We start from the raw sequence: 60,948 nt of genomic DNA, 5'->3' as shown, positions 1-60,948 counted from the left end.
TAATGCAGAAAAATGCGAAGTGATACATTTTATTAGGAAGAATGAGGAGACGCAATATAAACTAAAGGGCACAAGTCTAAAACGGGTAGAGGAACAAAGAGATCGGAGGCTTTTTGTGCACAAATCTTGAAAGGTGGCAGGGCATGTTGAGAAACCGTTTCAAAAAGCAATGGGATCCTTGGCTTTATAAATAGAGGCACAAGTACAAAAGTATGGAAGTCATGATGAACCTTTATAGAACACTGGTTTGACCACAACTGGAGTATTGTGTCCAATTCTGGGCACCGCACTTTCGGAAATATGTGAAGGCCCTGGCGGGGGTACAGAAGAGATTTACTCGAATGATTCCAGGGATGAGGGACTTTAGTTACTTGAATGGACTGGAGAAGCTGGGGTTGTTCTCCTTGAAACAGAGAAGGTTGAGAGGAGATTTGATCGAGATATTCAAAATCATGAAGGGTCCAGACAGAGTCGATAGAGAAGAAGTGTTCCCATTGGTGGAAGGGTCAAGAACTAGAGGACATGGCTTTAAGGCGATTGACAAAAGAACCAAAGGTGAAAAACTTTTTTACACAGCGAGTGGTTCGGATCTGGAATGCACTGCCCGAGGGGGTGGTGGAGGCAGATTCAATCATGGCTGAAAAAATGCAGGGCCACGGGGACAGTGACGAGCTGGAATGTTCTTGCACAGGGCCGGTACATACTCGATGGGACGAATGGCCTCCTTTCGTGCTGAAACCTTTATCTAACGGTATGATGTAAATGGGAGAAGAGTGACAATGAGCACTGTCAAAATGTAACCGAAATAACAACTCGCTGGAGTGCGGTTCGAACCCACGAGAACATAAACCCAGCGGATTTTAAGTAAAACGCTTGAACCACTCGGCCACCCTGTTTACTGTGTTTTTATATAATGTGCTTGAGTGTCATTTCTTCCATCTCTTTGTCAGTCAAGGTCCAGAATGAAATGATGTCGGGAGCAGGGAAAGAGAGACACTCTGAAAAGCGTTGAAGAAGTGACACATTACACATACACATACACGGACAGGTACCCACATGTGTAGGTTGAAACGCAGAAATGAAATCTTTGGATAGTAAGCTCTGAACCGTTGTCGGCAGGATTCAAAGCTGCGCGGGGAGATCCCAATGGATTTCTAATCGATCGCCTTAACCACTTGGCGACGACGACTTGATTTCAGTTCAATGCTGCTCACTGGAAATTGCAACGATCCCTCCGTGCTGTAACCTTTCTCTGATGCAAATGGATGAAGAGTGACAATGAGCAGTATCAAAATGAAACAGCTACGAGGAGTGTGGAAACACGCTGATATAAAACAATTGGATTTTAAATCCAACGCCTTAAGCACTAACGATCGTTATTCTTTAGCTTTTTCCATACCGACAGAAGCTTTTAGAGTCCGTTATGTTTCTTGCTAGTTGACTCTCATTTTCTATTTTCCCTTTCATCATCAATTTCTTGGTCCTCCTTTGTTGAATTCTAAAATGCTCCCAATCCTCAGGTTTACTGCTTTTTCTGGCAACTTTATTTGCCTCTTCCTTTGATTTAATACTATCTTTAATTTATCTTGTTCGCCACGGTTGGATCACTTTTCCTGTTGGGTTTTTGTGCCTTAAGGAATATATATTTGTTGCAGTCTATCACTATCCTCTTCACTGTTCACGACACTTCCAAGTTTTGAGTCACCTGCAATTTTTTTAAATTTTGCCCTGTACACCCAAGTCCAAGTCATTAATATATGTCAAAAAAGCAATGGTCCCAATACCGACCTAAGGGGAACACCACTGTACACCTCCCTCCTTCCGAAAAACTTTCACTTGCAATTGATCTCCAATATTTGATGTGGAAAATACACTGAAAATCTAACTCGGACCATCCCACTTTCCACAATTTAATTTCACTGATATTCCAGCGATTTTAAAACCTGCTCTCTGCCTCACTCTTCACCTCGATTTCAGAACCCGAATAATATGCAAGTAATGAATACGCAGAATCGAGCTGTTTGCAGACCCGGGCTAATTCAGCCGCTCTAAACGGAGAGAAAGAGAGAGAGAGAAATACAGAAAGAAATTTGTTTCCAATATTTGATGTGGAAAATACATTGAAAGACTAACTCGGACCATCCCAGTTTCCTGAATTTAATTTCACTGATATTCCACCGATTTTAAAACTCTCCATTAAGGTCTCTCTCTCTGCATCTCTCTCCCCGTATCTCCATCTGTCTCTATCTCTCTCTCTCTCTCTCTTTCTGTCTGTCTCTTTCTATCTCTCTCTCTGTGACTCTTTCCACAACGGCCCGTAAAATAAACTGTCATGAAATTATTCGTTCAGGCGGAATAGTAGAAATCCATTGTTCCTCGATTAGTCGATTGTCGCAATCAGTTGCATAAACCTGTTGATCTGACTTCACCCGCTGAAGAGCATTATCATCGGGGTTTTGCTCGCGGGGTGCGGTGGCCAAGTGGAAAGGCGTCGGTCTTGTAAACCGAAAAGCGCGGGTTCGAAACCCGTCCGTATTTGTTTCAAGCTTGAATTTTTAATGAAATGACCTATTTGATGACAGTTGTTTCACTTTCCACGGGCCACTGTTGAAAGAAGACTCACCGTTCACATTTCCATCTCTCTGTTAGTTCAGATCCAGAATAAAGTGATGTGGGGTGCGAGGAAAAGAGTGAAAAAGAGAGACACTCAGAAAGAGAGAGAGACACTGGGACAGAAAGAGACTCTCTCGGTCTGTCTGAGTCTGTGTCAGTCTCTCTCCCTCCATCTGTCCAATACCCGCAGATTTGAGAATCACAGGGTCAAAGAAGGAAACAGATTGGAGAAAATTGAGCCTGTGTCCTGTTTCAAAACCGAATCCCAGGAAAACGGCTCTGGTGGAATCGTTAAATGGTTCAGGTTTTTCAGACGAGTTTGACCTCCTCCCTGAGATGGCGAGACACGGGGACGTGGGGCGATTAAAAGTCTTCGGAAAAATCATTTCGAAATGGATATTCTCCATCGTGGTGAGATATCCCCCCTGAGCCAGGGATTCAATTCCCCGATAGGGAGGAAGCATTTTTAAGACGCTAACTACAAATTTTACTTCTTTGCCTCACTTCTTCTTCAAAAACGACAGAAAAATAGAACAGAAAAAGAATGAAACAGGTGATTGTCACTTTCAGAATATTATTGAGCGGAGACTGTTTGGGGACTGAATTCTTGGGGCCCGTCTGTTGCAGAGCACAAATGTGTTCCGATCTGTTTCCTTCTTTGACCATGTGATTCTCAGATCTGCGGGTATTAGAGAGAAGGAGGGGGAGAGACAAACAGACAGAGAGAGAGAGAGACTGAGACAGAGAGAGAGAGAGAGAAAGACTGATCCTGAGAGACACCTTGAAATATTGGGGGGAGAGGGAGAGAGAGAGATTTAACGATTATGCCTGTGTGTGTAATGTGCCTAAATATGTGTGTATGTCTCACTTTTTCTGAGCTTTTCTGAGTGATTCTCTGTTTTTCTGTCTTTCTCTATCTGAACTCTCCCCCGCGCTCCCCACATCACTTTATTCTGGACCTTGACGAACAGAGAGATGGAAATGTGAAAGGTCAGTCTTCTTTCAACAGTGGCCCGTGGAAACCAGGGTTCAATTTCCCGACCGGGAGGTTACATTTTTGTTGCCTTTCAAGCTTCACTTTCATTCCTCTTGCAATATATCTCCAAGTGGAGGTTTACCAGAAAGATCCCACATACAACAATGAAATGGATGGTCAGTTAATCTGCGTTTTGGTTTTGTTAGTTGAGGGAGGAAGGATAATTTCCTTAATAATGGATTCTAGCATTTTCATTTTAGACACACACATGCACAGCCATGTACACACGCAGACACTGATACACAGACAGATACGAACACACACACACACACACACACAGGTAAACACACTGACAGACAGACACACGTGTAGATTGAACCGCAGAGATGAAAGGTCATCAGATAAATGATTGAAATAGATTCACTGAAATTTGAAGCATGTTTAACGCCATCTGTGGTGAGTGTCCTTTACTGACCCACACCAGTTTTTCGTTAGTGTACTGGTGAGTATCACCGCTTATCACGCAAGTGACCGGGGGTTCAATTTTCCAACGGGGAGGTTGCACTTTCGCTGCCTTTAGAAGTTTCACGTTCATTTCTCTTGCAATTTATCTCTAATATTTGATGCGGAAAATACACTGAAAGGCTATCACGGACCACGAGGCACCGGACACAACAAAGGCAAACCAAGCCCAGTCGACAATGCAAAGTCCTCCTCACAAACATCTTGGGACTTGTGACAAAATTGGGAGAGCTGTCCCAAGAATAGCCTGTAACAGCCATACTCACAGAATCATACCTTTCGGCCAACGTCCCAGACTCTTCCATCACCATCCCTGGGGATGTCCACTCCCACCGGCAGGACAGACCCACCAGAGGTGGCGGTATAGTGATATGCAGTCAGGAGGGAGCCCTCAACATTGACTCCGGACCCCATGAAATCTCATGGCATCAGGTCAAACATGGGCAAGGAAACCTCCTGCTGATTACCACCTAGCGCCCTCCCTCAGCTGATGAATCAGTCCTCCTCCATGTTGAGCACCACTTGGAGGAGGCAGTGACGGGAGCAGGGACACTCTGGGTGGGGAACTTCCATGTTCATCATCAAGAGTGGCTCGGTAGCACCACTAAATTTAGCGAATTGTAATGAACTAAATGGTTGAAATAGAGTCACTGAAAATTGAAGCGCATCTAACGCCATCCGTGGTGATTGTCCTTGACCGACTCACGGCAGTTCCTCGTTAGTATAGTCTGTCCAGCGGGAGACCGGGGAGACCCAACTTTAACTGCCTTTAAAAGACAGAGAGACAATCTGAAAAACGTTGAAGAAGTGAGACACATTACACACACACATATAGAGTGACCTACACACCCAGACATTGATACACAAACAGGTACACACACTGACAGACAGGCGCACCCTTCACCTCGATGTCAGAACCACAATAATTTGCAAGTAGTGAATACGCAGAATCGAGCTGTGAGCAGACCCGGGCTAATTCAGCAGCTCAAAACAGACAGAGAGAGAGAGAGAGAGATACAGAAAGAAAGAGAAACAGAGAGCGAGACACAAGAAGAGAGATGGAGAGTGAGAGAAGCCTTGATAAGGACGCAGAGGAGGATTAGCAGAAAGATCCCACATGCAACAATGAAATGGATGGCCAGTTAATCTGCTTTTTGGTGGTGTTCGTTGAGGGAGGAAGGATTACCGTTCAGGTTTCCAAATTTGCGCATAGCAAGGTCACATTAATAGTAATGAGAAAGTACCAGGTACATAATGGAGATGTAAAAAGTATGTCACTGAACAGTATGAAAGTGTAAATTAAAATGCGACCAGGAGTGGGCTTCAAACCGCAGAACTGGTCGAGGTGTCAGCAGTCGCTCAGTGGGCAGCACTCTCGGCAGCGAGCACACAATCTGCTGAAAGAAGACTTGTCTTTCACATTTCCATCTCTTTGTCAGTCAAGATGAAATGATGTGGGGAGCGGGGGAAAGAGAGACAGAGAGAGAGAAAGACAGAGAAACACTTTGAAAAGCGTTGTAAAAGTGAGACACACACAAGCAGACACCCACACTGACAGACAGACACACTCGTGCAGATTGAAACGGAGAGATGAAAGGTTTGAAAAGAAAGCTCTGAACCGTAGTCGGCAGGATTCGAACAGACGCGGGGAGAATCCAATGGATTTCGGGACGACAACTTGACCTGTTCTGAATGCTGTTTACATTAAAATTACAAAGACCCATCGCTCTGTAACAGACGAGCATTAAGAATCAGGATGCCTGTGTGGAATGTACCTGTATTTGTGTGTCTCACTTTTTCTATGCTTTTCCGAGTGAGTCTCCGTTCCTCTGCCTTTCTTCGCTCTGTCACTCTCTCCCGCGCTCCCCACATCACTTTATTCTGGACCTTGATGAACAAAGATATGGAAATGTGAAAGGTAAGTCTTCTTTCAACAGTGCCCCGTGGAAAGTTAAGCAAATTGTCATCAAATAAATGGTTAAAATAGATTCACTGAAACCTGAAGCGTGTCTGACGCCATCTGTGGTGAGTGTCCTTAATGAGCCCACGGCAGTTCCTCGTTAGTATGGTGGTGAATATCCCCGCCTGTTATGCAAGAGACCGGGGCTTAATTCCCCGACGAAATATATCAAATCTAATTGCATTTAAAAGCTTCACTTTCATTTCTCTTGCAATTTATCTTCAACATTGGATGCGTGAAAAAACACTGAGAAACTAACTCGGACTATCACACTTTCCACAATATAATTTCACTGACATTCCAGCGATTTTAAACCTTCCTCTCTGCGTCACCTTTATGACAGAACCACAATAATGAGCAAGAAATGAAAGAAACAGTCGCGTTGTTTAATTTTATTCGTTCATGGGATGTGGGCGTCGCTGGAGAGACCAGCATTTATTGCCCATCCCTAATTGCCCTCGAGAAGGTGGTGGTGAGCCGCCATCTTGAACCGCTGCAGTCCGTGTGGTGAAGGTTCTCCCACAGTGCTGTTAGGAAGGGAGTTCCAGGATTTTGACCCAGCTACGATGAAGGAACGGCGATATATTTCCAAGTCGGGATAGTGCGTGACTTGGAGGGGAACGTGCAGGTGGTGTTGTTCCCATGCGCCTGCTGCCCTTGTCCTTCTGGGTGGTAGAGGTCGCGGGTTTGAGAGGTGCTGTCGAAGATGCCTTGGCGAGTTGCTGCAGTGCATCCTGTAGATGGTACACACTGCAGCCACTGTGCGCCGGTGGTGGAGGGAGTGAATGTTTAGGGTGGTGGATGGACCTGAGGAACTTCTGCAGCAGTGTCCTGGGGCTGAGATGATTGGCCTTTGGCAACCACTAACCATCTTCCTTTGTGCTCGGTATGTCTTCAGCCACTGGAGAATTTTCACCATGATTCCCATTGACTTCAATTTTACGAGGGCTCCTTGGTGCTACACTCGGTCAAATGCTGCCTTGATGTCAAGGGCCGTCACTCTCACCCCACCTCTGGAATTCAGCTCTTTTGTCCATGTTTGGACAAAGCCTGTAATGAGGTCTGGAGCCGAGTGGTCCTGGCGTAACCCAAACTGAGCATTGGTGAGTAAGTGCCGCTTGATAGCACTGTCGACGACACCTTCCATCACTTTGTTGATGTTTGAGAGTAGACAGATTGGGCGGTAATTGGCCGGATTGGTTGTGTCCTGCTTTTTATGGACAGGACATACCTGGGTAATTTTCCACATTGTCGGGTCGATGCCAGTGTTGTCCCTGGACTGGAACAGTTTGGCTGGAGGCGCCGCTAGTTCTGGAGCACAAGTCTTCAGCACTACAGCCGGGATGTTGTCGGGGCCCGGAGCTTTTGTTGTATCCACTGCACTCAGCTGTGAGACACACTCGCACAGACACATTACACACACGCAGCCATGTACAAACCGACACTGATACACAGATAGATAATCACACATACAGTTACACACACTGACAGACAGACACACACGTGTATGTTGAAACGCAGATATGGAAGGTTTGAAAATAAAGCTGTGAACCGTTGTCGGCAGGATTCGAAGCTGCGGGGAGGCCCCAATAGATTTCTGGTCCATTGCCTTCAGCACAACGATTTAACCTCAACTAAAACCTGCTCACTTAAAATGGCAACGACCCATCGCTCTGCAACACACGGGCACCAAGGTTCACTAGGCCTGTGTGTGTAATGTGTATGTTTGTCTCACTTGTTCTAAGCTTTTCTGAGTGGGTCTCCTCTTTCTCTGCCTTTCTCTCTCTCTCTGTCACTCTTTCCCGCGCTCCACACATCACTTTATTCTGGCACCTTGACTAACAAAGAGATGGAAATGTGAAAGGAAAGTTTTCTGTCAACAGAGGCCCGTGGAAAGTTTGTGTGCAACGTGCCTGAGGGTCACTTCCACGCTTTTCTGAGTGTCTCACAGTCTTTCTTTCTCCCTGTCATTTTGTCCCCAGCTCCCCACATCATTTTGCTCTGTACCTTGACCAACAAAGTGATGGAATTGTGAAATGTAAGACCTCTTTCAACAGAGACCCATGGAAAGTTAAACAAACTATCATCGAATAAATAGTTTAAAAAGATTGACTGGAACAGACAACATGTCTCAGACCATCTGTGGTGAGAGGACATTCACTTCGTGCATCAGTTCTCCGTTAGTGGGAGCACGCGGAAGACCGAGGTTCAATTGTGGCATTAAAAGTCTCACTTTTATGTTTCTGGCCATTTATCTGCAAAATTGGATGCAGAAAATCTATTGATAAAATGTTCCCACCTTCCCGAAATTAATTGCACTGATATTCCAGCGAATCTCAGATCTCTCTAATCTGCTCCACTCTGGCCTTTCAGTCTGAAGATTGTGGGTTCAAGCCCCACCCCACCAGAGAGCTGAGCAGAGCAGAGGTTCCCAAACCGGGAACCGGACAAGGTTATCAAGGGGTCTGAGAAGAGGGAGGCCGGTGAAACTCACAAAACAGGAGATGCCTGCAATACCAATCGTCTCCAGTGGTGGCGCTGCAGCTCTCCCCTCAACTCTCTCAGTTTGATGCTATCACAATTGCCCACAACAAAAATTTGCATTGATATCGAGTCTTTAACGCAGCAAAACGCCCCAAGGCGCTTCACACCAGCGTAATCGGACAAACAATTGACGCAGAGCCGCATGACTGGTCTAGTTATCAGCCGTCGCTCAGTGGGCATCAGTCTTGGCAACGAGCTCACAATGTGTTGAAAGAAGGCTTGTCTTTCACATATTCCATCTCTTTGTGAGTCAAAGTCCAGAATGAAATGATGTGGGGAGCGGGGGAAAGAGTGACAGAGAGACACACTGAAAAGCGTTGAATAAGTGAGACACACACGGACAGACACAATACACACACACTGACACAGCAGACACTGATACACAGATAGATACTCAAACACACAGGTACACACAGTGACAGACAGACACACACATGTCGGTTGAAACGCAGACGTGAAGGGTCTGAAAACAAAGCTCTGAACCTGCACGGGGAGACCCCATTGAATTTTTTATCCATCGCCCGAAACAACTCGGCCACGTCTGCGAGAGCTCAGCTAAATGCTGCTCACTTAAAATTGCAACCATCCATCGCGCTGCAACAGACGGGCACCAAGAACGACCGTGCCTCTGGGTGTAATGTGTGTGTGTCTCATTTTTTCTCAGCTTTTCTGTGTGAGTGTCCGTTTCTCTGTCTTTCTCTCAATCGTCCAATATTCCGTTTGCCTTCTGAATTACTTGCTGCACCCGCATGGTGACTTTTTGTGTTTCATGTACGATGACACCCAGATCCCTCTGTACTGCAGCATTTTGTAGTATTTCTCCGTTGAAATAATATTTTGCTTTTTTATTGTTCCTTCCAAAGTGGATGACTTCACATTTTCCCACCTTATATTCCATCTGCCAAATTTTTGCCCATTCGCTCAACCTGTCAATATCCCTTTGTGTCACCCTCGCAACTTGCTTTTCCACCTATTTTCGTATCATCAGCAAATTTGGCAACAATACACTCTGTGCCTTCATGCAAGTCATTGATATATATTGTAAATAGTTGAGGCCCCAGCACTGATCCCTGCGGCACCCATCAGTTACCGATTGCCATTTTGAAAATGACCCTTTAATCCCAACTCTTTGTTTTCTGTTAGTGAGCAAACCCCCAATCTATGAGCTCTTATCTTGTGCCTGTTATTCTCTGCGTGGTAAAGGTCAGAAGCAGTGGCAGGAAGCGGCAGAAGGCACGGGTGTGTGTAAGCGTGGAGTATAACAAGCAGCAGGGATATCACCTTTTCTGTGGCACCTTATCGAATGCCTTTTGGAAATCCAAATATACTGCATCCATTGGTTCCCCTTTATCCACCCTGATCGTTACTTCCTCAAATAACTCCAATAAAATTTTCAGACACGATTTCCCATTCATAAAACCATGTTGACTATTCTAGATTGTATGATGAGTCCGCGAATGTCCTGCTCCGACTTCTTGACAATGGATTTTCATTTTGCACACACTCGGATCGGTTGAAACGCAGAGATAAAAGGATAAAATGATAACTCTAAACCGTAGTCGGCAGGATTCGAACCTGCGCGGGGAAACCCCAATGGATTTCTAGTCCATCGCGTTAACCACTCGGCCACGACTACTTGCTAACAGCACAATGCTGCTCACTTAAAATCGTAATAATCCAGCGCTCTGCGACACCGAGCCGCAGAACTGGTGTGGGTATCAACCGTCGGTGAGGGGGTCGGTTGTTCACGCCAGTTACTCGTTTGTATTGTGGTGGGTATCCCTACCTATTACATGGTCGACCTGGCTTCAAATACACCTGGACGATGAACTTCTCCTCCCTTTAAAGATATCATTTATCTCGAACATTGGACGTGTGATAAAAAGACTGATGAACGAACTCGGACAATCCCACTTTCCACAATATAATTTCACTGATATTTCAGCGATTTTAAATCTCACTCTCCGCGTCACCTCGATGTCAGAACCACAATAATGAGCAAGAAATGAAAGGCAGAGTCGCGTTGTGAAGAGACCCGGGCTAATTCAGCATCCCGAGTGGCTGATGGAGGCAGATTCAATGATGGCTTTCAAAACGGAACGGGATAAGTACTTGAAAGGAAAAAGGTTGCAGTGCTAGAGGGATAGCGCGGGGGAGTGGGACTAGCTGGATTGGTCTTGCATAAAGCCGGCACGGAGACGATGGACCAAAAGGCCTCCTTCCGTGCTGTCACCTTTCTCTGATTCTGTGATGCAAATGGCAAAAGAGAGTCAATGATCAGTATCAAAATGTAACGCAAACCGCACCTACCAGGAGTGGGGTTCGGACCCCACGCGGGGATAAAACCATCGGATCTTAAATCCAACGCCTTAACCACTCGGCCATCCTGGTCCTTTCATAATGTTGCTCCATGTGTAATGTACTTGAGAGTCACTTCTTCTACGGTTTTGTTTGTCATCAAATAAATGGTTGGAATGGATTCAATGAAATTTGAAGCGTGTCCAACGCCAACAGTGGGGAGTGTCCATCAACTGCTCACGCCAGTTCCTCCTTCTTGTTGTGCTGAATATCCCCATCTGTCACGCGGTTGATCAGGGTTCAATTCTCCAATGTCGAAATCCCGGTGTTGTTGCCTTTAAAAGCTTCACTTTCATTGATCTCCACTATTTGATGTGGAAAATACACTGAAAGTCGAACTCGGACCATCCGACTTTCCACAATTTAATTTCACTGATATTCCAGCGATTTTAAAACCTGCTCTCTGCCTCACTCTTCACCTCGATTTCAGAACACTAATAATGTGCAAGTTATAAATCCGCAGAATCGAGCTGTTTGCAGACCCGGGCTAATTCAGCCGCTCAAAATAGAGAGAGAGAGACATACAGAAAGGAATTTATTTCCAATATTTGATGTGGAAAAAACATTGAAAGACTAACTCGGACCATCCCACTTTCCAAAATTTAATCTCACTGATACTCCAACGATTTTAAAACTCTCTATTAAGGTCTCTCTATCTCTCTCTCCCCATGTCTCCATCTCTCTCCCTCGTTTTCTCTCTCTGTCTCTTTCTATCTCTCTCTCTGTGAATCTTTCCACAATGGCCCGTAAAATGAACTGTCATGAAATTATTAGTTCAGGCGGAATAGTCGAAATCCAATGCTCCTCAATCAGTCGATTGTCGCAATCAGTTGCTTCAAGCTGTTGATCTGACTTCACCCGATGAAGAACATTATCATCCGTTTTTGGTGCGTGGGGTGCGGTGGCCAATTGGAAAAGCGTTGGTCTCATTATAATAGAAAAGCGCGAGTTCGATCCCCGTCCGTACCTGTTTCCAGCTTTAACTTTTAATGAAATGACCGATTTGATGACAGTTTGTTTCACTTTCCACGGGCCACTGTTGAAAGACGACTCACTGTTCACATTTCCATCTCTCTGTTAGTTAAGATCCAGAATAAAGTGATGTGGGGTGCGAAGAAAAGAGTGGGAAAGAGAGACACTCAGAAAGAGAGCGAGACACTGGGACAGAAAGAGACTCTCTCGGTCTGTCTGAGTCTGTGTCAGTCTCTCTCCCTCTATCTGTCCAATACCCGCAGATTTGAGAATCACAGGGTCAAAGAAGGAAACAGATTGGAACAAATTGAGACTGTGTCCTGTTTCAAAACCGACTCCCAGGAAAACGGCTCCGGTTGAATCATTAAATGGTTAATATTTTCTTCTTCTTTCTCTCAATCGTCCAATATTTCGTTCGCCATCTGGATTACCTGCTGCACCTGCATGGTGACTTTTTGTGTTTCATGTACGATGACACTCATATCCCTCAGTACTGCAGCATTTTGTAGTATTTCTCCATTCAAATAATATTTTGCTTTTTTATTTTTCCTGCCAAAGTGGATGAATTCACATTTTCCCACCTTATATTCCATCTGCCAAATTTTTGCCCATTCGCTTAACCTGTCAATATCCCTTTGTAGATCCTTTGTGACACCCTCGCAACTTGCTTTTCCACCTATTTTCGTATCATCAGCAAATTTGGCCACAATACACTCTGTCCCTTCATCCAAGTCATTGATACATATTGTAAATAGTTGAGGCCCCAGCACTGATCCCTGCGGCACCCGCCAGTTACCGATTGCCATTTTGAAAATGACTTTTAATCCCGACTCTTTGTTTTCTGTGAGTTAGCAAATCCCCAATCTATGAGCTCTTATCTTGTGCCTGTTATTCTCTGCGAGGTAAAGGTCAGAAGCAGTGGCAGGAAGCGGCAGAAGGCACGGGTGGGTGCAAGCGTGGAGAACAACAAGCAGCAGGGATATCACCTTTTATGTGGCACCTTATCGAATGCCTTTTGGAAATCCAAATATACTGCATCCATTGGTTACCCTTTATCCACCCTGATCGTTACTTCCTCAAATAACTCTAATAAAATTGTCAGACACGATTTCCCATTCATAAAACCATGTTGACTATTCTCGATTGTATGATGAGTCCGCGATTGTCCTGCTCCGACTTCTTGACAATGAATTTTCATTTCACACACACTCGCATCGGTTGAAACGCAGAGATTAAAAGATAAAATGATAACTTTAAACCGTAGTCGGCAGGATTCGAACCTGCGCGGGGAGATCCCAATGGATTTCTAGTCCATCGCCTTAACCACTCGGCCACGACTACTTGCTGAAAGCACCATGCTGCTCACTTAAAATCGCAATAATCCAGCGCTCTGCGTCACCGAGCCGCAGAACTGGTATCGGTATCAACCTTCGGTCAGGGGGTCGTTTGTTCACGCTCGTTGCTCGTTTGGAAAGTGGTGGGTATCCCTACCGATTGCATGGTAGACCTGGCTTCAAATACACCTGGACGATGAACTTCTTCTGCCTTTCAAGATATCATTTATCTCGAACATTGGACGTGTGAAAAAACACTGATAAACGAACTCGGACAATCCCACTTTCCACAATATAATTTCACTGATATTTCAGCGATATTAAATCTCACTCTCCGCGTCACCTCGATGTCGGAACCACAATAATGAGCAAGAAATGAAAGGCAGAGTCGCGTTGTGAAGAGACCCGGGCGAATTCAGCATCCCGAAGTGGCTGATGGAGGCAGATACAATGATGGCTTTCAAAACGGAACGGGATCAGTTCTTGAAAGGAACAAAAGTGCATTGCTCGGGGGATAGGGCGGGGTCGTGGGACTAGCTGGATTGGTCTTGCATGGAGCCGGCACGGACACGATGGGCCAAAAGGCCTCCTTCCGTGCTGTCAACTTTCCATGATTCTGTGATGCAAATTGCAAAAGAGAGTCAATGATCAGTATCAAAATGTAACATCGACCAGGAGTGGGGTTCGAACTTACGTGGGTATAAACCCATTGGATCTTAAGTCCAAAGCCTTAAGCACTCGGCCATCCTGGTCTTTTCAGAATCTTGCTCTATATGTAATGTACTTGAGTGTCACTTCTTCTACGCTTTGCTTTGTCATCAAATAAATGGTTGGAATGGATTCAATGACATTTGCAGCGTGTCCAACGCCATCTGTGGGGAATGTCCATCAACTGCTCACGCTCGTTCCACGTTGGTGTCGTGCTGAATATCCCCATCTGTCACGCGGTTGATCAGGGTTCAATTCTCCAATGTCGAAGTCCCGGTGTTTCTGCCTTTAAAAGCTTCACTTTCATTTATCTCCAATATTTGATGTGGAAAATACACTGAAAGTCGAACTCGGACCATCCCACTTTCCACAATTTAATTTCACTGATATTCCAGCGATTTTAAAACCTGGTCTCTGCCTCACTCTTCACCTCGATTTCAGAACACGAACAATGTGCAAGTTATGAAGACGCAGAATCGAGCTGTGAGCATTCCCGGGCTGATTCAGCAGCCCGCAACAGAGAGAGAGAGAGAAACAGAGAGCGAGACACAGGAAGAGAGACGGAGAGTGAGAGAGGCCCTGATCGGGGCGCAGAGGAGGTTTACGAGAAATATCCCACATACAACAATGAAATGAATGGCCAGTTAATCTGCGTTTTGGTGGTGTTAGTTGAAGAAGGAAGTTTCGCAAATTGTCATCAAATAAATGTTCAAAATAGATTCACTGAAATTTGAAGGGTGTCCAACGCCATCTGTGGTGAGTGTCCATCACCAGATTACACCAGCTCCTCGTTAGTATTGTGGTGAATATCCTCGCCTGTAACTCGAACACCCGCGGTTCAATTCCCCGACCGAAAGTGGAACTTTTGCTGCCTTCAAAAGCTTCACTTTTCGTCCTGTGCCAGTTCTTCGTTGGCGTCGTGGTGAAGGACAGGGAGAGACAGAGAGACAAAGACATCGGAAAGGGCGCAGAGGAGATTCACCAGAAAGATCTCACATACAGCAATGAAAAGGATGGTCAGTTCATCTGCTTTTTGGTGGTGTTCATTATCGTCCAGGTTTGGAAATTTGCGACCAGCAAGGCCCCACAAACAGCAATGACAGAGTAACAGGTGCATGAGGCAGATGGAACAAGAGTTTCAATGAGCAGTATCAAAATGGAACGGAAATAACAGTTATCAGAAATGGGTTTCGAACCCACGCGGGTATAAACCCGTTGGATTTTTAGTCTAATATTTTAACCCCACGCCTCCATGCTTGTCGATGTGTTGAGATGGTGCTGAGTATCCCCGAGTGGTTAAGGCGATGGATCAGAAATCCATTGGGATCTTTCCGCGAAGGTACGGATCCTGCCGACTGCGGATGCCATTATCAGCGGTTTAACAAGCAGCAAACTTCTCATTCTTCAGTGAATTAAAAATGCACGGCTTTGAACACTTCGAGTTTTATGCTCGTTGGAATTGATCTGCAAGATTTCACGAAATCGACGACGGAAATAGAACAAAGAATGTGCCAAATGACCGATAGTCTGTCTCTCTCTGTGTGTTTGAGTCACCCGATGTGTTTCTGTCTGTTTGGGTGTGTGTGTTGGTATGTGCGCGCGCCACACATTTTCTCCGTTTTTCTGAGGGGGTCTCTGTCTCTTTCTTTCTCTCCCTCACTCTCTCCCGCGTTCCTCACATAATTTGACTCTGGACATGATCCAACAAAGAGATGGAAAAGTGGTCGTTCATCTTCTTTCACCAGTGGCCCGTGGAAAGGTAAATAAAGTGTCATTAAGTACCAGGCCGAGTGGTTAAGAACTTAAGATCCAATTGGTTCACAACCGGGTGAACCCCACTCCAGGCAGCTCTTTAATTTAATCCCGTTACACTTTCATACTGCTCAGTTGCACTCGTTTCCCATCTGCATTATGTACCTGTTACTTTGTCATTGCGGTTTGTGGGACCTTGCTGTGCGCATGGCTGGAAACCTGGACGATAATCTTTCCTCAAAAAACACCACCAAAAAACAGATGAACTGTTGGTTCTGATATCGAGGTGAAGGGTGAGGCAGAGAGCAGCTTTTAAAATCGCTGGAATATCAGTGAAATTAAATTGTGGAAATCGGGATGGTCCGAGTTTGTCTTTCAGTGTATTTTCCGCATCCAATATTACAGGTAAATTACAAGAGAAATGAAAGTGAATCTATTAAAGACAGCAAAAGTGTAACCTCCCTGTCGGGGAATTGAATCCTGGTCTTCCGCGTGGATTTTTCTCTCTGAATACACAGATTCCAATGTTGAAAACGTGACAGGAACATTCTCTCCAACACGAATTATATATAAGACACTTGGAAATCCATGAACACACATTGATAGCCTCATGGTAGCACTGGGTCTGGATATGGAATGGCCGGTTCAAATCACTGGAGAATGACAAGAATCCCATCGTTTTAATTCTGTTTGGGAATCAAATCACTTATTTAAATTTTTTAAATAAAGCATGAAGCAATATAAGGACATAAGAACATAAAATAGGAGCAGGAGTAGGCCACTGGGCCCCTCGAAACTGCACCGCCATTCAATAAGATCATGGTTGATCTTCGACCTCAACTCCACTTCCCGCCCGATCCAAATATCCCTTGATTCCCCGAGAGTCCAAAAAATTATCGATCTCAGTCTTGAATATGTTGAATGACTCAGCATCCACAGCCCTCTGGGGTTGAGAATTCCTAAGATTCACAACCCTCTGCGTGAAGAAATTCCTCCTCATCTCAGTCTTGAATGGCCGACCCCTTACCCTGAGACTATGCCCCCTACTTCTCGACTCTCCAGCCAGAGAAATCAGCCTCTCGGCATGTACCCTGTCAAGCGCCCTCAGAATCTTATATGTTCCAATGAAATCACCTCTCATTCTTCTAAACTCCAGAAAGTATAGTCCCATTCTACTCAACCTCTCTTCATAGGACAAACCTCTCACCCCAGGAATTAATCTAGTGAACCTTCAGACACCGCCTCAAAGGCAAGTATATCCTTCCTTAGATAAGGAGACCAAAACTGTGCGCAGTACTACAGGTGAGGTCTCACCAATGCCCTGCACAACTGCAGTAAGACTTCCTTACTCTTGTACTCCAACCCCCTTGCAATAAACGCCAACATGCCGTTTGCCTTACTCATTGCTGCTGCACCTGCATAATCACTTTTTGTGTTTCTTGTACGAGGACACCCAATTCTTCCTGAACACCAAATTTTACTAATTTCTCAACATATAAAAATAATCTGCTTTTCTATTTTTCATACCGAATTGTAAAACCTCACATTTCCCCACATCATACTCCACCTGGCACCTTCTTACCCATTCACTTAGCCTGTCTATATCCCTTTGCAGACTCTTTGTGTCCTCCTCACAGCTTACTTTCCCACCTAGCTTTGTATCATCAGCAAACTTGGATGCATTACACTCGGTCTGTTCATCTAAGCCATTGATATAGATTGTAAATAGCTGAGGCCCAAGCTCCGATCCTTGCGGTACCCCACTAGTTACATCCTGCCAACCTGAAAATGACCCATTTATCCGCACTCTATTTTCTGTCCGTTAACCAATCCTCTATCCGTGCTAATGGATTATCCCAACTCCATGAACCCTTACATTGTGCAACAACCTTTGATGTGGCATCTTATCGAATGTCTTTTGAAAATCCAAATGTACGACATCCATTGGTTCACCTTTATCTATCCTGCTAGTTGCATTCTCAAAAAACTCTAATAAATTTGTCAAACACGATTTCCCTTTCATTAAACCATGTTGACTCTGCCGAATCATATTATGATGTTCTAAGTGCCCTGTTACCACTTCCTTAATAATGGATTCCAGCATATTCCCGACGGCAAGAGGTCAGGCTAATTGGCCTGTCGTTCCTTGTTTTTTCTCCCCCTCCCTTCTTGAAAAGCGGGATAACATTTGCTGCATTCCAATCCACTGGGACCATTCCAGAATCTAGAGAATTTGGGAAGCTCATAACCGATGCATCCACTATCTCTGCAGCCACCTCTTTTCGAACTCACGGATGTTGGCCATCAGGTTCAGGGGATTTGTCGGCTTTTAGTCCCATTAGTTTGTCCAGTACTTTTTCTCCAGTGATATTAATTGTATTAAGTTCCTTCCTCTCATTTACCCCCTGGTTCCCCATTATTTTTGTTGTGCTTTTAGTGTCTTCCACTGTGAAAACAGAGAAAAAAAATATTTGTTTAACGTATCTGCTTCTTCCTGATTACCTATTATAATTTCTCCTGTCTCAGCCTGTAAGGGACCAATGTTTACTTTTGCTACTCTCTTACTTTTTACATCGAAACATAGAAACAAAGAAAATAGGAGCAGGAGTGGACCATTCGGCCCTTCGAGCCTGCTCCGCCGTTCAATATGATCATGGCTGATTCTTTATCTCAATACCATATTCCCGCTCTCTCCCCATACCCCTTCATGCCTTCTGTGTCTAGAAATCTATCAATGTCCTTCTTAAATATTTTCAGTGACATGGACTCCACAGCCTTCTGGGTAGAGAATTCCATTGGTTCACCACCCTCTGAATGAAGAAATTTCTCCTCATCTCAGTCCGAAATGTCCTGCTCCGTTTCATAGCCTGTGACCCGTTCTGGCCTCCCCAGCCAGGGTAAACATCGTCCTTGCATCCAGCCTGTCTCGCCCTGTCAGAGCTTTATACGTTTCAATGAGATCCCCTCTTTTTCTTCTGAACTCTGGTGAATACAGGCTTAGTCGACCGAATATCTCCTCATACGACAACGCTGCTGTACCAAGAATCAATCTGGTGAAACTTCGCTGCACTCCCTCCATGCCAAGTGTATCCTTTCTTAGGTAAGGAGGCCAAAACTGCACACAAACAGGTGTGGTCTCACCAAGGCCCTGAAAACTGCAGTGAGACATCTTTTCTCCTGTACTCAAATCCACTTGCAATGAAGGCCAACATACCATTTGCCTTCCTAACTGCTTGCTGCACCTGCATGCTTGCTTTCAGTGATTGGTGTACAAGGACACCCAGGTCCTTTTGTACATCAACGTTTCCCAATCTATCACTATTTAAGTAATACTCTGCCTTTCTGTTTTTCCATCCGAAGTGGATAACTTCACATTTATCCACGTTATACTGCATCTGCCATGTATTTGCCCACTCAATCAACTCGTCTAAATCGCCTTGAAGCCTCTTTGCATCATCCTCACAACTCACCATCCCACCTAGTTTAGTATCATCAGCAAACTTGGAAATATTACATTTGGTTGCCTCATCCAAATCAGGGGACCAAAGAACGGATCCCTGCGGTACCCCCACTAGTTACCACGTGCATCCCCGAAAAGGACCCATTTATTCCTGCTCTCTGTTTCCTGTCTGTTAACCAATTTTCAATCCATGCCAGTATATTAACCCCAATCCCATGTGATTTAAGTTTGTACACGAACCTCTTATGTGGGAGTTTCTCAAAGGCCTTCTGAAAATCATAATGCACCACATCCACTGGTTCCCTCTTATCTATCCTACCAGTTACACCCTCAAAAACCTCCAGTAGGTTTGTCAAACAAGATTTCCCTTTCATAAATCCATGTTGACTTTGTCGAATCCCATTGATATTTTCGAAGTGTCCTGTTATCACATCCTTTACAATCGACTCGAGCATTTTCCCTACTACTGATGTTAGGCTAACCGGTCTGTAGTTCCCTGCTTTCTCTCTCCCCCCTTTTCCAAATAGTGTGGTTACCTTTGCCACCCTCCAATCTGCAGGCATTTCTCCAAAAACTATACAATTTTTGAAGATGACAACCAATGCATCCACTATTTCCATAGCTAACTATTTTAATACTCTGGGATGCAGATTATCAGGCACTGGGGATTTGTCGGCTTTCAGTCCCATTAATTTCTCCAGCACTATTCTTTTACTAACACTAATTTCCTTTAACACTTCCTTCTCACTAGACCCTTGGTTCCCGAGTATATCTGTGAAGTTGTTTGTGTCCTCTTCCGTGAAGACAGAACCAAAGTATTTGTTTAATTGCTCTGCCATTTCCTTGTTCCCCATTATAAATGCTCCCGTTTCTGACTGTGAGGCACCTACATTTGTCTTCACTAATCTTTTTCTTTTTACATACTTGCAGAAGCTTTAACAGTTTGCTTTTATGTTCCTTGCAAGTTTACTCTCATGCTCTATTTTCCCCTTTTAATCTTTTTTGCTGAATTATAAACTGATCCCAATCCTCAGTCTTGCTACATTTTCTGGCAACTTTATATGACTCCTCTTTGGATCTAAAATTATGCTTAATTTCTTTTGTTAGCCATGGTTGGGCCGCTCTTCCTTTTGTGTTTTTGCGCCAGAAAGGAATGTATAATTGATGCAGTTCATGCATTCACTCCTTGAATGTTAACCATTGCCAATCCACCATCATGGTAATCCCCAATCTATCACAGCCAACTCACTCCTCATTCTTCCTAGTTTCCTTTGTTTAGATTTAGGACCCTAGTTTCGATTGGACTATTTCGCTTTCCATCTAAATGAAGAATTCTATCATGTTATGGCCATTCTTTCCAAAAGGACCACGCAAACAAGATCATTAATTAACCCCTTCTCATTGCACAATATCCAATTAGGGATAGCCTGTTCCCGAGTTGTCTCCTCAACGTACTGGTCTAAAAAAACATCTCAGACTCACTCCAGGAATTCATCCTCCACAGTATTATTACCAATTTGGTTTGGCCAAGTCAAGGTGTAGATTAAAGTCACCCATGATAACTACAGTACCCTTGTTACATGCATCTCTCATTCCCTGTTTGATGCCGTTCCCTATATTACCACTGCTGGTATTGATTCATGTTATCATGAAGAATCTTTTTAGTTTTCATTTTATTCCGTTTACCTTATTGTATGGACACTGCACAAACGGCGGATGAAAATAAAATCAGCAATCATTTTGAGAGAATTGTTGTAACCTGGAGTTCAGGTTACATGAGCTGATGCCTGATTGCTGGACGCTTAACTTTCAAATATTGATTGGTAAAAAATGGTCCTTGCCTGGGCACAGTTTGCACTCCAGGGATTTGAGCATAAAATCTCGGCTGACACTCCAGTGCAGTGCTGAGGGAGCGATTCACTGTTGGAGATGCCGTCTTTAGGATGAGTCGTTAAACTGAGGACCTCACAGGTGGATGTAAAAGATCCCATGGTACTATTCGAAGAGCAGTGGAGTTTTCCCCGATGTCCTGGCCAATATTTATCACTCAACCAAGACCTAAAATAGATTATCTCATCATATTCTTCATTGCTGTTTATGGGAGCTTGCTGTGCTCAAATTGGCTGCCTGCATTACAATAGTGAGTGCAGTTAAAAGTATTTCATTGATTGTAAAGCGCTTTGGGACAACGTGACACTGGGAAAGGCGCTATAGACATGCAAGACTGTCTATCTTTCTCATTCTGCATGGGGTCATTTGACTGAGATAATCTGATACACCCCTCTACCCATGATTCCTCTCTTGCTTTGTGCTTTTTGCATACTTAAATATTGTTTTTTTTAAATTTATATACGTGTAGATAGCCCACGTCTATTTTTCTGATTGGATGAATTTTGATGAAGAAGATTCTCCACGCCCGAAACGATAACCTTTGTTCTTTCAGATTTAGAATATTTTGCTTTTTGTTGCAGTGCTGTGGGACCCTGTCCAGTTTACGAACACAGCAGAAGGGGTAAGAGTACAGGCTGATTTAATACAGAATACAGCAGTTCACTGGGAAAGTTACACACTGTACAGAGCAGCTGATAAAACTCCTGCTGTAAATAAAGGGCAGGGTCAGTTACACAAGACTGAGTGACTTTATTGTGCAGCCTCAAGGCATCATCTTTACAACTGTCAAAATGAAACCCAAAACCTGTTCCCCCAGAACAGCCATTAACTGGCTCGCCTGCTTCATGTGCTGCTGTTCTGCTTCTGCACTCACCCACTCCAAGCTGATTACAATGAGTTGTTTTATGATTATTTCGTGCTATCTGTGTGTTAATCACATTCCTGTCTCTACCTTGCTGTTTTTTTTATCTGTCTGCCTTTCACTGGTTCTGTCTCTCTGTCAATATATTTATCTTTCTCATTCATCTTTCTGGCATTTTTCTGTCTTTTTACTGCACCCTCTTTTAATTTCTATCTCTGTATCACTGTTCCATTTCTACATTTTTTCTCTGTCACCCTTTGCTTCTCTCTTTATATCTCGATGTTTCTGTCTTCCATCTTTATCTCTTCTTTCCATTTGCCTCGCTGTCCCTCTCGCTCGTTCTCTCCCCACTCTCTCTGTCTATCTCTGTCTTTTTCGCCTTCTCACCCCCTTTTCAACTCTTTCTCTCTCTTTCGCTCTGCCTTTCACTCTCTCTGTTCTGTCTCTCCTTTTCTTTATTTCTCTCTTCACTTTCTCCATCTCCTTCTTTTTTATGAATTCACAATCAACTTTAATTTCGTTGTTCGCAGACTACGTAAATGTATCATTAATTCTTGCACATTAGTCCAACATTATCTTTTATACAAATGAAGAAAAAGTAACAGTAAAATTGGATGTTTTTTTCAACATAAAAATACCCATTTCTTCTGTTCAGATACATATATAGTAATTATATTCATAAACATATTTATTTACATAGCTGTCTCCGCAGTTCAGAATTAATTCATTGTGCAAAGTGTTTTGAGATGTGTTAATATAAACGGCACTATACAAATTCCGTTTTAATGAATTACATTGTCCATTTGTAGACCAGCAAATATCCGCCTCTTTCTTTTGTTGTCTCACTTTGTCTCTTTTGCAGTCTGTCTCTCTCCTGCACTGATTCTTTCTGTGTCTCCAGTTCTCTTTGTTTCACTTCTTTTGTCTCTATTGCCCTGTTTCAATCTCTCTTTGCAATTTTCCCTGTGTGCCTCTCACTTCCTGTCCACTTTCCTTCTGCACCTCTGAGTTTCTTTCTCCATTTGTCCACCTGTTTCTCTCAACTAGCTCTCGCTGGTAAATTCCCTCTCTTTCTCTTAATCTGTGTTATTCATTTCCTGTCTCTGATTTCTAATGTATACATGCTCCTTTCCTGTTTGTGCTTTTTCTCCCTGTATTTCTTTCTCATTATATTTTTCTCCTTTCATGTTTTTCCATCTCTCTTGTCTTTTCTATTTATCTTCCTGTCCCCTCTCTGTTTCTGCCCTTTATTCTTTCTCCCTCTCTCCCTCTTTTCTGTTTATTCCTTTTTCTTTCTGATTGTCTCGAGATGTTTCTCCATCCAAATCTCTTACTCTGTTTCTTTCCGTCTTTCTTCAACTTGTTAACTGTCCTTTTCTCTCTGCCGCTTTCTGCTCTTCGGTCACTTTCACTTTCTTTTTCTCCACGTCTTCCTTTCTATCTCTTTCTTCACTAGTTCTTTCTCAATGATCTGCTTTTCTCTCTGTTTATGGCTCTAACTGTCTCTCATTTCCCCTTTCTATCTGCCTCTATATGTAAGTTTATCTCTATGTGTAACCCTGTCTCTTCCTTTCCATGCCTTTATCTATCTATCTATCTATCTATCTATCTATCTATCTATCTATCTAACTATCTATCTATCTATCTAACTATCTATCTATCTGTTTGTTGGTCTGTCTGTCTATCTCTCTCTGTCTATCTCTCCATTTATGTGGAGTGCACCCATTCTGATCAGGCCCACAGTAGCTACTTTCATTGACAGGTTTGCCCATTTTGCAGGGCGGCCATTTCGTTGAAGTCCAGTTGAGCTCTTTCGTGCCGCCTGTTGGAGCAACAATTCATGCGTTGTCTGCAGAGCGAATCACGCCTCAATGGGGCAGATTATCAATATAATGTAACATCAGAATCAGATGCAAGATTATTTCAGCGAATATAAAATGTACTTTCCATCCGGTGGGTAGTGCAGGGGGTGGAGTATGAAATGGCTACTAATAGTTATTGTGCTTGAAACCCTTCAGCCCTTTCTACGATTTAACGAATTTAACAATTAGATTGAGTGGGTATTTCACCGCGTTCTTCAGCTCCTCTCTGAATTTAGCCTGGGTCAGGACATAAATACACGTGTTTGTGCAGGAACTGAGAATCTGCAGCATTCGTGATGTGGCTTCTGTGATATAACGAGGGTCAGTGTAGGAATTATAATACCGAGTGTCTGAAATTCGCCGATAAATGTTATTTACAACCTGGGTCACCCATAATAGGATAAAACTGCCCGATATACTGAAGAGTAAAATGATGGATTTATTTCGGTTCTCCATCTCTGGATCCTTCTGATTCTCTTCATTGCTGCGGCCCCGGAGTCCCCTGCGGACTCGACTGGCCACTAAAATACGTCTGACCGTCAGAACATTGAGCAGCAAAATCAGAAAGAACGGGACACAAGGGGTTAAAATGAGGTGAACGAACTCATATGCGGCCCACACTGGGGAAGTGCGGAAGTTCAGTTTAAAGACACAATACCGGGGAACATTATCAATTATAAGGTAAGGTTGATATATGAAGTACCAGGGAACACTCTCTGAACAGCCCAACACACTCACTGTTCCTATAACTACAGCCGCCATTTTCTCGGTGCAATATTTTGTTTTAAGATTCTCACAACAAATGGCCACAAATCGATCAAAGGTGAAAGCGACTGTGAGCCAGACAGAAACCACTGTGGCTGCAGAACCCAAGAACATAATCGGACGACACACGGGAGTAATGAACAAGAATGAATTGGGGAAATAACTTAGACCAACCCGTGTCAATATCAGATCAGTGATAACGACCAGGAGATCGGCCGCTGCCATTCCCAGCAGGTAGCGACTGATACACTTGGAGAGCCCGCACTTTCCTCGGGACAGGATCACAATCGCCAACAAGTTAACTGTAAGAGAGAGACAAGGAAGCAGAGAAATTACTGATCAGACCTGGAGCCAAAGCAGCAATTTGACAGGATCTGAGGTTAAATTTCCAGCTTTGTTGCTGCATCGACCGGTGGAAACTGATTCATTAACCTGGACAGCGCTTTCAGGCTGAGAGATGTTTATAAACTCAATTATCAATAACGAATTGTGAGAGCGATAAAGAAAGTGAATAAATGAGCACCGGATCCACTGGAAGGGCCGAGTGAGAGCGCAGTGCCGGTGGGGAAGAGAGAAGGAGTTTTACCGAGCGGGAATCCGGGTTAAAGCCGAATTTGGGCTCCAGATTGACGGGAAAGAGAGCGAAGGCCGGGAAGGGAAGGGGACAAGGGAGGTGCAGCTGGTTTGTTGCCCTGGGTTAAGAGAACCGACAGAGGCTGGCACAAAACGGGGAAAGGCCGAAAGCGGTGGCCGTGAGTTTGAGGCTTCGGATCGGATTGGAAGAGGCAGCTGGAGACCGAGGCAATGAGTGAGATTGGGAGGGAGACAAGGAAAAGGACATGTCGGAGCAGGAGGGGAGTTAGGAACAGATTGTTTGGGAAAGCGGATAAACTGAAGCAATGGATGAGGAGACAGAGGATTCAATGTGGTGGTTGGAGAGGCTGGGATTCACAGGGAGAGACTGCAGCAGAGTGTGAGAGGAAATCTAATCTATCGGCCCCACTAACACAATCCAACTAATACACTGAACGGTTCATTTCAGTGGTTATTGGTGTCAGGGAACAGCTCGTTGGATGTAAAATGTGTTCATTAAATTTACTTTGCACATTCAATTAAAACTAAATTAAAAGATATGAATTAAATCAACCACGTTCTTCAGTGAATTCTGCTGATTCTGAGTTTTTGAATACAGTATCCTAATAATTCATTAGGATCAAGAAATCACGAATTCTATTCTTTAAATACATTTGAATTATGTTTATTTATTCAGTCAGTGAATAAGGAAAAGTAACAATCACCAAAATAGACTGAGGTCCTGATAGCGATAAACACACTCAGCGAGAGTGCAATAAAACTCTCACAATCTGACAACTTCCTATTGACATCCTCAAGTCACATTACCTCTTCATAATTGTACTGGAAGCTTCAACAGTTCATTCCGATGAATGATTCACCGCATGGCCGCTTTATCTCTGTCTCTCTCCCATTCTCTCTCTCTCTTTCTCTCTCTCTTCTCATGTTCTTTTTCCCCCTCCCTCTCGTTTTCCGTCTCCGTATCTGTCTCTGTCGCTTCTCTATCTATTATTCTGCCATCTCTACTCTTTCTCAATGCCCCTTTTCACATCCGATTCAATCCTAACATCCTGCAGCACATTCTGTTCACCAGTCCCGTGTTCCACGGATCCGATTCTCAGTGCCAGTTTGTTAAATTGTGAATCATCTGTGGAATAGTTTAATGTTACTACAGAAGATCCAAGTCTCCACCTGTTCACCTACACTGTTAACTTCATCTGCAAATCATGGAAGAAACAGAATCAAATGTCTCTTCCAGACAGACCTCACAATAATTGAAATTCCTTCTCCTGTAATTATAAAGTGCACCATTAGATGGAGCTGTTGTTCAATTCACAAAACGCCAACATCACAGCTGCTGCAAAAAATCGACAGATAAATAGAAGGGCTCAGGATTCCAATGGATACAGTGCAAACTGATTTATCATACCCTCAAAACATTACATTTTACAATGAACTCATCCACCGTGATACAGAGAAGGAGATGTGAAAGAGTCAGCAGCAAATTCAGTTCAGTAGCCAGAACTTTGGAGCTGCGCCAAATACACACAATGAAATAATATTTCAAAAGAGTGAGAACCAATAAATACATTGAAATCCCAGTTAAACTGAACCATGTTACTGGGGAGGGAGGACATTGCGCTGCCTCCTTGTAACACTGAGACCGTGAGCTGTCTCGTTATCAATCACTCAAAACACATTTTTGAAAAAAATCTGCAGGACACGTTCTTTCCACAACATGAAACTGTTCCGAGCTCCTGATGGTCTGATACCAGCTCTTAGCCCAGACACCTGATTCCAATACATTTAGTACAGAGAATAATTCAGTGACAATGCCAGGGTTGGACATAAAAAGTTCATTACAGATATAAAGGAATTGCTACAAGATCGAATGTTTACAATTGAAGATATGCCATTATTGAACAGTGCACTTAGTGCAGACAATTATCCAATAACAAGGTCAGGGTTGAATACAAAAATATCATTACTGATCAGTCCTGTAAGTGAAAGAGCGGAGACTCCATCAGTCAACTGGTAGAACAGAACAGGTGACTGTGTGAGACATTCAGGGAGCAAAAATATTTTGCCAAGTACAGCAGCACAGTTAACACCGATTTACACCATTAACAGCTGAGATAACAGCTTACCCGGCACTCCAATTACTGCAAGGGCAGGATAGTAAATGTCTTCTATCTGATAAATTATTGGATATTCCATTTATGTGAGAAGCGGTCACTTCTGTTGGTCTGGTAAACATAACTCCGGCAGGTACTCTGAGCTGATACATTCCAATGAACCCTGATTTATACAGGGGACAAGACTCCACTGACACGGTTATCATCGTGATCATTGCTATCAGTTACAGTCACTTAAACAAACACATTACATCAGAAGCTTTGACTCCGATATAAATATTATGGTGGATATAACACAAACATCTCAAAGTCCAGGACATTATCTTAATGAGACCTCTCTCAGGAATAAAGTTAAAATCTGTGCTCATACAGGACTGATCCAACAATAATGAGCGGCTTCATTTACAGTTTTCATATAATTGTATTGGCCATGTTCACTCTTAGCGATTCATTTATAATTTATACCGATTTATCCGCAGTGTACATTAAATCCAGGGACTCAACCAGACCCGTTTCACTCTTTTCCTGCAGTTTCCCAGTTATAATATGAATTCTGAGTCTCTGACACGAGGAGAGTTAAAGGGCAGGTTGAGGATTGCAGCCTGGAAATGACTGTGGGTGATATTAGGGGACGGAGACTGAAAGTGCCTCATTGAGATTCCTCAATTTTCTTAACTTTGACGTCGTATTCGACCCCGTGCTGAGCTTCTGACCCCATATCCTCTCCATCACAAAGACCGCCGACTTCCGGATCCGGAATAACTCCCGTTCCACTCGCCCTGCCAATCTGCTACTAAATCCCTGAGCCGTGCCTTTCTACCCTCTCTGGCCTTTGTTCTCCTCTCCGGCATCTCCAAAAACTTCAACACATCCAAAACTCTGCTGTTTGGAACCTAACCCTGACCATCTCCTTCACCAGTCATCCAAGCCCCGACTAACCTGCATTGGCGCCCAGTCTCCTAAGTCTTTATTTTTTCGTTCTTACGCTTAAATACATAAGAGCCTCACCCCTCCCCATCTCTGCAACATCCTCCAGCTTCACAGCTCCTCTCTCCTCTCCTCCACCCCTGGCTGCTTGTGTATGCACACTCTCTTTGCCCTCCTTTTCGCAGCTGATCCTTAAGCCACATCCACGCCCCAGAATGTGCTCCCTCAGCCCCTCCATCTCCATTACTCCCTTTCAGGTGTCAGCTGTGATTCAGTAGGTGGGACTCCTGCATCTGAGTTAGTAGTTGAGAAGGTTGTGGGTTCATCGACCCACTCCAGAGACTTGAACACAAAATCTTCATTTCAGTGCTGTACTGAGGTAATGATGCACTGTCAGAGGTGCTATCCTTAAGTTGAGACGTTAAACCGAGGGTCCGTCTGACCCCTCAAGTCGATGTACAAGATCCCATGGCACTATTCGAAGGAGAGCAGGGAAGTTCTCCACGGTGGCCTGGCCAATATTTATCCCTCAATCAACATCACTAAAACCAGATGATCTGTTCAATTTCACATTGATGTTTGTGGGATCTTGCTGTGTGCAGTATGTCCGCTGTGTTTCTTACATTGAAGCAGTATTTCTTTGGTTGCAAAGCACTTTGGGATATACTGAGATTGTGAAATGCGCTGTATAAATGAAACTGTCTTTCTTTCTTTCTACCCATCGCTTGCACCAAGCTTTTGTCCCTCTACGAATATCTTCTTCTTTGGCTGGGGTCCATTTTTGTCTGATTATATCTCCGTGAAGCACCTTTAATTTTTATCCATGTTAAAGGCGCTTTATCAATCCAGGTAGTTATTGTTATACTTTACCAGCCTCCTCTGTCTTCATCCCAACATTGGTGGCCATTCCTTCAGACAACTAAAACCAACCTTATCCCCTCCGTCTCTCGTTTTACACCCCCCTTATACCCTCCTTGCCGAAGGATTTCATCATACCTCCTGATTCCGTTTGTGCCTTTTACTTCCAGCCCCTGTGAATCCACTTGGGAATGTTTATTCCATTAAAGGCGATCTGTGAATGCAAGTTGTTGTTGATTTTTATTGGAATGTGTTCATTAGTTGTCCACAGTATGAGTAAAAGTAATTACTGGGCTAATATTCTTGTACCAGAAAGAGATTTCTATAATAGGCAGACTTGATGAGATACATTAATTTCGGCAACGACTCGCACAAATCTTTTTGTTAGAACAACATAAGTTGGTTTGTCTACAGACAGCGCATTGAAATAGGTTTGTCCCACTGTGAGGCAACCTTAAGGGAGTCTGCTATCGAAGATGAGACCAGCTACAGTGACTAAGATGAAGATTTATTGGTTATTTGTCTGTTTTCTCTTTGGTTTTAACTCATTTTACTGCACCCTGAATGATGACTGGGATGAAGCTTTAATTGTTATTCTCTTCGGTTGGGGGCTGATTCACTTTTTTGCCATCCAATCTGCGATAACACTGCTCCCTGGGGCTGATTGAGAAAGACCCCGTATGTTCTGACATTGTGGTGCCTTGGTATGAAATTAAATTGTTGTTTTTGGCATGGAACGGAGAGAGAAATCCACTGGATACGTGTAGACCAGTGGTTCTAACCTTATTTGTGGAGAAACTCTTAGAATCCATCATTGGATCTAAATCTGTGGAGCAGGTTGCAGTGCTCGGGTTAATCAAGGAATGTCCATGTGCCAAACCCCACGAAGTCCCACTGTTTGTAGAGATGATTTGGGCTTAGGCCGACGGAGGGCAATCTCTAATTCTGCTGATAAACAAAAGCAGAGTTTGGCAAAATATGAGGAAGACAATAACAACATTAAAGAACGATGCAGGCAGCTTGGCTGGATTGAGCAGACACGAGGCAGTTGTATTTTAATGTAAAGTGAACGATATTGGAAGCGAATCAATGAATTTGTGTATACAGTTAATGAAAAGACGCCGAATGATGTTGAATAAAAGTGAGAATTAAGTAGTCAAATGTGTAATTCCATGGAATTGTGACGGCAGCTTCATAAATCATAAACAAATGCAAACAGCATTATGAATTTTATAAGTAGGGTCATACAGTACAAATATAAAGAAGCAATGACAAATTTGTACAAAACATGGGTTAGCCCACATTTCCAGAGTATTGTGTGCAGCTTTGTGCATCCCATTATAGAAACTACATTAACGCCATGGAGAGCACAGTGTAGATTCACTCTAATGAAGCCAAGGAAGGGAAACTGTATCTGGGTTAGATATTGGAATTATTTCGACAGAAACAGAGAAGACTGGGGGGGAAAACAACGTATAGGACAAGGAGGGTGTTGAATTTCTAAAATGTGTTTTGGAGAACTTTCTTAATCCGTATGTTTCTAGCCCAAAGAGGAAGGAGGCAGTGCTGGATCCAGTTCTATGGAATGAAGTAAGGCAAGTGGAGTGTGTTTCATTGGGAGAACATCTGGGTAATAGTGATCATAATATAATTAGGATTAAAGTAGTTACAGAAAGGGACAAATGAAAATCAGCGGTGAAAATACCCAACTGGAAGAGAGACAAGGTCAGTGCTTTGAGAAGGGATAGAACCATAGATCCATCGAAAAGATTCAGCATAGAAGGGGGCCATTCGGCCCAACGAGTCCTCACCAGCTCGTAGAACAACCAGGTGCCCATTCTAATCCCACCTCCCAGCACCCGGTCTGAGCCCTACAGCTTTCAGCACTTTGGCTGCAGATCCAGGGACTTTTTAGAAGAGTTGAGGGTCCCTGCCTCTACCACCAAATCGGGCAGCGAATTCCATACACCCACCACCCTCTGGGTAAAAAAGATTTTCCTCATGTCTCCTCGAATCCTTCCGCCAACCAGCTTAAATCGATGTCGTTTAGTTCTTGAACTCTCCGCTTGGGGAAACAGGTACTTCCTGTCTACTCTATCTGGGCCACTCATAATTTTGTGGACCTCAATCATGTCACCCCTCAGCCTCCAACCCCAGCCTATCCAACCTCTCCTCGTAGCTGCAACTTTCAAGCACTGGCAACGTTCTTGTAAATCTTCTCTGCACTCTCTCCACAGCAATTACGTCCTTCCTGTAATATGGTGACCAGAACTGCGCACAATACTCCAGCTGTGGCCTTACCAGCGTTTTATACAGTTCCATCATTACATCCCTGCTTTTGTATTCTAATGACGGAGAGCATTCCGTATGCCTTCTTCACAACCTTATCTACCTGTGCTGCCAACTTCAGGGACCTGTGCACATGCGCTCCAAGGTCTCTCACTTCCTCTACCCCTCTCAATATATTCCCATTTACTGCGTATTCCCTTTTACTGTTTGCCCTCCCTAAGTACATTAACTCACACTTCTTTGGTTTGAACTCCATTTGCCACTTTTCCGCCCACTCCACCAACCCATTGATATCTTCTTGGAGTCCACAGCTATCCTCTTCACTATCAACTACACGGCCAATTTTTGTGTTGTCTGCAAATTTACCAATTATGCCCTCGACATTCAAGTTCAAATCATTAATATATACCACGAACAGCAAGGGATCCAACATTGAGCCCTGTGACACACCACTGGAAACGGATTTCCATTCGCAAAGACATCCATCGACTTTTACCCTTTGTTTCCTGTTACTGAGCCAATTTTGGATCCAATTGGCCACATTTCCCTGTATCCCATGGGTTTTTACCTTTCTGACCAGTCTGCCATGTGGGACCTTGTCAAATGCCTTACTAAAATCCATGTAGACAACATCCTCCTTGTCATTTCCTCAAAGAATTTAATCAGATTTGTAAGGCATGACCTTCCCTGAACAAATCCATGCTGACTATACCTGATTAAACCATGCCTTTCCAAGTGACAGTTTATCCTATCTCTCAGTATTGATTCTAATATTTTGCCTACCATCGAGGTAAGACTGACCGGCCTATAATTGTTCGGCCTTTCCCTCGTACCCTTTTTAAACAATGGTACTACGTTTGCAGTATTCCATTCCTCTGGTTCCTCCCCTGTATCAAGTGAGGATTGGAAAATGATCCTCAGAGCATCTGCTATTTCCTCCCTGGCTTCCTTCAATATCCTCGGAAACAATCCATCCGGTCCTGCTGACCTATCAACAATCAAGGATTCCAGTCCCTCCAGTACTTCCTCTCTCGTTATGTTTACCTTATCCAATATTTCACACCACTCCTCTTCAAAGTTTACCGCAGGATCGAGCACAGGTGCAAATTGTTGTTGTAACAAACTGTTGTGGGGGTTGGGTCGACACTATTAGAACCCACTTGTGGTGCTTGCCATACCTCTAACTTTAATCACTCATGAGCACAGGAACAGGAGGAGGCCATTCAGACCCTCCAGCTTGTTCCGCCATTCTATTCGATGTTGGCTGATCTGGACCTCAACTCCATTTACTCGCCTTTGTTCCGTATCCTTTGAGACCCTCAACCAACAAAAATCGTATCGAACTCAGTCTTTAAAGCTTCAATTGACCCCCAGCATCCACAGCCTTCTGGGGGAGACGGTTCCAGATTTCTACTATGCTTTGTGTGAAGAACTGCTTTCTGAAATCTCCCTTGAACAGCCAAGTGACAATTTTAAGATTAGCCCCCTTGATCTGGATTCCCCCACCAGAGGAAATAGTTTCTCCGTATCGATCCTATCGAATCCCCTTATCGTTCTAAACGCCTCGATCAGATCTCCCCACAACCTTCTAAACCCAAGGGAATACAAGCAAATTTTCTGCAACCTGTCCTCATAATTTAACGCTTTAAGGGCCTGTATCATTCTGGTGAATCTGTGCTGCTCCCCCTCCAAGGCCAATATATCCTTCCTGAGGTTCGGTGCCCAGAACTTAAGACAGTCTCCTGATGGGGTCTGACCAGAGCTCCAAACAATTGAAGCATAATTTCCACCCTCTGTATTCCAGCCCTCTTGAGATAAAGGCCAACAGCCCAATAGGCTTTTGATTAATTTTGGTGATTTGTGTACTTGAACCCCTAAATCTCTCTGCTCATCCACGGTCCCTAATCTCTCCCCATTAAGAAAATATTCTCCTTTGTTTTTCTCTGACACAAAGTGGATGGTCTCACACTTGCCCACATTAAACATAAATTCTGCCCCAGTTTTGCCCACTCACTTAGTCTGTCTGTTTCCCTGGTTTCTAGTTTCTGAACAGGATCAGATTCTGTTTTCAGTACAAAGTAGTAAGTCATAAAACCTCCCCTTTTATTTGGTCTGGGGATCGAGGGATATGGAGCTAAGGCGGGGAAATGGAGTGAGATGCAGATCGGCAAAGATCTAATAAAATTGCGGGAAAGGCTCGAGGGGTAGAATGGCCTCCTCCTGTTCCTGTGTAACAGGCTTGAGAGGCAGAATGGCCTCCTCCTGTTCCTGTGTTACAGGCTCGAGGGGCTGAATGGACTCCTCCTTTTCCTGTGTAACAAGTTGAAGGGGCTGTATGGCCTCCTCCTGTTCCTGTGTAATAGGCTCGAGGGACTCAATGTTCTCTTCCTATTCCTGTGTCACAGGCTCTAGGGGATTAATGGGCATCCTCCTGTAACTATGTAACAGGGAGGGGGTCTGACGAGGCTTCCTACTGTTCCTGTGTTACAGATTCGTGGGGCTGAATCATGGAATCATAGAAAGTTACGGCACAGAAGGAGGCCATTCGGCCCATCGTGTCCCTGCCTGCCGAAAAAGAGCGATCCAGCTTAATCTCACTTTCCTGCACTTGGTCCTTCGCCCTGTAGGTTACGGCACTTCAAGTGCAAATCCAAATACTTTTTAAATTAGTTGAGAATTTCTGCCTCTAACAGCCTTTCAGGCAGTGAGTTTCAGAACCCCACTACCCTCTGGATGAATAAAATTCTCGTCTGGTCCCCTCTAATCCTTCTACCGATCACTTTAAATCTACGCCCCCTGGTCAATTACCCCTCTACTAAGGGAAATCGGTCCTCCCTATCCACTCTGTCCAGTCTAGTCATAATTTTATACACCTCAATTAAATCTGCCCTCAGCCTCCTTTGTTTCAAAGAAAACAACCCCAGCCTATTCAGTCTTTCCGGAAAGCTAAAATTCTCCAGCCCTGGTAACATCCTCGTAAATCTCCACTGTACCCTCTCTAGTGCAATCACATCTTTCCTGTAATGTGGTGACTAGAACTGTACGTAATACTCATGCTGTGACCTAACCAATGTCTTATACAGTTCCAGCAGAAACTCCCTGCTCTCATATTGTATGCCTTCGCTAATAAAGGAAAGTATTCAATATGACTTTTAACCACCTTATCTCCCTATCCTGCTACCTTCAGGGAACTGTGGACATGTACTTCAGGGTCCCTTTGTTCCTCTAAACCTCTCAGTATCCTCCCATTTATTGTGTACTCCCTCGTCTTGTTTGCCCTCCCCAAATGCACTACCTCACAGTTCTCTGGACTGAATTCCATTTACCACTTTTGTCCCCAACTGACCTGTCCACTGATATCTTCCTGCAGTCTAAAGCTTTCCACCTCACTCTCAACCACATGGCCAATTTTGATATCATCTGCAAACTTCTTGATCAAGCCTTTCATGCAGAAAAACGTCCCAAGGTGCTTCACAGATGCATAATCAGATATAAATGGACACTGAACTAAAGAATGAGGTATTAAGAGGGTCGGCCAAAAGCTTGGCAGATGAGGTAGGAAAAACATAGGAACATAGGAACAGGAGTAGGCCATTCAGCCCCTCGTGCCTGCTCCGCCATTTGATAAGATCATGGCTGATCTGTGATCTAACTCCATATACCTGTCTTTGGCCCATATCCCTTAATACCTTTGGTTGCCAAAAAGCTATCTATCTCATATTTAAATTTAGCAATTGAGCTGGTATCAATTGCCGTTTGCGGAAGAGAGTTCCAAACTTCTACAACCCTTTGTGTGTAGCAATGTTTTCTAATCTCGCTCCTGAAAGGTCTGGCTCTAATTTTTAGACTGTGCCCCCGACTCCTAAAATCCCCAACCAGCGGAAATAGTTTCTCTCTATCGACCCTATCTGTTCCCCTTAATATCTTATAAACTTCGATCAGATCACCCCTTAACCTTCGAAACTCGAGAGAATACAGCCCCAATTTGTGTAATCTCTCCTTGTAACTTAACCCTTGAAGTCCAGGTATCATTCCAGTAAACCTACGCTGCACTCCCTCCAAGGCCAATATGTCCTTCCGAAGGTGCGGTGCCCAGAACTTCTCACAGTACTCCAGGTGCGGTCTAACCAGGGTTTTGTATAGCTGCAGCATAACTTCTGACTCCTTGTGCTCCAGTCCTCTAGATATAAAGGCCAGCATTCCATTAGCCTTCTTGATTATTTTCTCCACGTGTTCATGACACTTCAATGATTCATGTTCCTGAACCCCTAAATCCCTTTGGATATCCACTGTTTTTAACTTTTTACCATTTAGAAAGTACCCTGTTCTATCCTTTCTTCATCCAAAGTGGATGACCTCACATTTGTCTACATTGAATTCCATTTGCCACAGTTTTGCCCATTCACCTAATCTATCAATATCGCTTTGTAATTTTATGTTTTCATCTACACTGCTTACAATGCCACCAATCTCTGTGTCATCGGCAAACTTAGATATGAGACTTTCTATGCCTTCATCTAAGTCGTTGATAAATATTGTGAATAATTGAGGCCCCAAGACAGATCCCTGCGGGACTCCATTTGTCACATCCTGCCAATGTGAGTGACGTTACCGGATTTCTTTACCCTTAGTCTGGTTCAGCAATAACTGAATCGAATACACTTGAAAGTTTAACACAATTTTATTAGCTGCAGCTGACCTTATCTATAGAATTGATTTCAACTCTTGACAGAGTCTGGTCCATCTCATAGAGCAGGCAAATTACATAGTCAGATTTCACACAGTTGTACATTTTCAGAGTGGGGAGGGACATGATTAGCAAGGGGTTAAAACCAATCATAAGCTGAGTCTCGGCAAGCCATACTAACTGACATAATGACCGACAACTCACAGGTGATACCTGTTGATGCGTAGGTAAAAGGCAAGGGAGTCTCGCTTATCTCTGGCCCAAGATGTTTTTCGACCTTGTCCGAAATAAGGATCCATTCATTAGGTAGCTGCAAAACAACCTCCCTACACCTGTTCGACCTTGTCCGAAATAAGGATCCATTCATTAGGTAGCTGCAAAACAACCTCCCTATACCTCCTTACCCCAGAATTCAGCTTTATCATATCTCTTCGCTTGATTAATCATTAAGCATGCTTATTCATAAAGAAAATTACTAACATAAACGAATGATCAAAGAAAAGCTCATTGTTCTAATTTTAGCTAGCAAAATGGGCTACTTATATTAACCCCTGGCTTACCACACCGCCATTTTGCTATGAAGGTATCTTGCTGAACTACTGAAAGCTTACCACATATGCATTTTCATTAGAGGGGCACCTCGTAGGTATTCTCATTCCCCCCTTTTATCATTTATGATAACTAATCTTTGCTCAATCAACAGTTCTGATTGGGCAAGGCTTCATACTCGGATTTGGTTCATGGCTATCTTGCAGACAATTTTGATGCTAAGAATGATTATCGAAAATGAGTATTGCTGCAATTAGGATAACCAATCCATGCATTAGATACGCTCCCCATGAGCTACTGAAAAGCCAGTCTAGCCAACCTTCCCTTGGGGTTTGGTGTAATTTCTTTACTTCGTCCCGTATCTGCTTAGCCAGATTAGTTATGTTTTCTGAGTTATCTGGTATGTAGGTGCAGCACTCTGATCCAATCAGCGCACACGTTCCCCCTTTTTCGGCCAACAAATAGTCTAGAGCCATGCGATTTTGCAAGGCCACTGTGCGCATGGCTATCATTTCAGCGCTAATGTCCTGCAGTGCATCTGCTGTTTCATTAGCTACCTGTTCTAAGACGGAAGCCATAAGCCGAATTTCGTTGATTGTACTGCCCACCGCGCACCCAGGGAATAAAATAGAGCAGTATCGCTCCGTTTCTGTGATTTCCCTTTTGGGCCGGTAATAGTGATGATCTGCTAGGGAGGGCAAGTGATGGATGTATGGTACCAAATATCCAAAATAGCAGGACCCAGTCCAATTCTTGGGTAACCATGGATACGCGTTGTTGCCACGTATGAAATATGTGCCGTTATAAGCGCCCCGGTTCTCCTCAGGTTGGTCAATTTCAGCTACCATGGTTAGATCGCCCTTTGGTCCATTCTTATTCGATATAGTGAGGTAATTTGGCACCAAGATACTACCCCCTGGCGTCAGGGTCATATTTATTATATGGGCAAACTTACTATCTCCCAATGGGATTCCTTTGGAATCATTACGTTGTAGACATAGTTTTCCCTGTGGGGTCCCAACTCCCACGATATTAGTTAAGGCAAGGGATGGGGGCTGTTCTGTACGATTATATGCAGGTTGATACCATCCCTTGAAACTGTCAGAACTGTACCCACCATGAGGTAACATATCCTTTGGTTGTTCGACATGTTTGTTAGTGGAATCTCGGTTATATTGCCATGAAAGAGATTCACTCAAATTAAGAGGTATTGGTGTCAAAGGTATGCCTCCCTTGGAATGAATAGGGATATGGGAGCACACCCAGCAGGAGGACATGTTTAAGCTTTGGGCATAGAGATGAGACATACAGAGAAAGGTATTCAAATACAATCCCCTAGATACCCGACCCACAGAGCGCCTGATCCTTTCGTTGGAACATGAATTCAGGGCTGGGGATTCACTTTCGTTTCTGTGACAGACAAAATCAAATTTGCATGCAGTCTGGTAACATGGTAAGTAACTGTTCATGTTCCGTCGTCCTCCCAACACCAATATCCGATGGGGCTGCCGCATGAGCCCGGTATAGTCGCCCGTCCGGGTGACGTTCCATTTTCCGAATCCGTCTGGGTCGTTATCGTTGCATCGAAGTACGTCTCCTTGGCATAGGTGGTATACGTATTTAGGCCGGTTCCATTGACAGGTTCTCTGTTTGGTCACTCCCCAGGTCAGCCAGAGTACGAGATAGGAGATCAATAGTAATGCTTTCATGGCTGGTCTGGTCACGACACACCTGTATAGGGAAGATTTCTTGAAAGAAAAGAGAAGTTAGCATTTTAAATTTAAAACGTGGGACTGATAGTTTTACAGTGGTGGAGGTGAACCCAAGCACTCTTCCCCTCTACCTTCACAGCGGTAGGGGTGGTGAGTAATACTTGATATGGCCCCTCCCAACGAGGTTCCAGTCCTTTCCTTGTCCAATTCCTGATTAACACGTACATTCCCGGTTCGATTTTAGATGGTCTGGTTATAGGAGGAAGTTCGATGTAGGCAGCTCGTACCCGAGAGTGAAGGCTTCTCAATGCCTTAGTTAATGACAAAATATAGTTAGTCATTTCTGTCGTCATGTGGTGAAAATGGACGGTCTTCGGAACGTTTTGATTCCACGGGGTCTTGAGGGGTCTACCGTATATAATTTCAGCAGGACTTAACCGCATTGCCCCAGCCGGGGTAGTACGTATCTGAAATAAGGCTATAGGAAGAAGTTTGAGCCAAGTAGTACCAGTCTCAGCCTGCAGCTTAGCCAATTTATTTTTCAAAGCCTGGTTAGCACGCTCAACCAACCGAGCGGCCTGTGGCCTGTAGGCACAATGTAGCTGTTGTTTGATGCCCATTTGGGTGCAGAATTCCTTATTCACCTGACCGACAAAATGAGGGCCGTTATCTGAACTCAATTGATTTGGGATTCCGTATCTAGGAATGATCTCTTTCATCAGAACTTTTACAACAGTGGAGGCTTTATTATCCGTTGTCGGATAGGCCTCTATCCATTTACTAAATACATCAACAATAACTAAAACATATTTATAACCCTGACATCTTTCCAACTCAATGTTGTCCATTTGGAGGGTTTCAAAGGGACCTTCAGGTAAAGGGGTTTTTCCCCTTTCGCAAGACACTGCCTTTCCAGGGTTGTGTTTCTGACAAATAAGGCAACGACTGCTGATGCCCTGGGCTAGGGCTTGCAACCTCGGATGCCACCAAGTGGCCAGCAGTGTATCGCTAGCAGCTTTGGCCCCACAATGAGTTGCAAAATGGACACATTCAATAACCCATACTGCTAATTCATCCGACATGCAAGTCTGCCCCGCTAAGCCACAATTTAGATACACAGTCATAAGTACAACCAAGTTGTTCCCACAATTTCTTGTCACAGGCAGGAGCGTCCTCCTGTAATTTAATGACGTCTTGGATGGTTGGCATTGGCTTTTCAGAGGGAGACTTGCTCTGTTTTGAGCTTTTAGTCTGACTCATCATTCTAGGGACAACCACCCTCTGTGTCTGGGACGATTCCCGATCAGCATATCTATTCCCTATATCTACTGAAGTCTGTCCTGCCGTGTGGGCAGAGCATTTCATAACCGAGATCTGTCTTGGTAGCATAAGGGCTTGTAATAAATCTGAGCGACATAGACAGGGTTCGGCACCGTCTCATTGGTAACTGACGAGGGGTCGGTTCATATCTAACTAGTGTCTCAGTATTACGTTTTGAGTCTAGTGATATCAAGTCGTCCCCTGGCTCTCCAGTGTCTGCGTCTCTAAGTCCCTGACTTTCCAGTCTCGGCTGCTGTCCGGAACTAAGTGGGTTGGCTGAGGGTTTAAAAGTTGGAGCCAATAAGCCCTTAGTTTGACTTCTGGTACAGGAGGAGACTGGGGAAACAATTTGAGGCGTTATGACAGCGGTTTGAATAACCGGTCTCGGAGCTGCTGAGGGATAGATATGAGTGTATTCAGGAGGAGCACTAGGACCCTGGGGAGCTACAGCTACATGGGACCTGAAGTTCCATTCATCCAATTCATCGTCTTCCCCGGTCAAAGCCATGCCAACCATTGGATTACGTAATCCACTCCTATCAAGTGTTTTAGACTCGACCGAAGTCTTTTCAGACTCCCGTTCTGCATGAGCACATTCTTTTTCTAGGACTTCTACAGACTTAACTATTCCTCCTTCAGTGAGTCCTGTTCCTAACTTTAACGCGTTATCTTGCCAGTTGGCTAATACTGAAGCTTCTCTCAATTCCTGACAGTACCGTTTCCATAAAGCAATTAACCATTTGGCTGGTTTACCTGCGTTATTTTTCCAAATTAATTCCTCAGCCTTTATGACGGCATCTAGGTTTTTAGTCCCCCCCAATGGCCATTCACCATTCCCCAGTTTTTTATTCAGCCCCCCTGACAACTGTATTAATTGCTTTACCTTGTCCGGATATTTTTCACACAAAATTTGTAAGGGACTTGCCTGTTCCGTAGTGACATCCAGACAATTACCCATCTTATCTTGTTTTGTTACCCTTAGTCGACCAGTTAACACAACTGTATTGGTCGCTACCCAGTCAAGTCAACTAGTTAACACTACCGTATTGTCGCCACCCAGTTACTTACTGGATTTAATTATGGTCCTGACTGCTTGTGCCTCACAATCCTAAGTGCCCTTTGTGCCTACACCCACTTCAGGGTCCTGACCTTCGCGAAGAGGATCTCCTCTCTTAACAACCAGTCTAAGGCTGGGTGTATGACAGGCACTTCCTTCTGTAGTCGATCAGCACAAGCAATCAGTTCCTGTTTGTACCCACACCCCAAGGATTCAAAGTTCTGGTTTATACCCAATCACCAGAGACGTGAACCTTAACTCTTAGTGATATTGATCACTGACCCACCGTGTTCAAAGGTCCTGTTTATATCCAATCACCAGGAACTCGAATCTAGTGATATTTTGATCACTAACGCACCGTATTCGCACTTCCTGTTTATAGTCAATGACCAGGAACGCGAACTTGGACTCAGTGATGTTTGTTGATCACTGACCTACCGCTTCAGAGTTTCGGTTTAAACTCAATTACTCGGAACTCAAAGCTTGACCTAGTGGTGTGTTGATTACCACTCCCTCAGTACGCCGACTGAACCTTAGTGATATTAATCACTAATCTATATCCGTGTATTCGCCAGACTAAGTACTAAGCTGAATCTCGTAAGGACGACACGCAAGAGTTAGCGATTGGACGATTCGTCGTCAGACGTAACAGATTTAGGAAAGCCAGAGTGGAAAAGAAGTATTTACTCACCCGGGGCGCCCTCTCCTTCGTCCGTGTCCAAGACAATTCGTCTCTTACGCCGCGAACTCTCGGTGATCGACCGTTGAGATCCCGGACGAGCTCCCAAATGACGATACCGGATTTCTTTACCCTTAGTCTGGTTCAGCAATAATTGAATCGAATACACTTGAAAGTTTAACACAATTTTACTAGCTGCAGCTGACCTTATCTATAGAATTGATTTCAACTCTTGACAGAGTCTGGTCAATCTCATAGAGCAGGCAAATTACAGAGTCAGATTTCACACAGTTGTACATTTTCAGAGTGGGGAGGGACATGATTAGCAAGGGGTTAAAACCAATCATAAGCTGAGTCTAGGCAAGCCATACTAACTGACATAATGACCGACCACTCACAGGTGATACCTGTTGATGCGTAGGTAAAAGGAAAGGGAGTCTCGCTTATCTCTGGCCCAAGATGTTTTTTGACCTTGTCCGAAATCAGGATCCATTCATTAGGTAGCTGCAAAACAACCTCCCTACACCTGTTCGACCTTGTCCGAAATAAGGATCCATTCATTAGGTAGCTGCAAAACCACCTCCCTATACCTCCTTACCCCAGAATTCAGCTTTATCATATCTCTTCGCTTGATTAATCATTAAGCATGCTTATTCATAAAGAAAATTAATAACATAAACGAATGATCAAAGAAAAGCTCATTGTTCTAATTTTAGCTAGCAAAATGGGCTACTTATATTAACCCCTGGTTTACCACACTGCCATTTTGCTATGAAGGTATCTTGCTGAACTACTGAAAGCTTACCACATATGCATTTTCATTAGAGGGGCACCTCGTAGGTATTCTCATGAGTACCTTCCCATTATCCCTACTCTCTCTTGCCTTTCGCTCAGCCAACTTCCTGACCAAGTCCGTACTTGTCCCTCGATTCCATGGGCTTCTATCTGAGCTAACAGTCTCTTATTTGGGACCTTATCAAATGCCTTCTGGAAGTCCATATAAATAACATCCATTGACATTCCCCTCTCCGCTACTTTAGGCACCTCTTCAAAAAATTCAATCAGGTTTGTCAGGCACGACCTACCTTTCTCAAATCCGTGCTGGCTCCCTCTGATTAACTGAAAATTCTCGAGGTGTTCAGTCACCCTATCCTTAATTATAGACTCCAGCATTTTCCCCGCAACAGATGTTAGGCTAACTGGTCTATAATTCCCCCGTTTCCCTCTCTCTCCTTTCTGAAAAAGCGGAGTGATATGTGCAATTTTCCAATCTGGAGGGACAGTTCGAAAGAGGGTCTTGAAGGAGGTGGAGCGGTTTAGGGAGTGATTTCGACAGCTTGGGGCCTGGACGGCTGGAGGCACGGCCGCCAATGGTCGGAAGAAAAGTGTGGGGGGCGATTAGACACCAGAATTAGAGGAGCCCAGAGATCTTGGAGGGTTGTAGGGCTGGAGAAGGTTACACAGATGGGGCAGAGGGCGAGGCCATGGAGGGATTTAAAGACGAGGATGAGAATTTTAAATTGGAGGTGCTGGGGGACTGGAAAACAATGTAGGACAGCGACGTCAGTGGTGATGGATGAGCGGGACTTCCTCTGTGTATTCCAAAGGAGACGTTTTCATTGTGATTTTGAAATGTTTTTTATTTACATACATGGTTAAACAGACATGTAATAATCAAGATCGCTGATTTACAGTTCGCATGCCAATATGCACAGAATCATCAAATTTGAGCCGAAGAATATCACGAACAATGTAAATGTACCACACTTATAATGGGAATCGCCTTTGTAAACTTGGCACGATGCAGTTTCACTCTCTTGCCAGTGAAGGCGCTGCAGTGCCACTGCTGGTGGGAGGGTGTAATTGCAGCGTGACAAGTTTACAGAGGCGGTTCCCATTTTAAATGCGGACTTGGGCTTTTAAGAACATAGAAATTCCAAAAGGAAAGAAAGACCAAGGTCCATCTAGTTGACCTTCTACCATCCTGGACAGTCACATGACACAATGATAATGGAGTTGTTGAATAATCATGGCAAACAATCTCTGTCAATTAGTCGACAACACACCCAGGCATGAGGGGAGGGAAACCCCAGTGGTGGAGAGCTTCAGGAACCAAAGGTCCAAAGTCACATGTTCCTCCCAACCATGTTACACTTACCACATGTCATGTCTCCTATTACTCTTATACTGGATCCGATATTTTCTGAATGAAATCGATCCAACTTGCAGTTGAATGATTCGATACCAACTGCTTCCACTGTCTTCCTTAGGAACTCTGTTAAATAGATTGGCCACTCGCTCGCTGAAGTATTCTTTCTGCAGCTTAGTTTTGAATTTACCCCCTTCAAGCACGGACCGTGTCCTCTGGCCCTACTGTTTTCGACAAGGTGGAATAGCTCGTCATAATTATTTAAAATTTGTGTTGAATTAGGTCTGCGCTCCTTGTCCCATTATCATCTGATATCCAACCCCTCTTCACTCGGCATATTCCTCACTCTACCATTACCAACAAGCCAGGGGATCAACCCTGGTTCAATGAGGAGTGTAGAAGAGCATGCCAGGAGCAACACCAGGTGTACCTAAAAATGAGGTGCCAGCCTGGTGAAGCTACAACTCAGGACTGCATGCATGCTAAACAGCGGAAGCAACATTCTAAATGCAGAGCTAAACGATTCCACAACCAACGGATCAGATCAAAGCTCTGCAGTCCTGCCACATACAGTCGTGAATGGTGGTGGACAATTAAACAACTAATGGGAGGAGGAAGCTATGTAAACATCCCCATCTTCAATGATGGCGGAGTGCAGCACGTGAGTACAAAAGACAATGCTGAAGCCAGAAGTGCCGAGTGGATGATTCATCTCGGCCTCCTCCCGATATCACCACCATCACAGAAGCCAGTCTTCAGCCAAATCGATTCACTCCACATGATATCAAGAAATGGCTGAGTGCACTGGATACAGCAAAGGCGATGGGCCCCGACAACATCCCGGCTGCAGTGCTGAAGCCTTGTGCTCCAGAACTAGCAGCGCCTCTAGCCAAGCTGTTGCAGTACAGCGACAATACTGAAATCTAACCGACAATGTGGAAACTTGCCCATGGATGTCCTGTCAACAAAAAGCAGGACAAATCCAATCCGGCCAATTACCGTCACATCAGCCGACTCTCAATCATCAGCAAAGTGATGGAAGGTGTCGTCGACAGTGCTATCAAGCGGCACTAACTCACCAATAACCTGCTCACCGATGCGCAGTTTCGGTTCCGCCAGGACCACTCGGCTCCAGACCTCATTACAGCCTTGGTCCAAATATGGACAAAAGAGCTGAATTCCAAAGGTGAGGTGAGAGTGACTGCCCTTGATATCAAGGCAGCAGTTGACCGAGTGTGGCACCAAGCAGCCCGAGAAAAATTGAACTCAATGGGAATCAGGGGGAAAACTCTCCAGTGGCTGGAGTCATACCTAGCACAATGGAAGATTGTAGTGTTTGTTGGAGACCAATCATCTCAGCCCCAGGACATTGCTGCAGGAGTTCCTCAGGGCAGTACCGAGGCCCAACCATCTTCAGCTGCTTCATCAATGACCTTCCCTCCATCATAATGTCAGAAATGGCGATGTTCGCTGATGATTGCACATTGTTCAGTTCCATTCGCAACCCCTCAGATAATGAAGCAGTCCAAGCCCGCATGCAGCAAGACCTGAACAACATCCAGGCTTGGGCTCATAAGTGGCAAGTAACATTCGCGTCAGACAAGTGCCAGGCAATGACCATCTCCAACAAGAGACAGCCTAACCATCTCCTCTTGACATTCAAAGGCATTACCATCGCCGTATCCCCCACTATCAACATCCTGGGTGTCACCATTGACCAGAAACATAACTGGACCAGCCATATAAATACTGTGGCTACAATAGCAGGTTAGAGGTTGGGTATTCTGCGTCGAGTGACTCACCTCCTGACTCCGCAAAGCCTTTCCTCCATCTACAAGGCAAAAGTCAGGAGTGCGATGGAATACTCTCCACTTGCCTGGATGAGTGCAGCTCCAACAACACTCAAGAAGCTCGACACCATCCAGGACAAAGCAGCCCGCTTGATTGGCACCCCATCCACCACCCTGAACATTCACTCCCTTCATCACCGGCGCACTGTGGTTGCAGTGTGTACCATCCACAGCATGTACTGCAGCAACTCGCCAAGGCTTCTTCGACAGCACCTCCCAAACCCGCGACCTCTACCTAGAAGGACAAGGTCAGCAGGTACATGGGAACAACACCACCTGCACGTTTCCCTCCAAGCCGCACATCATCCCAACTTGGAAATATATCGCCGTTCCTACATTGTCGCTGGGTCAAAATTCTGGAACTCCCTTCCTAACAGCACTGTGGGAGAACCTTCACCACACGGACTGCAGCGGTTCAAGAAGGCAGCTCACCATCACCTTCTCGAGGGCAATTAGGGATAGGCAATAAATGCTGGCCTTGCCAGCGACGCCCACATCCAATGAACGAATGAAAAAAAAGCCCGATCACCCCTTTCGAGCAATGCCACGAGAGGTCGACCAGTCTGTAATAAAGATACAGTCAGACTGGTTCACTCGCTGTACATCAGTGGGCCAGTTGACATGTTGGAACGTGAGATTAACCAGTGTGCTGTCCTGCTCACTTGTGAGCAGCACCAGTGGGGATCCTCAAACCCAATAATTTACTCTTATTTAATGCTCCTGTAGCTCTTTAATCCCCGCATACATTCAACATCAACAACAACTTGCATTTATATAGCGCCTTTAAGGTAGTAAAACGTCCCAAGGTGCTTCACAGGAGCGATTATCAAACAAACTTGAACAACGAGGGACATAAGGAGATATTAGGACAGGTGACTAAACGTTTGGTCAAAGAGGGAGGGTGTCAGCATCGCCTGAATGGAGGAGAGAGAGGGCGAGAGGCGGAAAGGTCTAGAGAGGAAATTCCAGAGCTTAGGGCCTCGGCAGCTGAAGGCACGGCCGCCAATGGTGGAGCGATTAAAATCGGGGACGGGCAAGAGACCAGAATTGGAGGAGTGCAGAGATCTCGGAGGGTTGTAAGGCTGGAGGAGGTTACAAAAATAGGGATGGGTGAGGCCATGGAGGGATTTGAAAAAAAGGGTGAGAATTTTAAAACAGAGGCGTTCCTGGACTGACTTCTGTCTTCCCAATATTTAGTTGAAGGAAATGTTTGCTCATCCAATACTGGATGTCAGACAAGCAGCGCGACAAATCAGAGACATTGGAGGGGTTGAGGGAGGTGGTGGTGAGATAGAGCTGGGTGTTGTCAGTGCACATGTGGAATCTGACTTTGTGTTTTCGGATGATGTCACCGAGGTGCAGCAAGTAGATGAGAAATAGGAGGGGTCAAGGATAGATCCTTGAGGGACTCCAGAGATAACTGTGCGGGGGCGGGAAGAGAAGCCATTTGCGGTGACTCTCTGGCTACGACTGGATAGATAAGAATGGAACCGGGCGAGCGCAGTCCCACCCAGCTGGACAACGGAGGAGAGGCGTTGGAGGAGGATGGTGCGGTCAACCGTGTCAAAGGCTGCGGACAGGTCGAGAAGGATGAGGAAGAAGGGATAGTTCACCACGGCCACCTTCACATAGGATGTCATTTGTGACTGTGATAAGGGCCGTTTCAGCCCTGTGGCAGGGCGGAAACCTGTTTGGAGCGAGTCAAACAAGGAGTTGCAGAAAAGATAGACATGGATGTGTGAGGCAACACGTTCAAGGACTTTGGAGAGGAAAGGGAGGTTGGAGATGGGCGGTAGTTTGCATGGACAGAGGGTCAAGGGTGGGTTTTTCAGAAGGGGCGATGACGGCGGATTTGGAGGGGAGGCGGACGATACCTGATTAGAGGGAATCGTTTACAATATCAGCTAACATGGGAACAAGGAAGGGAATTTGGGTGGGAATAGGGTCGAGGGAGCAGGACGTGAGTCTCATGAACAAGATGAGCTCGGAGAGGGCATGTGAGGAGAAAGGAGAGAAACTAGAGAAAGATGTGAATTCAGGGCTAGTCCAGGAGGAACCTTCGGGGACGTTTGGCTTGGTGGGCGATGGGAAGGACGGAAGCGACAGAGGGAGCTGAACAGATGGTCTCAATATTAGTGACAAATCCGTGTCCAAAGCCTTCGCACTTGTTGTTGGAGCTGAGGGTGAAGGAGGCAGGGGAGAGGGGCTTAAGAAGACGGTTTGTAGTGGATAAGAGAATCCGGAAGTTATCTTTGCATTACAGGATCATCCTGGAAAAGTGAACAGTTTTGGCAGAGGAGAGCAGGAGAGCTTTATGTGGTCCAGCCAGATCTGGCGATGAATGGCTAGACCAGTTGTCCAGCATAAACGTTCAAGTCATAACATGATCGAGTTCAATGTAATGTTTGAAAGGGAAAAAAGTGAATCAGCTGCTAAGATTCTAGACTTGGGTAAGGCCGACTTCAATGGGATGAGACAGAGACTGTCCACCGTAAACTGGGCAAATCTGTTAATGGGTAAAACGACTGATGATCAGTGGGAAATGTTTAAAGAAACATTTAACGTGATACAGAATCGGTTTATACCCCTGAGGGGCAAGAATTCTACTTGCCAAAAAAAACCAGCCATGGACAACTAAAGAGGTAAGGGACAGTATAAGACGTAAGGAAAGGGCATACAAAAAGGCAAAAAATGGCACAGATCCTGGCTAATGGGAAAGATACAAAGATCAACAAAGGGTCACAAAACCGATAGTAAGAGCTATAAAAAGAGAGTATCAAAAGAAACTTGCAAGGGATGTCAAAACTAATGCAAAGAACTTTTATAGTTATATAAGGAAAAAGAGGGTGGTCAGGAGCAGTGTTGGCCCCTTAAAAACTGAAAGTGGGAATATTGTCATTGAAAATGGGGAAATGGCGGACATGTTGAATAATTACTTTGCATCGGTATTTACAGTAGAAAAAGAGGATAGTATTCCGGAAATCCCAAGAAAACTTATATTGAATCGGGGACAGGGACTCGATAAAATTAACATAAGTAAAGCAACAGTCATGAAGAAAATAATAGCACGAAAGAGTGACAAATCTCCAGGACCAGATGGTTTCCATCCCAGGGTTTTAAAGGAAGTAGGTGAGCACATTGCCGATGCCCTAACTATAATCTTTCAAAGTTCTCTAGATTCAGGAACTGTCCCTCTAGATTGGAAAATTGCACATGTCACTCCGCTTTTTAAGAAAGGAGAGAGAGGGAAATCGGGGAATTATAGACCAGTTAGCCTAACATCTGTTGTGAGGAAAATGCTGGAGTCTATAAGCAAGGATAGGGTGACTGAACACCTCGAGAATTTTCAGTTAATCAGGGACAGCCAGCATGGATTTGTGAAAGGTAGGTCGTGCCTGACAAATCTGATTGAATTTTTTGAAGAGGTGGCTAAAGTAGTGGAGAGGGGAATGTGAATGGATGTTATTTATATGGACTTCCAGAAGGCATTTGAGAAGGTCCCACATAAGAGACTGTTAGCTAAGTTAGAAGCCCATGGAATCGAGGGAAAAGTACGGACTTGGTTTGGAAGTTGGCTGAGCGAATGGCGACAGAGAGTAGGGATAATGGTTAAGTATTCACATTGGCAGGATGTGACAAATGGAGTCTCGCAGGGATCTGTCTTGGGGCCTCAATTATTCACAATATTTATTAACGATTAGATGAAGGCATAGAAAATCTCATATCTAAGTTTGCCGATGACACAAAGATTGGTGGCATTGTAAGCAGTGTAGATGAAAACATAAAATTACAAAGCGATATTGTTAGATTTGGTGAATGGGCAAAACTGTGGCAAATTGAATTCAATGTAGACAAATGCGAGGTCACCCACTCTGGATCAAAAAAGGATACAACAGGGTACTTTCTAAATGGTAAAAAGTTGAAAACAATGGATGTCCAAAGGGACTTAAGGGTTCAGGTACATAGATCATTGAAGTGTCATTAACAGGTGCAGAAAATAATCAAGAAGGCTAATGGAATGCTGGCCTTTATATCTGGAGGACTAGAGTACAAGGGGCAGAAGTTATGCTGCAGCTATGAAAACCCTGGTTAGACCGCACCTGGAGTACTGTGAGCAGTTCTGGGCACCGCACCTTCGGGAGGACAAATTTGCCTTGGAGGGAGTGCAACGCAGGTTTACTAGAATGATACCCGAACTTCAAGGGTTAAGTTACACAAATTGGGGTTGTATTCTCTCGAGTTTAGAAAGTTAAGGGGTGATCTGATCGACATTTATAAGATATTAAAGGGAACGGATCGAGTGGATAGAGAGAAACTATTTCCGCTGGTTGGGGATTCTAGGAGTAGGGGGCACAGTCTAAAAAATAGAGCCAGACCTTTCAGGCGTGAGATTAGAAAACATTTCGACACACAAAGGGTGGTAGAAGTTTGGAACTCTCTTCCGCAAACGGCAATTGATACTAGCTCAATTGCTAAATTTAAATGTGAGATAGATAGCTTTTTGGCAACCAAAGGTATTAAGGGATATGGGCCAAAGGCAGGTATATGGAGATAGATCACAGATCGGCCATGATCTTCTCAAATGGCGGAGCAGGCACGAGCGGCTGAATGGCCTACTCCTGTTCCTATGTTCCTGTTGTTCCTAACTCTGCGTCCCCTGGACTTAAGGGAGCGGAGACAAGGGCAGTACGAGGGGACGCGACCCGGGTGAGAGAAAGTAATAGTTTTAATGGGGACAAGGGCATCAAAGGTGGAGGTGAGTGTTTGACTGAGCAGATCAGTAGCTACAGAAATTTCGTGGTGAATGGAGGGGCAAAGGCTAGACAGTTGCGAGTTTGGAAGTGCCGTTGTAAGTGATTTGGCGTAGAGTTTATGCGAGGGACGAACACAGAAAGAAGTGGGGTTGGGATGGGGTAGGGCGAGACGGTTGGAGAGGGATACCTCGAAGTGGTCAGAGATGGCCTTATCCGTGATTGACATGATAGGTGTAGAGAGGTCACGTGAGATGGCAAGGCCGAGGGGGTGGCTCTGAACATGGGATGGGGAAATTATATGGAGGGAGAGCGACCGAATGTATGGTAATGGATTGGATAGTTAACAGGAAACAGAGAGCAGGCATAAATGGGTCATTTTCAGGTTGGCAAGATGTAATGAGTGGAGTGCCACAGGGATCAGTGCTTGGGCCTCAACTATTTACAATCTATGTCAATGACTTGGATGACGGGACCGAACTTGCTTATGACACAAAGGTAGGTAGGAAAGTAAGTTGTGAAGCGGACAGAAGGAGTCTGCAAAGATAGGTTCAGTGAGCGAGCAAAAAATTTGGCAGATGAAGTATAATATGGGAAAATGTGAACTTGTTCACTTTGCAGTAGGAATAGAAAAGCAGTACATTATGTAAATGGAGAGAGATTGCAGAACTCTGAGGTACAGAGGGATCTGAGTGTCCTGGTACATGAATCACAAAGTTAGTATGCAGGTACAACAAGTGATTCGGAAGGCAAATGGAATGTTGTAATTTACTGCAAGGGGAATGGAACATAAAAGAGATGTTTTGCGACAGTTGTTCAGGGCATTGGTGAGGCCACATCTTGAATACTGTGTGCAGTTTTGGTCTCCCTTTTCAAGAAATGACATAATTGCTTGGGAGGGGGTTCAGAGAAGGTTCACTCGAGTGATTCCTGGCATGAGGAGGTTATCTTATAAGGAAAGATTGGACAAGTTGGGCCTGCATACATTGGAGTTCAGAAGAATGAGAGTTGATCTTATTAAAACATGTAAGATCATGACGGGACGAGAAGGGGGAGCCGCTGAGAGGATGTTTCCCCTTATGGGAGAGACCAGAGAGACGAGAGCCACAGTTTAAAAATAAGGGGTCTCCCATTTAAGACGGAGATGAGGAGAATTTTTTTCTTTCAGAGGGTCGTGAGTCTGAGGAACTCCCTTCCCCAGAGAGCGGTGGAGGCAGGGTCATTGAATATTTTTAAGGCTGAGTTAGATAGAATCCTGATTAACAAGGGAGTCAAAGGTAATAGTAGGTAGACGGGAAAGTAGGGTTGAGGTCACAATCAGATCAGCCATGATATTATCAAATGGCAGAGCAGGCTCGAGGGGCCGAATGGCTTCATACGAGTGAGGAATATGCCGCGCCATGGGGTTACAGATTTTGCTGGGATACAATTCTGCTGCTGCTGACGGCCCACAGCACCCCATGGATTCCCAGTTTTTATGTTCATGTGAGAGATTAAGGGAGGATAGGAGGGCAGTGAACTCAGAGAAGAGAGATAATGATGAGTTGAGATGGAGATTGAAATCACCAAGATGAGAAGTCGCTCGGTGCAGAGGTTGAGGGAGGGAAGCAGTGAAGATATCTCGGTGAGAAACGTGACGTGGGATTTGGGTGGCGGTAGAGAACGAGGATTTTACAGGAGAGGTGAGAGGAGCGGAACAGGCTGAGATGCTCAAAGGAGGAGTAGGTGCCAGAGGAGTAGGGGGTCAGACATTGGAGTGATTTGGTGATAAGATGCACACCGCCACCGCGGCGGTCTGGGCGGGTCAAGTGATAGATATGTCCAGGCGTCAGGCTCAATGAAGGGGGAAGGTGTCATCACCCGTCAGCCAGGTTTCTGTCAAGGCCATGATATCGATGCAATCATCCACAGTAAGATAATGGATGGCAAGGGCTTCGATCACAAGTGAACGGACATTCTGGAGGAAGAAGCGGAGAGGGGCGGCGATAGCTGATCCGGTGGGAGAATCTACAGTGTCAGCGCTGGGAGGGGTGAGTGGGACAGGAAGGTTAGCCCCCATCGGATACGTTGGGTTGGAAGGTCGGTGAGAGAGTCGGAAGGGGCAGTTGGGGTAGCTGCTCACAAGGAGGGAGCGACCAGTGTCTCGATGGGCCCTTCAGAGGATGTCAAGAGAGGCACAGAAGGAAGGTGTGGGATTATCTGGGAGGGAGTCAAGCCTGGGATGGCGGTGGGAGAGTAGGAAGGTGGAGGAGTGCTGAAGGGTTGGGATAGGGATTGGGGGGCAGAGTACCCGAGAGGGAAGAAATGAAAGGAGGCATGACGACAGGAGGGAGGGCACTAGGAGGGGTAAGGAGAAAAGAAGAAAAAAGGGGAAATGGAAGCGATGGGCTCCGGTCTGGAGCGGCAGCAAAAACACACACGTGAATGGACACAGGGAAACTCAGGTTACATAGGCGCGGTTGCAGAGCAAGATTGGGATAGAAATGTCCTGGTAATAAACAGGGAATAGAGGAGACAATAGGAGGGAGATCAAAGTTATAGTCAGAAGTCCCGTGGTGGGATAAAGATGACGTAGATAGGGTGGAGTCAGCTTGGAGCATCAACGAACTGATGTCCAGGTTGGGAGACAGGTGTAGAGGGAGAGAGAATCCAGAAGCTGTTTGAAGTATCAGAGAACGCACTGCTGGAGGTATTTCCGTTAGAATGAAGAGCCCGGATGTGTGCAGAATCGGTCGCGGGGCAGAAAAACGGTGGCGAAGTTGGAGGTCATTGTAAGATCCAGAAGCGGTGGAGAGATGGACAACGGCCCAGGAGAGTGAATTTCTGGGCAGGAATTCTCACTTCAGTAAAATAAAGCTGAAAAACCAGTCGGACCAATGGGACAGTCATCAGCTCAGCAGATAACAGCAGTGGTGGGGGTTGGGCTGTGGGCTCGACAAAGTTACCTGAAAACTTAAGCAACTGAATAGCAGATCAGAGTCACAGCAGCTGAGTCTTGCAGTGTAGTCCAGTGGAGAAGCGTCGCCTTGACGGCAGAGAAGTCCAGGAATTTGGAATCCAAATTTGAGCAAAGATCCAGCGCTCAGTGATGAAAACAAAGAGCAGGCATGGTCGGGGGATGGGCAGTGGGCCCAGGTAACTTTAAACTTGCAGCTTGAACTTGTAGTTAGGGCCATAATGCACCCACCATTGGAGCCAGGGGAACCTAAACAGTGGAAGAGGGGAGACTGGGGGAGAAAGGGCAAAGGATGGCAACGGATGGTCAAGGATAGAGCGACAGAGCAAAGGAGCTCCCCAGGGAGCAGCCAAACCTGGGCAGGATCTTAGCCTCAAGAATGTCCGGGTAATAGAGGAATAGGTGATCAATGTATCTTTACCCTACCTCAGGTGTTTGGTGAAAGGGACAGAAATCCAAGGATTTTTCTGCAGTTTCAGACTGACTTCCCATCGAGGCTACTGCACGGAGTCACAGGCAATGCCTCGCACCTCTTTGTGGAAGGCAGCAGACACTTGTATTCCTGGTAAATGTGGAGGAAGATCATTTAAAATGGGATTAATCTGTCCATCAGGCTCATCTTCATGGACACAGAGAGCGGCTGGTGGGCGGTGACCAATGATGGGAGAATAATGAGCGGGCAGTGTGTGTCCCATTTCAAAGACAATCGTTCGTTCAAGAGGAAAACCATTCGCCAGGGTTAAAATAAGTTACCATTGTTGGAAAATAACAGTGGTTCTATCTGGGTTTTAACATTAAACAATGATAATATGGCAATTACGGGCATCATGGGTAAGTGGAGTTCGCTTCGGAACATAAGAACATGAGGAGGCCATTCAGCCCCTCGAGCCTGTAATTTTTATTCTTTTCCAGTATTTATCCAATTCCCTTTTGAGAGTTACTACTCAATCTGCTTTCACCATCCTTTCATGCCGTGCATTCCACATCATTACAAATATCTGCATTAAATCAATGTTTCTTCATGTCGCCTCTGGCTCTTTTGCCAATCACCTTAAATCTGTGCCCTCTTGTCACCTACCCATCTGCCAATGGAAACAGGTTCTCCTTGTTTACTCTATCAAAACTGATCATGATTTTGAACACCTCTATCAAATCTCCTCTTAACCTTCTCGGCTCTAAGGAGAACAATCCCAGCTTCTCCAGTCTTTCCACACAACTGAAGTCCCTCATCCCTGGTATCATTTTAGTAAATCTCTTCTGCACCTTCTCTAAGGCCTTCACATCCTTCTTCCTGTGTGGTGCACATAACTGAACACAATTGTCCAGCTGAGGCCGAACCAGTGTTTTATAAAGGTTTAGCTTAACTTCCTTGCTTTTGTACTCTATGCCTCTGTTAATAAAGCCCAGGATCCCATGTGCTTTTTCAACAGCCTTCTCAACTTGCCCTGCCAACTTGAAACATTTGTGTGCATAACTCCCCAGGTCTCTCTGTTCCGGTACCCAGTTTAAATTTGTACCATTTAGATTATATTACCTCTCCTCATTCTTCCCAACAAAATGTATCACTTCACATTCTCTGCATTAAATTTCATCTGCCATGTGTCCGCCCATTTTACCAGTCTGTCCATGTCCTCCGGAAGTCTGTTACTATCCTCCACATTGTTTCTTGCATTCCTGAGTTACGTATCATCTGCAAACTTTGAAATTATACCCTGTGTACCGAAGTCCAGGCCATTAATGTATATCACATAGAGCAATGGTCCTAACACCAACCATTGAGGAACACCGCTGTATACTTGCCTCCTGTCTGCAAAACAACCGTTCACCACTACTCTCTTCTTTCTGACCCGAAGCCAATATTTTATCCACGCTGCCAATGTCCCTTTTATCCAATGTGCTTTAATTTTCCTAACAAGTCCATTATGTGGTACTTCATGAAAGGCCTTTTGAAAGTCGATGTACACAACACCAACCCCGCTGCCGTTATCAATCATCTCCATTACTTCATCAAAGAACTCAATCAAGTTAGTGAAACGCGATTTTCCGTTGACAAATCCGTGCTGACATTCACTTATTAGCCCATACTTTTCCAAGTGCAAATTAGTTTTGTCCAGGATTATTGTCTCGAAAAGTTTCCCCAATACTGACGTTAGGCTGATTGGCCTGTAATTGCCGGGTTTATCACTCGCCCCTTTATTGAACATGGCTATAGCAATTGCGTTCCTCCAATAATCTGGCATTGCTCCATATATAAGGAGGATTGGAAGATTGTGGCCAGAGCCTCTGCAATTTCTACCCTTACTTTCTTCAGTCACATAGGATGGATCTCGTTTGGATCGGGTGATATTTCTATTTTGAGTGCTGCCAACCTTTCAAGTACCTACTCTTTACCTATTTTTGCCCTATCTGATATCGCTACGACCACCTCCTTTACTGTGACAGTGGCAGCATCCGCTTCTCTCTTGAAGACTGATGCGAAGCATTCATTTAGTACCTCAGCCATGCCCACTGCCTCCACAAGAAGATCTTTTTTGTCCCAAATCAGTCGCACGCTTCAATTGACTGCCCTTTTACTCATTGTTCAATCAGCCGCCTTGTATCCTTTCTGACCATTGTATTATCAGCCCTTATGTATCGTGACTGACCATTGTATTATCAGCCCCAATGTATCCTTACTGACCATTGTATTATCAGCCCCATCTATCCTTAATGACCATTGAATTATCAGCACCATGTATCCTAACTGACCGTTGCATTATCAACCCCAGATATCCTTACTAACCATTGTGTTATAATCCTCCGGTATCCTTACTGACCATTGTATTATCATCCTTCGGTATCCTTAGTTACCAATGTATTATCATCCTCTTGTATCCTTACTCACCATTCCATTATCAGAGTCATGTATTCTTGAAGACCATTGCATTATCATCCACCTGCATCCTTTCTGACCATTGAATAATCAGCCCCGTGTATGCTAACTGACCATTGTATTATCATTCTCCTGTATCCATACTGACAATTGTAATCTCAGACGCCATGTTTCCTTAATGACCATTGTATTATCATCGCTCATTTATCCGTACCTACCATTGTATTATCAGCCCCATTTATCCTGACTGACCATTACCTTATCAGACACCATGTATCCTTACTGACCATTGTATTATCAGCCCCCATGTATCCTTAATGACCATTATTTTATCAGCCCCCATTTAACTTGACTGATCATTGTATTATCAGCCCCCAAATGTCTTTACTGACTATTGTATTATCAGCCCCCGTGTATCCTTACTGACCATTGTATTATCAGCCCCCGTGTATCCTTACTGACCATTGTATTATCAGCCCCCGTGTATCCTCACTGACCATTGTATTATCAGCCCCCGTGTATCCTTACTGACCATTGTAATATCAGCCCCCATGTATCCTTAATGACCATTGTATTATCAGCCCCCATGTATCCTTACTGACCATTGTATTATTAGCCCCCATATGTCTTTACTGACCATTGTATTATCAGCCCCCATGTATCCTTACTGCTCATTGTATTATCAGACCCCATGTATCCTTACTGACTATTGTATTATTAGCCCCCATGTTCCATTACTGACCATTATATTCTCAGCCCCCATTTATCCTTACTGATCATTTTATTAACAGCCCCCATGTATCCTTACTGACCATTTTATTATCATCTCAATGCATCCTTACTGACCATTGTATTATCAGATCCCATGTGTCCTTACTGGCGAGTACTTGATCTGCTTCTATCCATCATTTTCATCTTTCGCACTTTTGTTAAGTCCAACCCAGAAACTGATTTGAAAAATTCTGAAATTGCAGGCTGAATTCATATCACAAAAATAATCTGAACCTTGTCAGTGAAGCTGCTCTCTCTTCACATCAGTACTGTAAGACTGCGGGATTCATATTTTCTTCCTTCACGATTTTTTTTGAAGTAATATTTAGAATTATCGGTACCATCACTTCATGTCAGTAAAATACTTGTTTACCTATAATTGACAATATAGAGTGATGGTGTTAAGGGATTAACCTGACCTGTTTGTTCAGTGACTGTAATTCATGTCAGTCAGTGTGTCGTTTAATTGTCTCACTCGAGAGTTCCCCCAAGATATAAATAGGGACTGTTTTCAAGGCGTCACATCAGAATGTTTGATGCGGCTCTGCCTCCAGGTCAAACAGTGATCATTGGATCTCACAGATAATGAAAGAATGTTCTGGTATGTTCCAACTGAACTTCAGATTCTGTGGGCACTCTATGATGTGCAAAGAATTTACTATCCGCTCCTCGCTGCTGTTGGTGTTCCTGGTAAGTCATTATTTCAGCAATTAATTCTGTAAACCATGTTTATCTGTATTTACTGTCCTTGTCCTTTAGACCCGGTTATTAATTGTATTCAGTGTAATCCTGTTGTTCAGTGTCTGGTGATGCGCCTTGTTTCCTTCATGTAACATGTGAACAGTTGCCGATTCCCTGCTCCCAGTCCAATGAACAGTCTGTCCTTTTCATTACTTTCTTCAAATGATAGTCATTTTTTTCGGATTTAACTGTTAATTTGACTGTTGACTGTACACAAGGAATGTTGTTGGACGATTCTCTTCATTGAACAGCTTGCCGTCTGCTCTCTGCACTGAACCCTAGTATCGGATCAGAAATATGTGTTCATAGGTAACAGGAGTTTTAATGTCTGCTGGTTACATTTAATGACACTGATCTATGGAAACCAGCGCTGACAGTCAGATCACCAATACACCCTGAAATATTGGACAATATCCAATAATGATTCAGCTCCAGGCAGCTGTCTTACTTTCAACCGTCTCCCGCTCTGCCTTATGGTCACTGGTGGTGGATGGTCAGGACAGGCTTTAAACTATAATGTATGTTCCAGTAAATTGTTTATTCAGTTATGTTTGAGTTGATTTATTTCTACTGTTTTGATTTGGTCCCGTTCCCGTGGGCCACATTACAGGAGATCTCAGTGAGTTCCACATGGACTATCCAACATCTACTGTTGAAGCGCATTGGGACGTTTTACGATGTTAAAGGCGCAATATAAATGCAAATTGTTGTTCTTTATTCAGTTATGTTTGAATTGATTTATTTCCTTTGGTTTTGATTTAATCCCATTCCTTCAAATCACTTTGAAATTCCCAACTGTTTCACCTTTGACCCTCCATTCGCCACGATACTTCTGCAGCTACTGATCTGTTCAATCTCACCTTCACCTCCACATTTTGATACCCTTGACCCCAGTAAACCCCTTACTCTCTCTCACCCTGTTCGTTCTCCTTGGCACGACTTCCATCGTTGCTCCTTAAGGTCCAAGGGACGCAGATTTGAACACTTCTGGCGCACATCTGGATAAGCCATTAATCGCCAGATCTCGCTGGACCTCATCAAGTCCTATCGGGACCTGCTCTCCTCTGTTAAAACTGCTCACTATTCCAGGATCACCCTGGAATGCGAAGATGTCCCGGCTTCTCTTCACTACAAACCGTCTTCTTAAACCCCTCTTCCCTGCCTCGTCCACCCTCACTTCCTTCAAGTGCGAGGAGCTCATGGACTTCTTTGTCACTAAGATTGAGACCATTCATTCAGCTACCTCTGCCGCTTCTCTCCCTTCCTCCAGTCCACCGAGCTAATCTTCCCGAAGTTCCCTGCCCCCCAGCCCTAACCCTGAATCCACATCTTTCTCTTGTTTCTCTTCTATCTCCCCTCATGCCCTCTCCGAGCTCATCTTGACCATGAAACCAATCTGCTGCTCCCTCGGCCCTTTTCCCACTGAACTGCTGACCACCCAACTTCCCTTCCTGATCCCCATGCTAGCTGATATTGTAAACGATTTTAGGGCCTGGACTTTCGTCAGTCAAAGATGTATGTTGTCGGTTCGTTAATCAAAGTGATTATTTAATGATTTACATAATTCTTACAAGCATCAAACAAATCAAACAATACATACAAACTTAAAACCAAGGATTTCAGCCTCAAGGCAGAAGATCGATCAGCTCTCTCTCTCTCTCTTGAAGTTTTCTTCTTTTGTTGTTGGACGTCCTTCCTCCAGGCGAAGCTTCTTAAGGTTCCTACAACGACATTAAAGAGTCTGCCACGATGTCCCAACTTTATATGATTTTGCCAGTTGGGGTGTGAGTAAAAGTTAAGAGAATTCCCATTTTGGCCACTCACCCACTATTGCATTGACAATGGACTGTTGGCTGGGCCAATAAAAACCATGTGACCCCAGGTGCGGCCTTTCCACCATGTGAAACCACCGAGTGAAACCACCGTGTGAAATCACCGAGTGAAACCACCGTGTGAAACCACCGAGTGAAACCACCGTGTGAAACCACCGAGTGAAATCACCGTGTGAAATCACCGTGTGAAATCTCCAACAGCCTTTTCCCCGTGTGAAACCAGGTGTAAGTAACTTGAATTGTCTCTCCCAAAGATTTCAAACTCTCTCAGCACTCTTTTTCCAAGTTGCTATTTGTTGAGGTTCCCATCAGTTGTTTTGAGAACCAAAAGCCTGTTCGAATCTTCTCGAAGTTTCTGCACATTGCTGCCTTTGCAGTTTAAACTTACAACGTCCAAATGTAATATCTAAAGGGGCGAAGTTAACCCTTTCCTTCCCGGTTCTCTTTTGTCTGGTACTGTCACCTTCCTTTCAAATCTCCCGTATTCCCCCTTCCTCAAAAAAACCATCCATGACCTCTCTGTCCTTGCAAATTACCGCCCCCGTCTCCAACCTCCCTTTCCTCTCCTGAAACTTGTTGTCACCTCCCAAATACATGCCTTTCTTGCCTGAAACTGCACCAGTAACCTCTCCAATCAGGTTCCTGCCCCTCAACAGCGCGGAATCGGGCCGAATCAAAGTCACAAATCACATCCTATGTGACTGACAGTAGTAAACTATCCCTCTTCATCCTTTGACACGGGAGACCACACCATCCACCTCAAACGCCTCTCGTCCGTTGTCCAACAGGGTTGGGACTGCCCTCGCCCGGTTCCATTCCTATTCATCCAGGCTTCTTCAGAGAATCTCCTCGATCGGCATATCTTCCCGCCCCCGCACCGTTATCTCTGGAGTCACCCAAGGAACAATCCTCCTATTTCACATCTGCAAGCTCCCCCTCGGCGACATCCTCCGAAAGCACACTGTCAGATTCCAGGTGTACACTCACACCCAGCAGTACCACAGCACCGCCTCTCCCGGCCCCTTCACTGCCTCTGATTTGTCAGACTACTTGTCCGACGTCCAGTCCTGGATCAGCAGAAATTTCGTCCATTTAAACATTGCGACGACTGAAGCCATTGCCTTCGGCCCCGATCACAAATTCCGTTCCCTCGTGACTGAATCCATCCCCCTCCCTGGCCAGGATCTTAGGTTAAATCGGACTCGTAGGCGTTCTACTTCATCTCCTAACCCACGGTCGCTGAGGCCATTGTAATTTCCCACTGCAGACCCACGACAGGCCCTGGATTGGAGCTGGGTCCTGCTGGTGGTTTTGGTTTCCTTCCACACCGGGGCGGTCCTTTACAACAAACCCTCTCCGCAGCAGAAAGTTCTGTCACAAGGAAAGTATATAAGAACATAAGAAATAGGGGCAGGAGTAGACCATCCGGCCCCTCGAGCCTGCTCCGCCATTCAATAAGATCATGGCTGATCTTCGAACTCAAATCCACGAGTAATTAGATTCTGTCCCTGGATTCAATAATAACGCTGAACATTTCACTCTGAATTCGACCAGGCTGCTGCTTTTACTCCCAGTCTGAAGTAGAATTCCCTGTTTTTCTCTTCCTTACAGTGAACTTAGTGACGATTGTGATCCTGTCTCGAGGAAGGTGCGGTCTCTCCA

At 44.6% G+C, this 60,948-nt stretch overlaps 5 non-coding genes across 5 annotated transcripts; 1 reads left to right on the top strand and 4 right to left on the bottom strand.

Annotated features, from left to right (window-relative positions):
- The first annotated feature begins 2,466 nt into the window (after positions 1 to 2,466).
- Positions 2,467 to 2,538, top strand: trnat-ugu (transfer RNA threonine (anticodon UGU)). The gene has a single exon. It is a non-coding gene; the product is annotated as a tRNA-Thr (tRNA).
- A 7,631-nt stretch (positions 2,539 to 10,169) lies between these two features.
- Positions 10,170 to 10,251, bottom strand: trnas-aga (transfer RNA serine (anticodon AGA)). The gene has a single exon. It is a non-coding gene; the product is annotated as a tRNA-Ser (tRNA).
- A 671-nt stretch (positions 10,252 to 10,922) lies between these two features.
- On the bottom strand, positions 10,923 to 11,006 carry trnal-uaa (transfer RNA leucine (anticodon UAA)). Its single transcript has one exon. It is a non-coding gene; the product is annotated as a tRNA-Leu (tRNA).
- Positions 11,007 to 13,204: 2,198 nt separating this feature from the next.
- Positions 13,205 to 13,286, bottom strand: trnas-aga (transfer RNA serine (anticodon AGA)). Its single transcript has one exon. It is a non-coding gene; the product is annotated as a tRNA-Ser (tRNA).
- Positions 13,287 to 13,948: 662 nt separating this feature from the next.
- trnal-uaa (transfer RNA leucine (anticodon UAA)) lies at positions 13,949 to 14,031 on the bottom strand. The gene has a single exon. It is a non-coding gene; the product is annotated as a tRNA-Leu (tRNA).
- Between the last annotated feature and the right edge of the window lie 46,917 nt (positions 14,032 to 60,948).

The sequence above is a fragment of the Heptranchias perlo genome, unplaced genomic scaffold, assembly GCF_035084215.1.
Source record: "Heptranchias perlo isolate sHepPer1 unplaced genomic scaffold, sHepPer1.hap1 HAP1_SCAFFOLD_56, whole genome shotgun sequence".
Classification (NCBI taxonomy): Eukaryota; Metazoa; Chordata; class Chondrichthyes; order Hexanchiformes; family Hexanchidae; genus Heptranchias; species Heptranchias perlo.
Note: the sequence above shows the minus strand (reverse complement) of the source record. Positions and strands in the feature narration are given on the sequence as shown.